A 72089-nucleotide genomic window follows, 5' to 3' on the forward strand; every position below is an offset into this window, starting at 1 on the left:
TGATCCGGTGGTGGATCATGATTATTAAATGTTCTACGAGTTCTCCTTGGAGGAACCATATCTCTGCATATATTACACTAAGGAATGAGTTAGCTACGCTCACACTCAGTGATCACACATGCATTATACAGCACTGCAAGAAAACACTCAAGAACTTCCAACTTCAAATATATTATGCTATATATCATGTAACTCCCTAGAGCAACTGCTCTGATACCATAAATGTAACATCCCCGTCTCGAGCCGGTTCAATTAACATACATATGATACAAACAGAAACAGCGGAAGACTTAACTTACGAAAATACGAACTAACTTTTTCTTTTTCTTTAATCCTTTTTCACATGACATATCACATTGCATACTTCTTCTAATTTAATTCTTATTTTACGGAGACGAAAATCGGACAGAGTAACCTCTGTAAATCGGACAACTGGGGATTTTCCAATCCCACACTCAAGAGTTCCTGATAGACAGTTTAAACAATATATATTTCCAGAAGTACCAGTCATGCAAATATACTCAGATACCCATCTATGGGCGCATGCTGAACTTGGCTCCGTGCCACAAATCTAATAGCATGCAATCCAATACATAACATAACTGAATACTACATAGTCATATCATCATGCCTGAATACATAAATGTACATGTATCGAATATGAACACTATGCAACAATACATCTTTTCCAAAAATACGTCTAAAACAAATAGTAGCATCCGACCACCCAGAACTCCACATCCTCATACTAGTACCTCTAGCCACGGTTAGTGTCCTTGTCCCATGAGGCTCTTCAATTAACTGTGTTCCTGAAATCATATCCCCAAACGGGGTTAGAGACGAATCTCTAGTAAACTCCAGGTTTATGGAAAACCCTCCATACCCTGGGCTCACTTCCTGCATGACAGTCAGATACATAATATACAAAACATCATATAAGCAATTATCATAACTGAACAAAGCATATATACATATCTTATCAAAGACAAACGCAGTCATTCCCAAGGGATGACCCCAAGCGAAAATCAACACACGTAACAAATATCTTTTACAAAAATCATCACAATACTCACATCAGAACAAAACGTGTTATATCAAAGATGTACGCAATCGTTCCCAAGGGATGACCCCAAGCGGAAATCAACGTACGTAACAAATATCATTTACAAAATCATCATACATATCCCATAAAACATGTCATATAATCAAATATCATAACTAAACAAAACATATACACATATCTTATCAGAAACGTACGCAGATATTCCCAAGGAAGGACCCCAAGCGGAAATCAACGCACGTGTTCCCAAGGGAGGACCCCAAGCGGAACCAGAACATATCAGAGGCGTACGCAGTCATTCCCAAGGGAGGACCCCAAGCGGAAATCAACGCACGTGTTCCCGAGGGAGGACCCCAAAGCGGAACCAGAACATATCAGAGGCGTACGCAGTCATTCCCAAGGGAGGACCTCAAGCAGAAATCAACTCACGTGTTCCCGAGGGAGGACCCCAAAGCGGAACCAGAACATATCAGAGGCGTACGCAGTCATTCCCAAGGGAGGACCCCAAGCGGAAATCAACGCACGTGTTCCCGAGGGAGGACCCCAAAGCGGAACCAGAACATATCAGAGGCGTACGCAGTCATTCCCAAGGGAGGACCCCAAGCGGAAATCAACGCACGTGTTCCCGAGGGAGGACCCCAAAGCGGAACCAGAACATATCAGAGGCGTACACCATCAGTCCCGAGGGAGGACCCCAAAGCGAACATCCGGGTACTATACAATCAATGGCCAGATATTGTTACAGAAATCATATTACAGAAGTCATATCATAACAAAACATATCATATTAACACATATCAAAGTAAATACATCAAAACAAAACATATCATATTATCATATAGCTCTATATGAATGCATCTATATCATATATCTCATACATATCATACAACCTGACCACAGTCCGTACACTATGGCGGAACACAAAGTAGGAGCGAACCCCATAAACATAGAGCTTACCTCTTTGAGCTTTACAATCTGCTTACTTGAAGAACAAGCTACTTATCATACTCCACGAGAATCCAAACGTTCACAGTCCCTAGGTACACCTAGAGAAGGAATTCAACATAAAACTCAATAAAATGATATAATGCCATGTAAATATACAAGACACACACTTTATTGTTTATTTTCTTTTTACTTAATCATATTAAGTCATGAGTGGGTGGTTCTTTGTTCAACAAATCCCCACAAAATTCCATATATTCACTTAGTCTTAGGATAGTCCCAAAAGGCCTTTAGAACACTCATTACTCCTCTTAGCACCTAAAAGCCTATTTTTCCCAATTTAAGGCCGAATGCCCATTACAAAGGAGCTATAAGATTTCTCTTTGTCTAGTGCCTAAACCCAAGCTTAGCCACCTATATAAATTATTTTACGCATATAAGTGTCCTCACTTTGCGAAACAATATCTCCGAACATATACCTCATTTGAAAATGGCCAAAACTCATTTTAAGGCCATACAAAGGAGCTACCTTATTTTCTTTTTTATTTCACCAAAGCGAAGGTCCATACACCTTAGAATATCATTCCACGCATAAAAGTATGCTCGCTTTGTAAAACAGTAACTCATAGCACATACTTCCTTTGAAAATGGCTAAGAGGCACATAAAGGAAATCATGCCAACTTCATGATTTCAATGCTTTACTCCATCAAATTCAAGCTTATCACACACCTCTAATCCAAGATTCGTTAATTGATATATACGACACTGTTCATCTCTACAATACTATTCATGTATGCGTCACTATTCACGTATACGACACTATTCAAAAATACGGTATTTTTAATTTTCCAAAATACATTTTCACCGTTAAAATTCTCATCTAAACACTTTTCTCAACATGAGCTAAACCTGAATTAAGCTCTAACATGCTCAATCAATCCAAATTTTTAAAATGAAAACCTATATTCAATCTTTCTCAAAACTCAAAGAAAACAAAGATTTCTTAACATGAACTTACCTAGAATGAAGGGAGAAGCTTGTTTCAAGCTCCCATGGCTTCAAGCTCCATCAAAACCCATATTTTCTATGAAATTCGAATTCTTTGGGGGAGAAGATCTCTCTTTACAGTGAACCCCACTCAGAAATACTGATACCAATAGATTCCTCTCGAAATTTCTCACAGGTTTGGCTTTGGAACGGAGTGATTTGGAGGTCTCTAGCTCAAGTTATGAATTTTGGAAGAATTTTAATCAAAATCTCCATTTTCATTTTCTTTCCTTCGTTCTCTCTGTCTCGCGTCCGTAAAGAGAAGGGAACAGTGACTCCCTTGAGTCACTTATATAAATTCATTATACTAGCGGGTATAAGCTCATCTATCTACACACCTCCATTCATTACCAAACTTTAACCAATAGACTATAATATTTTTCTAGTCACGTTTCTATTTTTACTTTCACTTTTAGATAACTTTATTTACCCGCATTTTTTACCTCTTAACTGTCATTTTAACTCATTTTTCACCAAAAGTGACTTTATTTCTTTTTCTTTGTAATTATCCTTCAATATTAAATCCATAATAAATGTGAGGATCATTATACATTCCGTATGAACAGAACAGTGACCAACTCAAAATTCCCAGAATATCCGGATATTTGTCGGGGGCATATCCAGATATCACCAACCCCATATCCAGATATCAATATCCGGATATCATATCCGGATATTTCGCAACAGAATGCAGTTTCTGTATTTCGCGAAGATATCCCTCAAAGGTTGCGTTTTAATACTACTTTACGTCCAAGAATCAATTTTTAGACATATTTAGGCCAGTACACATGCTAGTCACTTAATCATCTCAATAAACATGTCAAGACTTCAACTTTAACATTGAAAATCAATGGCAAAGGTGATGGTGCTTACCACCAAGGCTTAAAACAGAAACAAGGTTGCTCTTGGAGCTTAAACCAGCCCCAAGGTTCTGACTTCAAAGGTCCACGAAAATAAGCTTCAAGATGGGTCATTTCTTCACAAAGCTCACCATTTGGAGCTTCAACAACCAAGGAAATGGTCCACCTTTCATATAACTAAGAAGTCAGCCCTCAAACTCACCTCAAACAGTGCTAACAACTCAGAAATGTAGCCTCTTTCTCACTCACAATGCTAGCTCTCATTCACACAAAGTATTATGGTGAAGAAAGCTTGAAGAAAGGTGGTCCCTTTGGCTCACAAGAGGAAGGGAGGAAGGTGGCTAGCATGGAGGTCTCAAGGTTCAAAAGAAAACTCACGTAGGAGGTTGAGGATCAGCCTAGGGTTGTGTGCAACCCACTATTTATAGCCTCATTAAGTTTTAAGCGTCAATATTAGCACTAATATCTCTGCTAATCATTTTATTCTCAAACTTTGGATTCTGAGCCTAGCCATTTTTATAAGATTTATCATATCTTTATTATAATTTTTGCAGCACTTTGTCGGTACGCGCTTTTACGTAGCCGGTATCAGTCTTGACGTCAGTTCTCATTATTTCGACTTCAAACTTGACATACCAGTCCTAAATATTATTCTAGGAATATATACATACTCTTTATAATTTTCGGGATACTTCGTCGATACGCAATTATACCGTGAAGCAGAACTGGTATCTGCACTTCTCGTCAGAAAAGCGACTTTCAATATTATTAATCACTTACTATTATTATTTAAGCCCTCTCTTAATTATTCAAGGTCAATTATAAAATTTATCTCTTAACTCATAATTTAATTAATTAATTCCCTAATTTAATGGTGCGGGTTCTTACACTTCACATGACAATGATGATAGTTAATCACACATAGTGATAATCTCCTACCAACATCGCCCAAACAAAGCGGACAGAGCTCCGTTTATTTGTCGGACATCTAGTGATAATTATCAAATGGTATATCAACCTGATAAACAGTTCAATAAATACTAATACAATCTCAATTTTCCAAGTAGGCATACCAGCCCTTCCATCAAGGAATCAAGTCAGAATACACAATAGTATAATAAGTATATAACCAAGAAGTTAGCAAATACCCAAAGCATGGTCACTACCCTACACCCCCATATACATTATAGGTGGTATAAAATAATATAATCATACATTAATTGAGACTTGTCGAATTACTACGAACCAACAATTGTTTGTGCTCTTAATGTTTCAACATCATGATCGAATTTTTGCTTCCACTTCAAAAGTAAAGCTACGTTCCTAGTGAGTTAAAATCAAGGGTCAACTGAAGTAAATCCAATCATATACACTTGGCCAAACAAAACCCTGAAAATGAATAAGAGAAAATACTTGAGAACATAACACATATAAGGATTTGGTCATTTAAGGTTATTTTTAGCAAATTCTGAACCAAGACAATATTTTGAAATGGGAACACAAGAAAAATACACAGTTCTTCATTTTGTATCTTTTAATTAAAAAAAATGTGTGAAGGAAGAAAGACAACCTTTGAATGGGAGAATAAGAAATTGTAGAATAAGAATGAAACCGGCACCTGCTCGGAGAAATTCGCTTAGTTGTTTCTTAGTTATAATGAGGTTCGTTTGCTGGTTAGGGTTATATAGAAAAACAAATTTTGTTTATGATGATATATTGAATATTGCAATTATTTTTCATGTTAATGTTAACATTTAATATTGAATCCAGATAAATTAAAATTAAATACACGAAAAAGAAATAATCAATTAGAAAAAATTTAGATATGTATAAAGAAAATAAATAAATAAAATATAAAAAAATTGAGTAAAAAATTATTTTAAAAAAATTTCTTATTTAAAAATGAAACCCCATGTGATAAGGGAATAATATTTTATTCAAAAAACAAAACCTCCTTTTCTATTTCGCAAAAATGGAAACCACCACAGTCATTTTCATTAAATGAAACCTCCCCCATTTGTAAACGAAACCACTTGTGAGAAAAAAAAATTCATAAATTTATATCTGCAAGTGCAGACAATTGCACACATGTGAGTCCGCCCTTGAGCATAGTGATATCCATATGAAGCTGATGAGGGAGCTAAGTATATAAAGGCAAATTTACAAATTTGTAACCAACTAATAATATAGTAATATCGAGTAAAATTTTAACTGATAATTTTAATTAAATCCTATCTATTTTAGACTATTACGAAGGGAATCTCTACTTTGATCTTGAGTTTCTTTTTCGAAAATTATTATATTATTAATTCACTAAAAAAATTTAAAAACACAAAAAATAAAATTAAAAAAGTCCCCTGAATAGAGGTGCTAGAAAGGATGAGAGCCTCGTTGTGCCTAGACCATGTTTGCACCACAAGACGTTGTCCGCGAGTCAGATTGTTTGGGAACACAACCCCAATCGCGAAGTAAATTTCGTCCAAAGTTAAATATTAGCAAGAGACTGATTACCTATTTAAAAATTTAAAAATAATAAAATCATAAATATTATTACTCTACTATTATTATCTTAAAACACTATTTAATTTGTCGTTACATATTTATAATTCACTTTAAATATTTTTCATTATTATTTACTTTCATCTTAACAAAAAATTTAAAAAAAAAAACATGAATTGAAACCGTACCAATTAATTATATGCTGGTGATTATGGAATTATCTCCTTATTATGTTTAAAGACAGCAAATAACATACACAAGAAATAATTAGGTCTTTACCATAAAGTAGGAATCGCACAAAATTTCTTAAGGGATCCTTCCAACATAATGCCTTGATGTTGGTAATCCGTGAAGGCCATAACCCATCGAAGGTTTCTTATAGCATCCGAAAGGAGTAGGATTGCCCTGCATAAACAGAAAATTGCCCCCAAAGAGGTCATTCATGTGACCATTCTTCAACTTGTTCAAAGCCTTGCCCCAAGAGACTCTAAACTTAGAGAGAAATCTAGTCCTTTTTATGAGGGTCCTCCTCAAACCTTGAATCCGAAGCTTTGGCCTTCTCCTACCAGCTAGTGCCCTAAACTTCAGCCACGCCCTTGCCTTCTTCACTTCTCTTTCTAGTATTTCATCGTCCAATTCTTCTTCCTTTGGCAGTCTATGGTAATAAGAAAGCTTCCCCATAGAAGCCATATTTTGTGGTAGAGATAGGGATAAACGATTATAGGCCACGTTACTTGATTAAAGAGAACTTGTGAGTTGAGTTGTGATGGTTGGTTTTGCCTTACTTTTTTTTTTTGTTACTCACGGGATAGGTCTTATGGATACACGATATTCGTTCCTTTGATTTCCTAGGCGATTTAAATGACTGACCTGCATTAGCAAGCTCGGTGCAATTCATTGGACCAGGCGAACTTGATTGGTAGTGCTCATTTAATATGATTCGTTGAAGATGTTTAATGAATTACTTCTTTTAGATTCGAAAAAATTGTTGCAATTTTTACAAAAACTCTTACAAAAGAATTTTGAATATAAATTATTTAAGAGTCAAATGTTTCTCCCAAGTTATTTCGGTTACTTCAAAATAACAACGGTTAAGGTCCTTAAGGAAATTTCAAATATTGGTGAAGCGTAAGATTTCAAGTATGGAACAAGTATTTTTCTTAAATAATAGGACCTAGGAGGCTTAAATTTTTCCTAAATAATATTAAAAAAAGTATAATCTCACGTACTATTACTATATATACCAGTGGCGTAGCCACACACAAACCAGGTGCCTTGGCACCTGTTTGGTTTTATTTTTTTAACTTATTATATATATTATATAATTAATTATAATTAACTAAGGTAAAAATTATAATTTGGCACCACCTAAATAAAAAATCAGATACTCAATACAAAGTAACAACAAATCATCTAAATGCAAACAAATAATAAGGAACATGTATAGTATGGTTATTTTTATGTTTTACCTTTTTTATTTTTTATCTTGTATATTTGTTTTTTTATACTTTATTCTAATCAGGTATGTTATTTATTCTTATTCCTATTATTTAAAAAAAAAAATATTTCTAAACTTAATCACAAAAATGATTAGTTGACTTATTTCAAAATTTGGGTCCAACTAAATCAAATAAACCCATTTAAAAGTAGGAAAAAAAATTTCTCCTTTTAAAGAATACAACTTGTATCCTTTTAGTTTTTGACATTATATCTTACCAGTAAAACATAATTATAATATGAATTTTTTTTTCTATTTCCTCAATCACTTCAGCTGACGTGGAGAGAGAAAAAAAAAACTTTTCATGTTATAAAAACTAAAAGGACACAATTTGTGTCCTTTAAAAGGACAAACACTTAACCCTTGAAAGTAACAATCATGAAACCAAAGTTTTGGGTTATTGCACACACAAAGAATAGTCAAAAACCAAATTCCCAAATGTGAGAACTTTTCATTGTGCTTATGGTTGTTGCAAACAAGGGTGATGTTCTCTAACGTGAGATATTGAAAATTTAAGAAATAGAGATAATGAAAGGGACAATACTTATTATACATATAATTATTATATTTGTGTGTTTTCATATCCTTAGGATAATGTTTGGTTCATTACTTGTTATATTGTGCGAGGAAAGTGAAATTCTTATATTTGAAATGTTTATAAAAAAGGTTAGTGCATTTTTATATGTTTGTTTTGATAATCAACGACAATTGTTTATTTGAATTTTCAATATTATGTGACATTATTTAGAACATAATTTAGATAACTATGTTAGAATTCATATTAATTTTTTTCTTGATAAATTTGTGATTACAATAAATATTTTAATAATTTAATATGTCAAATTTTTTGGCACCACCTAAATATTTAAGCCGGCTCCGCCACTGATATATACACAATTATTGTAGGGTAAAGTGTGTGTTATTTTAAAGGATGTAAAGTTGTGTCATTTTAAGAGAGAGAAAGAGATAGATAAAGGAGGAGAGAGTTGATAAAAAAAAATAAAAGTATGGATCTCACCTCTTTGTGAGAGTGAAATGATATAAATTGTGTCATTTAAAAAAATAAATACTTTTTCTATTGGGTAGCTGAACGCTTTTTGAATTATGTGAGAAATGATAGGTGAACATTTTTCATCCATTAAATTAAACTAGTCATCATTGCTTGAACTTCAACAAACATGGAAGCAGAAAATCAACCTTTGGATACTTTCAAATACAGTTGATGATGCAAGTCCGTTATTCAGCTAATTAAGAGCCCCAAAATTGGTTCCTTCTGACATCGTTAGGATCGAATAGTAATAAATTATAGGATTTTGGTCAAAGAATATCACATTTTGATTTAGAATAAATAAGGCTCTAAACGAAAAGAAAACTTTCATTTTAAATGAGTTTCACTAAGGTAGAGATCTAGGATATAGGCTTAGCAAATAATTCAAAACAATAAAACAAAAACAAAAAAAGAAACTAAAGGTGTATATCCCATTCTGTGTATATAATTCTTCAATTTTATTTTTATTTTATTTTTTGTTGACATCAATTGTGGCCTAAGCTTTTAGGCTATGTGGGGGAAAAAACTATAGCTTTTTCTCATTACATATATTATGTAATATAAGCTTTCCTATGAGGCTTTTTTTCATGTATGAAAATTTCCTCATTAATTAATACTCTCTAATTTGATCAACATTAAAATATTGAACAAAGACAAGCCTAGGCGTGTGCAAACTGAATCCACTGAGAAATGCTAGGAATTCCACCATTCACAACCGTGAGCAAGTAATAACCAGAAGGTGCAACATGGGGTGATGGTGGGGCTTCTAAGACTGCATCCACCCACCCATCACCTCTTCTCGCCATTCTCTTGCACCTCAGCTTCAGCATCCTCTGATTCATCGCAAAGGCATGAGTAGTAAATGGCGGTGCATAAGCAATGAACCCCATCTCATTACTTGGCCTCTTCCTCAACAAAAACCGAACTTTAAACTCTTTTCCATACCCAATTGCATGGTTTTGACCACCATATTCTATGGTCAAGTTACTTGGCCTCCATTTATGGTACGTCCTGTCCATGTAGTGTGGAACAAATGCTTGAAGTCTCAGTTCCGTTGGGTATGCCACATTGTGAAAGCTATACCTCCCATGAGGGTTACCACCCCCAACCAAGACCCTCCCATCAGGAAGAAGAGTTGCTGATGAGTGATACATTCTTGCTATCTTTGTGGACTTAAGGATTGTGAACCTTTTTCCTAGTCTTTTTTTTGGGCTATAAAGATAAGGTTCAAGGGAAGCGTTTCTAGCATTGTCATACCCTGCACAACCATGTTTAGCTCCATTGATAATCAAGATGTTCCCAGTAGGGAGAATTATCATGTCATGTAAGAGACGTGGATTGGGCATGTACTCCATATCCCACTTGTTCTTATTCCCTGTTATCACCATTCTCCCACAAGATCTTAAACCCTCAAGGAATGTGCCCTTAGTAGCAGCTTTGAATGCCCCAGTAGCTGAACCTCCACATACCATAACTTCCACCTTCTTGAAGTTATCTTTGTGGTCCAAAGGGAGTAACACAGATGAGCCAGAACTTGGGTAGTTTCTTGATCCTTTTCCTTGAATCCGAGGGAAGGTCTTGATTACTCTGTTACGTCTCAAGTTGAGTAGGATTGAATCACGGTTTGCGAAAATGAACAAGTTTCCATCTGATGAGAGGTGAAGGAAGGGATAGAGGTTGTTCCCTCTTGAATTCCTGTCATTTGTTTGGTGCAAGAATGGAAGGTTAAAAGATTTTTCTCCAGGACTAATTTTTGGTACAAATTCATAAGTGAAAACCCTTCTTCCACCAACAACAACGACCCTGTCATGTTCTGATAGTATCTGACTAGAGGCATACCAACGCTCATCAGATAATGATTTCTTTGATTGAACCCAATCACATTGGTGATTCCCACAAGACTTATAGAATCTGACCCTTTTGGCACCTTTGCCATATCCACCTGTTTGTACAAGTGTGCCATTGCTTAAGAAAGAACCAGAGGAACACCAAGGATCAGTGTCAAGCCTCAAAGGTCTTACTTTGTTGGCACTAATGTCATACTCAACAGAGTGAGCATAGCATGTTGAGTCCATCAAATCATGATGGCTTCTGGTGCACCTGCTTCCATTGAAGCGTTTGCGAAGTTGGTAATTAGATGGGCCAGCTTCAGTTTGATCAAACATTATGACTGTGTTTTGGTAGGTTAAAGCCATATGCATGCTAACCACGCCAGTGTTTTTGAGGAGCAGTTGCCACTGCCCTTTCCTCCCTATTCCATTGGCACCATCACTAAATCCAACACAAACCAAGAGGAATAGGATAATGATCATGATTTTTCTGCAAGACATGGAGAACATTTTTCATAGGCTAGAGGGGGATGGTTATAAGATTGGATGTGAAGGGTCCTTTTGTAGCACCATGTTTTGCTTGGAGCCGAATTACTAGCAGTCATGCACTTGAAAAGGTGCAATCAATTTGGCTAAATTTCTGTCAGCTCATCCTGAAATGTGCAATAAAAATTTCCCTAGGAGTCTTGCCGTGAGGGATGTTCATTGATTATATAATAATATTTGAGTGTTTTGTTAGATCCAATTGTGTCGGGCTCATGCAAGAATTGATTTCAGTTTGCAAAAACAACTTTATTTTTTTTAATCACAAAATTCCGGGTTTATGCAGCTTGCAGCACACGGTCTAATTTCTTTTGCTATCTGATAGCACTTGGTAGAACATCGTAACTGGTCGAAAGCACTATACTTTTCATCTATGCAAAAGTACCTATCCTGAATTTTCCTAATACTCTTAAATTAAATCCACGTAGAGAGGTATCAGATATTTGTATAGAATACTTTGGTGGCAGAAAAGGCAAGAGAAATGGCAAAAATCTGAATTGGAGTTAAGGAATCGAGTAATACTATTTTATGGTGTGAGTAAAAAAGATTTTCTCCTTTGTAGAGGAAATAAAAATTAAGAAAATTCTGTGATACTATTGATGGCTTCACTTCGTTTAAGTTTTATTGTCTAATTGAATAAAAAAAATTCTTACAAATAGTTATCTAATTAATTATTAATTGTCACTGGATTGAAATATAAAAAAAATTAACCTTACACATAAAAGGTATGAAATGAACACCAAAGAGGGGTAAAAAAATCATTGAATAATGTTTTTGTTCTTTTAATAAATAAATAAATAAAAAACCATTCTTACGGATCAACTCATCTTGCAAAGTAGGGGTGTCTGGATTGGATCGATTTTGAATGCAAAAATCTTTTGATCCAATCTATTCAGTTTGATCATGTAATTATCCATTCGGTTTGGATTTTTTTTTCAAATCTGATCCAATCCAATCCAATTTTTTTCGATTTGGATTGAATCGGTTTTTGATTTTTTGAAAATCCTAATATTTGTTTGATGATTATTCTGCAAACAAATATCTTTTGTATGTATTGGCTTAATAAAAAAAATTGAAATATAAATGCATCATTAAATAATAATCTAATTTTTTTTTGACAATGAGATATGGAACTCTACACAGACGAAATTTTGCTAATAAGGTGGTTAGGTTTTTTCTTAGGTTTAGCTGATGGGTTAATGGGTCTTGAATTTAAAATTTTTTGGGGTATGATTGGGAAAAATGCCAAGTAGGTAGAGGAAAATTAATATATTAGATCGGTTTGGATTGGATCGATTTTCACCAACGAAATCGAAAATCGATCCAATCCAATTAAAATTTGCGATTTTTTTCGATTTTAAGTTTTTCAGTTTTTGATTAATTCGATTATCGACTTTTCGATTCAGTTACGGTTTGAATTGATTTGGAGCGGTTGATGAACACTCCTACAGTAAATGATTAAACCAATTTTGACGATGCCCTTGTACGAAACAGGTTTAAACAAGTTGGTGGGTTGAAAATCACAACCCACCATTTGTGGAGAGTTAAACATGTCAAAATAAAGGGTTGGACCCATTTAGCCATCTCATCAATTGTGTTCAAAACAAATAACTAAAAATACATTCAGAGTATATATATCTAATTATTTAGATAAACTTGACACTACTCAAAACTTTGATTTAATCAACTTCAAATTTAATTAACTTGACATTGCAATTTTTTGATTAATTAATCTGCATTTATTGTACTAATTAATATCGGCAAATATCCCCCGACAATTTAATTAGATTAAAAATATCCAAGCATTGATGATGCTTCAACTAAAAAAAATAAAATAGCTGTACAAAAAAAGAAAAGAAAAGATATCACTAAATAGAAGCAACATATAAACTTCCACAATTACCAAGTTTAAAATTGGGCAATGGCTATGACGGATAACAAACATCAAGCCAGACTTAAAGATTGAAAAATCGAAATGAAAGAAAATAAAAATATTTAGATAAAACGAAAGATACTGAATAAATATTTAAAACGAAAGATATTTAGATTTGGATGAGAAGACACAAGCAACATGTGCAAATGCCAAATATTTCAAAATACATAAAATAAGTAAAATACGACAAAAAATAATTAAAACAATAATTACAGTAAACTTATGAATATAAGAATCTCCAGCCCAGAAAAACATCATTCCGAAAATATAAGTGATTATCTTTTCTGTTTTTCTGTTCCACATCACAATCTTTTATGTGAGAATTAAAGAGAAAATTATTCTGCAACAAAAACATAAATATTTAAACTCTATAAAAAATGTATAAAATAAATAGTAGCTTCGAAGATGTATTTATCTTTTTCTTTTTTACTTTAAGAACGTACGTTACAACAATTTTTTTCAGATGCCATCACCATAATAAGAAGACTGACATTTTGTTTGTTTTTTTCACTTTCAAGATCAAGAGTATACATGGAGTATTTCAGAATTCACATACATTCCTAAAGCTGATATAGTTGAACAAAAAGAGTTGTATCACTCTAGCAGTACTGACGCATGAAGGTAAATGGATGCAACTTAAAACTTTTCCCTAAAGCAAGATTTGATTAGATATTTAATTGAGAAGGTACTAAATTGGTTGGCACCTAGTCAGCCATTAAGCAATTATTTATTAAATCAGCCCCAAAAGCAAGAGCACTCGTTAACAAAAAGAAAGTGAATGACAAAGGCAAGCCAAAAGTCCAAGATAAGCATATAGCGGGCCTTTCCGGCTAAAATCCATGCCATGCTATGCTGCAGTGTCACCTACCCAAAGAGGAATAAATTATTGGTCCATCCATGTATCCAATTCGATATATCTTTTTTTCAAAAGATAAAACTTTTTCAACGTGACAGGAAATTTTTTTTCAAAAGTGGTAAAAAAAGTTTCCACACGTAGAAAAAAGATGTACGAGTTAATGCACCAAAGATTTGTCTCCCAAAAAGACTGCTAGGTTGTCCAACTCAGCCTGTGCCTTCCTTCACGTCCCAACACTAACACAATTACACATGAATAGTTCACGTGACACGTCATTCACTAGCGGATTTTAAGGATTACTAGGAATTCACCAGATCATGCTGCGAAACACATGAACCAGCCCCTTCAAATCATTCACACTACCCAATAATTTCACTAACATCGTTGATGGGTTGAGAAATTAACTCCTACCGAATCACAGATTAAGTTATAGTTGTGCTAGTTTTGAACCCACCGAAACAAACAAGAGATGTACATAACCGGGCACATGATCATGAAACAAGCCAACATCGAGAGGCATGGAACATTATAATTTATATTGATGAATTGCCACAAAATTAATATAATATGAAAACGCACAACCCAACTCTAATATATTATGTGCTTAAAGCATAGACTTGAACCAATAAATACCAAAAATATTTACAATGCGGTGCTAATATAGTAATATGCAAACCTTTTCCACCCGTCCTCCTTCCTCTTCACCAAGAAACTTGCACAAAACTCGGTTTCATACCTCAACATGAAAAGCCATACACAAGTTTTCAGAGATATCATCTAATAAAGTTTTATTCTAGTACCAATGGTACTCCTGCAAATGGGGCATAACTCAAGATCTTGTCCGCACTCACAGCATGTCTGCATATTAATAAAGATGGCTCACATAGTTAAATGGGATTCAATCATCTATGATGTATGTGAAAAAAAAAGTGAACTGCATGGCTTCCTTACCTGATGCCCGCAACCAAAGGCCATATCCTTATGATTGGAGAGGCAAATGGGACAAACCTGCAAGGATTATATAAGAATAGTTTATAGGGTTTGAATTTGCATTAAAATGTATATTAAAGTCTACAAATGAGTGCCACTGCCATCAACAAAGTAGACTTCCTACATGAGGATCGAATGTAATGACATGGAGAAGTAGACATTCTCCTGCAGTGGCAGCAAACTTAAGAAGAAAAAAACCAACTGGAAGAGAAAGCAAAGAGTTGAAGTACATGACTATCAGAAGCAGAACTCGCTGGAGGATTCGTGCCAGCATCATGCCTGAGAGATGGTGCAGTGGGACAAAAACTGTTTTGACGTGAAGATTTTGGGGAGTTGAAAGATGCTGCACCATATTGAGGTGGTGGTAGAGGAATCCTGTCTATATCTTTCCCTCTACGAGCACTGATTGAAAAGTAATACACCATAAATGGCTTAATACAAAAATGCTATATCCAATGCAGCAAAGCCTACGAAGAAAAGAAATCAACATTGTTACCCCAAGATATTAAGTTCCAGTGTTGCCTTGTACTGGGAGGGTATTTCCATCAAGGCAGCAAGTGCAAACTCTGCTTCCTTTCTCGACCGATCCATGTTCTTTGACATTATTTCTGTGAAATTCACAAACTACAAAAGACAAAACGAAAAAGAAAAGAAAAATAAAGTTTATCATTATTAAGATCATAAACAGAACATGCTCTAAAGATTTGGCAGAACTGACAACTTTTGAACAGGAGATACATGCCTGGAAATTATCAAATGCTCGGGCAGGGATGTTATCATCAAATTCTCTCATCATGTCCCATGGCCCATCTCCAACTCCAACTACTACGATTGACAGGGGATATTCACTGGCAATAGATACATTTTTTTTTTGGTGAAGGCAATGAACACAAACCAAACAAAGAATAAAGCAATACAGACAGATAATCACCTAGCTTTCACAATAGCTTCTACAGTTTTCTTTTCTTGTGAACTCAACTGCCCATGCTCGGTGTCAACACTTCTTGTCACCTGTAACGAGTTGACAATCCTCAGCTTCATTTTGTTAATCATACATAGTATCCAATTACTAATTGATGGCCAATGGCAAGCAGGATGACATCATGCTGCTAAGCTAATATCATAAGTTCCTTGTAGTTCCATATGAAAACTACGGCTAATTCTTACTTTCAGTGTCATCTAGCAGCTTCATTAGACAACTAAACCTTAGACCTTTGGAGTGTATATAAAACTATGCTTTCCCCATAAAAATCTCAATTTTAAATCAAAATTAACTGATAAAAACATCCAATTAGCCTAACCTTGTCCTGCTATACATATTGCTTTTTGGGTTACTATCACCAGGGGCAGAGTGCTGTATGTTGAGGGGAAACAACAAACTTGCATGTAAAGAAAAAAATATTGGTTCCCCTAACAAAATATTGTTTCTCTTTAGCTCCCTTAAAGAAAATTCTCTGGCTCTGTGACTGACTACAATAAAAGTTGCATTCACTTGGCTAAAAATGGACATATGTCAAGGAATTGTAGTATTTAAGGAAGGGCTTATTTCAGCACCAACAACCCCAACCCAACCCCTCTACAAAAAATGGAAAACCATGAATAAAAATTTCCTGTGCATGTTATTTGGTGTAATTCACTTTGATTATTTGATATTAAGGAACACTCATTTAAATAATAATAAAGAAATTCCATTTCAATTCAGATAATTCTCTACCTGCCCATCTGCTATGATTAATAAGACATGGTATTGGCCTCCACTTTGCTCAACTATGGTGATTGCCATCTCAATAATTGGGGCAAATGATGTTGGTCCTGGTATGAGTTAGGGACAAAAATAGCATAGACAAAAAGCTGATTAAAATACAGAAAAAAAAAAAAAAAAGTTTGACCAATGTGACAATACCTGCAAGCTTTAACTGTGGGACCAATTCCCTATACCGTGCCAACACTTCTTCAAATCCATGACAAATTCTCTCGTCAGGAAAGAAACTAAAAACTTCCTGGTCATGTGTTGATGCTGCCAATATGTAAACACACACAGAGTATAACTCACTAGGACATTAGATTAGATTCTAAGGACTGAATGTAATTCATAACAATGCTTCTCAAATTACCATCTCCGAATCCAAAACAGGGAATTAAGTTATCCTCATCAAATGAAGACAATGTTTTTCCAATGATAGATATAGCTTGTTCATATGGATTTTGTTCATGACTGATGTGATGCAGGCATCTCCTCTGAAATGACCTTCCACCTAATACAAAGGCAAGTTATGCATGTTAACATAACTACAAATGGGAAAAAATAAAGGAGATTAGTCAAATGAAGTAAAACCTGTCCACTCGTTGCTCTTTGTAAAATCAATACCGACAATGAGATTGGAAGACTCTAGGCCAGCATGTGCCAGAGCCTCAGTTACCTTCCAATATGGAAAACTACTTCAGATGTCACAAAAAAACATATGAAATCACAATAATTACTGGTGTAGTTCCAAAAGTCAGCACATGGATCTGACATTTACATCCTCCAAATACAGTAATGACATGAAACTAATAGCTAGACATGAACTTTAGCTAAAATTGATGATCCGTGTGTCAAGAGACATGCATAAAACTTGCAGCAAAAGATAACAAAGGAAATTAATTCTTTGAGCAAATTCATTATCATCTTTATAATGACAATGTCAAGAAGACAATTAAAAGAATTAGTTACAAGAACAAAAAAAAAATGTTTCCTCAGCTTCTCAAATTCACACTGCCTTCTTTAAAAATATCTGAGCAATTAATAGCAATGGCAAGTGTGTATTATTAAACTTAAGGCACCAAAGTGTTCCAAATGATTCAAGACCTGAACTGAAATAGACTCTTTTCTCTCAAACTTCATAGCTTAAACTCAAAATGCAGGGATAGTTTCATTCAGTATAAACCCTGGAACAGATTTTACGGAGACAATGCACACCCATGACCCATGTTATTATGCATTTGAGTCATTTAATACATTGAGAATCAGGGATCATAGGAAAGTTACCTGGTCCAAGCTTTTATAATTATCATCTATCCTTGAAAACTTCCTGTCTGGCCTCTTTTTTTGCTCTGGAGCACGAACACCACCATAACTTGGAGATGGATGCCCGTAATAACCGAGAGGCCCATGAGCTTGGCTTTGTGGCAAATAAGGTGATTGATATTGAGGATCACTCCAGGAACGTGAACTGGACCTTGAGGATGAACGTTGACTAGAGCTCCCCCGTTTAGAATTTGTTCCACCCATAAATTCTTTACTCTGAAGAAATTCAGCAACCCCATAAAAGCATTCAAATCAAAACTCTCAGAATTGTTCTTGATCCAGTTCAAGTCACATTCTTGTTGAGAAACAATACCTTATTTACAACAATTTTAATTTACTTTCCTTAGAAATCATGAAGATTACCATTCAAATTATACAACCCCCCCCCCCCCCCCCCCTCCCTTTTTCTCTCTCCAATTTGCATTTTAATCCACTCACATTTGTTTCAACTCTCTTCCTTTGTTTTAATGTTCTTCAAATCAGATTAATCCTTAAAAAAAAAAACAACAACAACAACAACAACTTTTCATAGCTATCAGAAATTGAATGGAAAATGTGAAAAGAAAAATGATACCTTAAAGGGGTAGGAGGGACTGAGAGAGAGAGTAAAGTAGTGAAAGTGGAAGAGCACTACAAGGCGTCGTAAATGACAACAATGGATAAGTGGATTGGTGCTAATGAACGGCGAAAGGTTGTTTCCACGTAGTTTCTCTTTCTCTCTCTGCAGTTCTGACTTACAGTTTAATGCTTGGTTTGGTGCTTGGTTGTTTTACCTCAAACTGACAACAAAGTAGCAATAGGATTAGGGGGGTAAATAGATTAGGATAGTTGCAATAGGATTAGGGGGGTGAATAGATTAGGACAGGCTTTCATTTAAATAGGTTAAGTCTCTGTTAAAAAAAATTGTTGGATCTGGCCTGATTTGATAGTCTGAGTCTGAAATACAAGTCTGACTTGATTTATATTTAATAAATAAAAGTTTTAATCTAGGACCGTTAATCTATTTAAATCTATTAAACATTCAATAATTAAAAGAATAATTAAAATAATATTATTTTATTATTCAAAATATTTATTTTATTTAAAATAAATTATATAATATAGACCGGTCTGTAGGTTTATAGGTCTAACATGTATAAAAAATTCTATAGCCTTTTTCTGAAATAGTTTTTCTTAAAAGCCTATACCTATTCTATTTTATTATTTATAATAGGTCAAGTCCGACCTAATACAGCTAGTTTGTAAGTCCCTATAGGCCGGTTTAACCTATTTGTACTCCTAGTACTAGATGATGTTTGCATGTTAATCAACAACTGTAAATAAATTTTAGCAGTTTAATATTAATTACATCGTCATATTATAATATATATATCGCCATATTATTAAAAAGCTTAATTATAATAACAGTTACTTAAAATCCAATTTTGAAATGTATACGTCTCCAAAAAAAAATGTATATATACTGTTAAAAGAAAAATAATCACTTCATTATCCTTGTTCTCCTAAAAGAGCAGTTACTTTATATCGTGTTAGATTTAAATAATGAGATACAAGCACTCACGAACTCAGATGCTTTACGTTACCTCGATTATTAAACACAGGCACTAACAGACACATTTGCTTTTTGTTATCTCGTAAATGTTTGCTTTACTTAATAATGATAGGAGCTACTAAAAAATTGTAATAGGAATAGTAATCCTTGTTAGTATAGCACGCACCCAGAAACAACCTTTCCTAACACTATGCTAGATTTGAATATATGATTGGCTATCGTATCAGTTGAATGCATTTTTTTCAACTTTTAAAAAAAAAAAATTTAAATTTCTTTAAAAACCATACAAATTAATTTAAAATAAACAGTACTAAATGCTAAAATTATTTGAATTTATTACCATAAACAAATAGTTCAAATAGTTAATTAGACTATAAGAGTAAGGGGTAAATTCGTCAACTACTTACTATCGGTTTGGTCGGATACCGTGGGCGTGGATGTTTGTTTTCGAATTGGGTTTGTCAACATCGGGATTATGATTGAGGTTGGTGACAATGACTGAACGGTGCTCCTGTTTTCCAACAACTCATTCTTTGTGGTTTGTACTATGTATACTGTGTCGCAGTAGTGGCTAAGAACATCAACTAATGATCAATATTTCTTTCGTGAAACCAAGGAGATGTGGGGAAGACTGATCAAAGTGTCACTCATTTTTTCACAATTTATTTTTTTAAATGCCACGCTATCCAATTTTCTAATATGTTACGTGGACAAGTTTGTTATAGTGCTCAGCAAATTTGGTAGCTAATAATTTCGTTACACGTGACATATTTTTATAGGAAAAGTTGACTGTCACGTGTCCAAGTTCGTTACGACTGGTAGCGAACTTGGTAGCCATGATTTCGTGACACGTGGCACACTTTTGCAAGAAAAGCTGACTGGACGGTGTGCTAGGTGGCACAATCTCATTACCCGATCAGAATTAATGTTCCAATCACAATAAAAAAACAGAAAATGAAAGAAAATGACAATTAATTGTAATTAATGTATTAATCACAATTAATGTACCAATCACCAATCACACTTAATATATCAATCACCATTCACAATTAATTTTGATCACAATTAATGTACCAATCACCAATCACAATTAATGTATCAATCGCAATTAATTTTGATCGGTACATTAATTGTTTGTGATATTATTGTTACAAATTCGAACGATGTTTGTGAGAGATAAAATATATCAAATGAGATGTCATTGGATAGATCTCAAAAAGTTATATGTAAAATAAAAAATATCTGATTTGGATATCCGAATCAAAAGTTATGGCTCTCCGAAGTTATTGGTGATTAGTACATTAATTGTGATTGATACAATCAAAAGTTAATCTTATTTGTACACTAATTATGATTGACACAATAATTGTGATTGCTAATTGGCCCATTAATTTTGATTGGCACATTAATTAAATTGCCATTTTCCTTCATTTTCTGTGTTTTATCGTGATTGATACATTAATTCTGATTGTGCCACGTGGCACCTAGTTCGCTTGGACCTTCAACGAACTTGGTGCATGTCAGACATGTGGCACACCTAGTTCGCTGCATGTGGCAACGAATTCTCCAATGTGTCAGCATTTATTGCAACATAGTTCGCTACTGGAAGTAGCGAACTTGTTGTCCACCAGAAACATACCACGTCAGCAAACCAAGTTCGCTGGCCACTGTAGCGAACTTGCTCGCGTGACATATTAAGAAATAACATTGTTTGCGTGGCATTTAGGTAAAAAAGTCGATGAACAGTGACATTTTGGTCACTGTTCCGAGGTGTGGTGTGTGATGTCGACTAGAAAGTAGAAAGGGAGTTTGAGAAACCACCTCGCAATAGGCTAGGTTATGTTAAGTTTTAGCATAAATAGATTAGATATGTGTAAAAAATATTGGATATGCTTGGCCTTTTAGTCTGTGGAGACTCTAAATTACAAGTTTGGTCTGACTTATATTTAAAAAATAAAAGTCTTGGTCTAAGCTTGTTAACTTGTTTAAGCTTATTAAACATTCAACAATTAAAAGAATAACTAAAATAATGTTATTTCATTATTAAAAATTATTAAAATAATAATTTTAATTACTTTATTTAAAATAAATAATATGATGTAGGTCGGCCTGAAGGCTTATAAGCTCGACATGTATAAAAAAAAATCTATGGCCTGTTTTCTAAATATATTTTTTTAAAAGTCTAGGCTTGTTCTATTTTACTACTTGTAATAGGCCAAGCCTAGCTTAATATAGATTAGGCAGTAGGCCCTTGTAGACCGGCCTAACCTATTTATACCCTATGTCACTATATTTCGATTTATAATTTCCCAAATTTAAATAGTATGTTTAGACAATAGTTTATGAGAAAAATATTTGTTGTTTTAAATAATATAATTTTGTGTTATTTTACATAAAATGACGTTATTTTGGTGTATAATTTGATATTTTTTATATTATTTCTCCTTCACTCTCTCTCTTCCTAATTTTATGGAAGACAAATAATATAAAAATTATCAATTATGCACCAAAATCAAGTCATTTTATTTAGAATAACATAAAATTATATCTTTTAATAGTATAAACATTTTTCCTACAGTTTATATATTCCACATTCTAGTTTTAGGATATTATTATTATAAAATATGTCTTTAAACTTGATATGTTGTTGGAAATAGTTTTTTTAATTTTATAAAAACATTAAATGTTGAATAAAATTGAAATATATGATATTAGGATTTATTTTGTTTATTTTTCTATAATTTCTAAAATATTTTAAACTCTTAAATATTTAAAGATATAACCATAAATATATGAGAAAAACTATTCTCATACTATAGGAGATAAATTTTTTCTACTATACACTCTTCGATAACTGGGCCACTTTATTTTAGATGATGGAGTTCACCAATTTATTTTTATGATAGAAGATAACTTATCTCCATTAACATAAGATTAATAAAACCTCGTCACAAAAAAAAATTAATAAAACCTAAATACATACCCACGATTACCCTTGTCATTCCTAAAAATGTGCGTGTTGTTACTGGAGCACATGGGCAGTGTCCTCAATTTTATGGGCCACTCGTGTGCCCAATTTAAGACCATAAAAAAGTCAAGAGCAACCTTCGAGTTATCCAACGTTATCGTCAAAGCAGTTCAATTCATGAGACTGAAAAATTTAACAGTAATAATCTAATTTAATATGTATTATCTTATACTTATATTTTGCTCTCTCTTTTTTATGTTAAAGGACGTGTGGTTACTGTAATTTTAAATAGATGCTGTAGAGTTACTCAAAGATAAGAGTAAGAACTGGTTTCCTTTGGCCAAATTTGTAGGTGTTTGAGTGTTTCGTTGTTTGGAATTTGAAGAATTTCATTGTGACTGAGCTGTGCAATAATGGAAGCACTATCTCTTCCTACAAACAGTCTTACAAATTCCAATGCCAAGTACATTTCTCTGAGTGCTGTTACTAATTATGCCTCGCTCTCTTCCTTACAACTCAATCCTTCTTACACAACCAGACCCCTCACTTTGGTATTCATTCTATCCCTCGTGTGTGTGAATATATATGTGGTTATTATTATTATGATTGATGGGTTTGTGGCTTTTTTCTTCTCTATGTCCTTTAACTGATACATGATAACTGCTTTTCCTTTGCTGAAGAGTGTTGTTCGAGTGCGAGCTGAGAGTGAGGATTATGAATTGAAGCAAATGAGGGACATGGCTGCTGCCAGAAAGAGATGGGAAGCTCTGGTATTTTCTGTTTCATTCAACTTCTTTTAGTAACATTCTTGATTTTGATGCTTGTGTATGTTATATGTTTAATGCCTAGTGAGGAGTTTCGAGTTGAATTTGAATTTGAATTTTCATAATCTTTTATCCTTCTTTCTAGTGAGTTGAGCTATTTGTTAGTGGAGTGGCATACAATGTTTGGGATTTATCAACAGCTTGAGCTTGAGCTTCTATAATGAACTGTATAATCAAGTCCTTGTTATTGGAGGATGCCCTCTTTTCTTTGATTAACCCCCTTCTAGACCATGATGTTGATCCACATATGGACCTAATGATTTTCATGTGGTTTGCTTGCTTATTTTGTAGGTCAGGGATGGAAAAGTTAAAGTTCTTACTCCAAGGGAAGCTGGGTATGCAGTTCAGCTTTCGAACAAGCCCCTTCTTGATGTTCGTCCCTCAAATGAACACAACAAGGTTTCTCTTTCGATGCAGCTGTCGCTTTGTTTACTTTAGCAAATATATTGTACAGATAGTTTAGTTATTTATCTGTAGTAGGAAGGGAAAAGGAAAGCAATTTGACATTTTAAACATGTTATTCTTGTGGTCAGACATTTTTGAAGCTAATTTTCTTGATGGTAATTGATCTTGGCTTGGTAGCTGTTGAAAGCATCGAATTTGCATTTCCCAAAACATTTAATTTACTTTAGCTTGTTGTAAACAATCTGCACAGTGCAATATTCATTGTTTTTTCTTGCTCTTTTTGCATGTTATGAAGGCATGGGTGAGAGCTTCAACCTGGATTCCAATATTTGATGTTGATTATAAGCTAGATGTTGGAACCATTCCCACAAAAATCACAAATTTCGTTATGGGTAATAAAAGATCCATGCTGGCTCTTTCATTATTAATTTTCACCTTCAGTCTTTTGGTAGACTTTCTGAATTTATGCAATAAATCTCTACATTTCATTAGAAATCTTCTACATTTAATTTGACCTTGTGCTGAACAGGAGGTTGGTGGAGTGGAATGCCTACACTGTCGTATGATAGGTATCCTAAACTATCATTTGTTCTTCTGATTCATTATCTGTGTACTTGAATTTTATATTTATTTCTATACTTTCTTCAACAGCCAGTTCTTAGCCAAAGTTGTGGAGAAGTTCCCCAAAGATACAGAATTAATTGTTGCATGCCAGAAGGGACTGAGGTGAGCTTTATACATTCAATTGATTGCTCACTGAATTGAGTTGTTTCTAATTCTAATTTTCCTTTTCCTTAAAATGTATTTGGTACTTCTCCTGCTGTTTTGAATCCTATTTCAGTTTTTCAATCGTTGAATCAGTCAAATTCTGGTGGATGAAAGAAATTCTTTGATCGTTTCACTAGTGTCAAATAAACAACGTTGTTCTTGTGTGGTTCTGAACCTCATTTTCTGGCCAGATCGCTTGCTGCTTGTGAACTACTATATAATGCTGGCTACAAAAATCTGTTCTGGGTTCAAGGAGGCTTAGAGGCTGCTGAAGAAGAGGCATGTTTCCAATTTCAGCTTTCTGGAATTTCTATTATGCTTTACTTTGATCAAATGTGGTAAAAGAAAATTAGCTTATCTTACGAGCTTGGCCCTTCTTACTACTGTGGAGCAGGATCTCATCGTAGAGGGTCCAGTGCCTCTTAAGTTTGCCGGAATCGGTGGTGTTTCAGAATTCCTTGGGTGACTATCTTTTCTCACTTTTTTCTCTACTTATAGTGCATGTAATATAATATGGTTGATGAAGTTTATTTGACATTAAGTCGAAGCAAGACTGAGTATCTGAAGTGTGAGTTTTCTCTGGTACAAGATGAGGACCAAGAACCTGTGCATCTAAATGGTCAAGAGGTACCCAAAAAAAATGCTTTTAAATACTTGGGCTCCATTTTACAAAACGGTGGAGAGATTGATGAGGATGTAAATCACAGAATCAGAGCAGGTGGATGAAATGGCGTAGTGCATCTGCATTTTTGTGTGACCGCAAAATTCCCCTGAAGTTAAAAGGAAAATTCTATAAAACGGCAGTACGACCGGCAATGCTATATGGAGCGGAATGCTGGCCAGCACATAGGCAACATGAGCATAAGATAGGAGTAGCAGAGATGAGGATGTTAAGGTGGATGTGTGGTTACACAAGGATGGATAAGATAAGAAATGAAGATATTCGACGAAAGGTCGGAGTAGTACCGGTAGCCGAGAAGATGAGAGAACATAGATTGAGGTGGTTTGGGCACGTGATGAGAAGACCCATGGATGCTCCTGTAAGAACAGAAGTTTGTTACCAAAAGTTAAACACAAAAAGAGGCAGAGGTAGGCCGAAGCTTACTTGGGGGAAAGTAGTAAAACAAGATTTAATGGAGTGGGATATAGATTGGCGGACAGTATGTCTTAGAAAGGAATGGAGAAAAGCTATAAGTATGGTGGAGGGTTAGACCCGCTGTTATTCCTATGTTCCAGATGGTCCCTTTTTAGTCCTTTTCCCCTTCATTTCCCCCACTTCTTCTTGTCCCTTTCTTTTTTACTTTTATTTATTTATATATACATATATTTTTATTTTTTTATTTTATTTTATTATTTTATTTGTGTATTTTTATTTATTTATTAATTTATTTATTTATTTATTTATTTTTATTTTTTTTATTTTTTTTTTATTTTTTTATTTTTATTTTTATTTTTATTTTTTTTTTACTTTTTTTTCAACCGTTTTGTATCTTTCATGTGGGTTCATCTACCACCGACCCCAATTAATTTGGGATAAAGGTGTTGTTGATGTTGATGTTGATGAAGTTTATTTGACCTTGTCAATTTGGCGTTTTCTCTATTGGACAACATATAATTTATTTTGTAATATTTACTAATTCATGCCACATTAGAACGTTATACTTCTTACACAATTATGATTGGTTGGAAATACTAGTATAAACATCAAAATCAATCATGGTTTGCTGTATGGCTTGTACAGAATTCCATTTTACGTGATGCATATTTAAGACCCGTGGTGATTTTTGTTTTTATTCTTTTAATTTCAATGACAAAAGAGAAATTTTATGTTATTTATATGTTGATAAAAACTGTCTGGTGATTCCCTTCAGTAATAAATCCAGTTAATAACTATCTTTTTTAAGAATTGATTTATTTTGTTCTAGATGATTGACAGTCTTTTGGCATTGGTTTATCTCTCATCCTGCCAAAATATAAAATTACCTACCATTTCCCAAATCAGTTTGCAAATTGGGTGTCATTATATGCATGCAACTAATTAAACTACAATTATTGTTGCAAAGACAAAAAGGTCTGGAAGATTTCATTTAGAAATGATATAGGAACGTTGTGTTATTGTATTTCCAGATTGCCAAGAATATATAAGAAATGATCCTGTCAATGATAACACAAAATTGTATAGCTTAATTCCCTGGTTGCATCCCTTAATTAAAAAACTTAATGTTAAGAGAATACCATACAGATTTGAGTTATATCCATCATCTAGTTGATGACAATTTTCCTATATGTAGCAAAATGTCCCTTGCTTGTTGGACATAATCAATACTTCTGTACCATATTGATTACTGTCTGCGGCCTTCAAAAGAGATTTTATATATTATAAAAATTTAGGACATTGTTAAAATATGGTTGCACATTTCTGACTTCATGATTATTTTCAGTTGGACTGATCAACAAAGAGCTGCTGCAGCCAAGGAAGGTTGGGGATATAGATTAGTGTTCTCTGCACGCCTGGTAATTCATCCGTTGCATGCTTTCAGTTGCAAATCTTATTTCCCAATCTTTACATTCACACGTTTCATTGTTTCTGGCATAGCTTGGAGTCATTCTTGTTGGCGATGCGCTATTTATCGGTGCTCAGCAAATCGGTCGCTATCTTCAGGATATCAGGACCCATTGAGGTTCTATGGCTGCCTTGAAGTCATTGATTAATATTCCTGGAGACGATGTTCCTTGTTGTGGATGAGTGCATGTAGAGACAACATACTAAGGAACTAAATTTTGGAAGCTGATCCTTGGCAAAGACTTACTACTACCCATCCTTTAGTTAAATATGATTTACCAGCAGGTGCTTTCTGAAATTTTATGTGGTAATTGCCTCATTCCATTTTTAGTCACTACTGGATTGTAAATGCAAGTTTAGTTGGGCAGTCATTTTAATTTAGGTTTCTTCCATGTGGCTGTGTACTAATACGTTTTTTGGGCCAAATGCTTGTATTTTTCTTTTAGAAATTTCCAAAAGAAAAAGAAAATAAATCATTTTTGTCATGTTACTGCTCCAATGATGTTACTGTTATGGTAAATGTGTCAGTATTGTAACTTGCAGTGGTTGATATACTAGGTGAATTCTGAACCCTGATTATATTGTTGCAGAAGCCCTCTCACGGCTGTGATTGTATAATGTATTAATGTGTTTGTTTGTACGTGTTTGTATCCATTTTTAATTCCGTCATTCCTTCCTTTTGAAATTGTGTTGTCTTAGGTTGATCATTAATTCTTAAAAGGAGAAGATATTGTGTAACAGAGGTCAACATTAAGTAATAGTGAAGATTAATCATCACAAGATGTAATCTTACATTTCAGTTTAGTGATTTTAATTGCCTTCCAAAATTTGTAAAATCAAGTTGAGAAAAGAAGATTTATCGAATTATATTTGCTCGAAGCAAGATCTTTGAAAATTCGCAGTGGTTTTGGTTTATCAGTACTACAAAAGTTATAATTCGATGGTGAATTGCAGATGCTTCTCAGCTCCTAGTAAAAAAATTTGGAAACACTTTAAGACAGCGTATATTGAAGGCGTAGCATTCTTATGAAAATGATTTCTGTTAAAATATGTTTTTAAGAGCCTCCTCCAAAAATTTGGATTTCAAGTAAGAATTTGATCATGAAGCAACTCAAGGATAGCAGAGTTGATAGAATCACAATTCTCCTCCTTTTGAGTTAAGAAGAGAAAACTTCCAAATGAACCAAGTTCATCCAAATCATACAATTCATTAATGACTCATTTGGTCTTCTTACTTGTATGTAGGCAATAGCTAACTAACTGCTTAACATTAACTAATAGCTATCTACTAACTGAGTACAATTCATATGCCCTTTATACTTGATGCATCATGAGTCTTCATTGAAAGTGCGGTTTAGCAACAACATGAAGATTTTCTCTCCTGTGCATTGAGATGCCAAAAACTTCAGTGAGGTCCAAGTCTTTGGCTGTAATACCAGGAGGAAGCTCCCAATCGAAACTGTGGAGGAGTTGAGCTAGAGCAAGCTCAAGAACTGCAATGGCAAATGTAATTGCTGGACAACCTCTTCTACCTGCCCCGAATGGTATTAGCTCAAAATCCTGTCCTCTGTAGTCAATATCACTTCCCAAAAATCTCTCTGGTTTAAATGCATTAGGATGTTCCCAACTTTCTGGGTTCCTACCAACTGCCCAAGCATTAACAAAAAATCTTGTCTTAGCTGGAATTTTATACCCGTCTAAGATAACATCTTCCATGGATTCCCTTGGGACTAATACTGGAACTGGAGGATGCAATCGAAATATCTCTTTAATAACAGCTCTCATATAATGCAGTTGATGCAGATCACTTTCTGTAACAACTCTTCTTTCTCCTAGGATGCTCCGCACTTCCTTTTGTGCCTTTTCCATAACCTGGGGATTCATTAGCAGCTCTGTCATTCCCCAATCAAGGGTAATGAAGGTTGTATCAGTTCCTGCAGCAAACATGTCCTGCAGAAACACAAAGGGTTGTCATTTATCAATTAAGCATAGTGAAAGCTGTATCCTTTTACAACATAATAAGAGATAAACCAATAAACCAACAATGGTTATTAAGGCTTCACTAACCAAGATGATTGCCTTGATATTATCAGTGGTGAGAGGCATCTCATCCGAGCCATTCTTCTGCACCTCGAGTAAAACATCTACGAGGTCCTTATGCTCCTCTATTTTATTGGAAGCCATATGTTCATTCAATATCTGATCAAAGAGTTGATCAAATCTTTGAGAAGTGTCCTGGAGTCTTGATTTCATGCCAGTCAAGCTGTGTATAAACTCCAAGGAAGGAAAGAAGTCACCAACGCTGAATCCTCCAAGGAGTTCCTGGTACTCATCAAGCATCATTTGGAACCCATGTCGTTGATAGTCTCCTCCTCCTGAGAAGTCCCTTCCAAATGCTACTCGACAAAGAACATCATTTGCATACAGTGCCAGCATCTTAGACAAATTGATAGTTCCTGGATAAGACCCTACAACCTGATGAACTAAACGAGCAACTTCTTCTTCTCTAACAGAACTATATGACTCTACCCTTTTGGCACTTAGAAGCTCAAGTATGCAAATTTTTCTGATATGCCTCCAGTAAGCACCATAAGGAGAGAAGACAATGTCTGTGCAGTTGTAGAAGAGGTATTTAGCTGAAAAGAGTTGTGGACGGCTTGAAAGTGCAAGATCATGGGTTTTCAACACTTCCTTTGCTAGTCTAGCTGATGAAACAACCACCGTTGGGATTTCACCAAGTTGTAGATAAATTATGGGTCCATACTTATCTGCAAGGCCTTGCAGAGACAGGTGAGGCATGGTGACAAGCTGGTGGAGGTTGCCAATGATGGGTAACATAGGAGGACTTGGAGGGAGATTGGATCTTCTCTTTCTTGACTTGTCTATAAAGAGAAATTTCATCAATAGAACTATGAAAATGAATATAAAGAACAAGAATGGTCTAAAGCCTTCTTCCAGCCATTGGAGCAGAGCCATTTCATAAACTGAGGGGAGTGCACTCTGCAGAGTGCTATTAGATGAAGCAATCTTCTTATCTACCAGTACTTAAATTACATAAAAATAATTTTCTTTTTACTTTTCCTTTGCATTAAATAAATATATAATTGGGTTCGCTTTTATACGTAGATAATTTATCTACATCAAACCCAAAATGTCATTTTAAGGCAGAAATCAAGGTATTTTTGTAATTATAATTTATTTAAAGGTTATAATAGTCTTTTTTATTATAATTTTTCAACCCAAATGATATCATCTTAGGAGCGAATTGCAGAAACATTAAAGCCTGTATAGACTGGGTTCACTTTTTTTACATAGATAACTTATTAACATTAAATCTAAAACGTCGTTTTAAGACGAAAATCAAGGTATTTTTGTAATTATAATTTATTTAAAGGTTATAATAGTCTTTTTTATTATAATTTTTTAATTTTTCAACTCAAATAACGTCATTTTGAGAGCGAATTGCATAAACATTAAAGTCTATATAATTTATTAAAACTTACGTAATTTAGTCACTCAAAACTTTTATGTGAATATAAATTGATAGTTGAAGTTGTAAATTCTTTTACTCCATGGCCTCGAGTCAGGCAGAATTAGAAAGTCACCCGTTTAAAATTATTAACTTCTTAATGAGTTCAAAAATTTTAAACTTTAAATAAAAACCACACAAATAATATTTTTTTAAAAACCAAATTATATATTCATTACCAAGTTATAATATTTTTTTAAAAAACCAAATTATATATTTATTACCAAGTTTTAAATTAGACTCAAATTCAAAATCATTGGTTAAATTGAAACAATCATGTACTAGTCGATCATGTGGTATATATGTACTATGGGTTCGCTTTTTCTGCAGTTACTGCAGATAACTTATCTGCAGTAAGTCAATACGACGTCGTTTTGAGACAGAAATCATGGTGTTTTTGTAATTTTAATTTATTTCAGGGTTATAATAGTCTTTATATTTATAATTTTTTAATATTTCAATACCAAAACGATATCATTTTAAGAATAAATGCAGATAACTTATTTGCATTAACTGCATAAACATTTTTTCCATTTACTATCTAAACATGGGTAACGATAAACCCTTAAACATGCAAAGAAACTTAAGGTGGTGTTTGGTTGGGAGCTTTTCAGTGGATATCTATGTTTCTCAAGTATGGCTTTTAGAAAAACCATGTTTGTTTCAACGTATTTTCACCAAAAATCCATCTATCCAATTTGTTTGGATTTATGAGAAACATAGATATTCGCACTGTTTAGAAACTCAATTTGAAGGTGAGATTTTTCGGAAAATCGGTTATCTGGCTTTTAATAGACTGTTGATTTCATAAAGTTACCTAATTTTTCCAGTAAAGTTTTTCCCCACCAAACATTTTTAACATTTTTCTACCTATCTCACTTTATCTATCTTTTCAATCATTTCTCTATCTATTACATTTTCTTACTATTCCAAAAAAAATTACTCAACCAAACGCCCCTACCGCGTTTTCTTCTTTCCTAATGTTATGCTTTCAGGCCGCATAATTCCGGATGAAAACAAAAATTATGTGGTTTTCTATCTTTTCGTCAAAGACTTCCAGTAAATGGCAGTGTGGCCCTGACACTTCACCACCGTCCAGTGTCATAATCCATAACGTGTCCATTTCTTTTGGATCAAGCTCGGGATTTGATACTCAAAAATAGTTGTCGTTGCTATCTTTTTTTGACTCTTATTGAGAAAATCGCGAGTGCCTCATCCTTAGCTACCTGGGTTCCACTTGAATGGGGACACTATATTATTTTGTCTTCGATCTTGCCATCCCGGGGATATTTTTTCCGGCAAGATAAGATGTTGGCGAACGGTGCAAGCTCGCCTTCAGGTCGATTTTTATATTTTGAGGGACCATTAGTCTTGCGCTTCCTCTTTCAATGTTAAACCCAAGCTCATTGAGAGATTGTCTAAAACCCTAAAATCTTAAATCCTAGATTTTTGAACCTTTCCAATTCCTCTATATATTCATTAGTTGTGAATAGAGACTAGGTTAGATGATTTGAAAGACTTTTGAGTGACACTTGAGAGATTTGAAAGTAAAGCTTTGAGCTTTGCATTTGAGAGACGAGTTTGAGTGAAACAGCTCTAGGAAAGTTTGACTACCACCATTGTAGGTGAGGTTTGAATGTACCACCATTGTTGGTGATGCTTAATCTTTTGTAACCCATTATTTTCGAGTAAACACCCTTTTTGGTCTCTGACAATATCTACGAAATACTTTTTAGTCCCTGGCAATAAAAAGGACCAAATTGGTCCCTAACAGTATGCAAAAAGGGTCACGTTAGTTACGGAGGAGTTGACATAAGGACTAATGTGGCCCTTTTTCATAATTTTAGGGACCAATTTGGTCTTTTTTTATTGTCAGGGACTAAAAAGAATTTCGTAGATATTGCCAAGGACCAAAAATGGTGTTTACTCCATTATTTTCATAGTGGAAGTTTGATTCTGGAATAGGTTCTCTGGATTTTTACTTTTTCATATTGAGGAAGGTTTTTCCACGTTAAAATCTGCTTGTGTTCTCTCTCTCTCTTCTTTGTGTTTTTTTTTTGTTTTTCCGTTGTGCTGGGCGACCTGTTGATACAGGGCGACTTCTAATTGAAGAGTCGAGCCCCTAGCTCGACGTTTAACTTCCGCAAAGGCTTCTTAGCTGAGTTGAGGGAACCGAGTTTCCAACGGTGGTATCAGAGCCCGGGTTCGACTGGTTCTAAGGGAGACGAGAGGGAGACCAGTGAAATCTCACATGATGGAGACATGTTCAAACTGACAGCGGCAACTTCACTTACTGGAGATTGATGATGGAAGATCATCTCTACTAAAAAGATTATATGAGCTCATTATCCTTAAAGAGAAGCCTGAAGGCAAAACTGATAAAGAGTGGGAAATCCTGAGTCGGAAGGCGGTAGCCACGATTAGGAAATATATTGACAAAAAGCCTCTTTGAGCACGTGTCTGAGTTCACGAACGCGTACCAGTTATGGACGAAGCTGGAGTCCATGATTCAGAAGAAGACTCCCAGGAACAAAGCACACCTGGTTCTCCGACTTGTGAAACTCGAATACAAGGACGACATGAGCATGATTGAACAACTCAACACCTACAAATGTATTGTTAATCAGTTGTCTAAAGCATGATTCAGAAGAAGATTCGCAGGAACAAAGCACATTTGGTTCTCCGACTTGTGAAACTCAAATACAAGGACAACATAAGCATGATTGAACACCTCAACACCTACAAAGGTATTGTTAACCAGCTGTCTAAAGCCGAGATGAAAATTGATAACGAGATGCAGGCTTTGCTGTTGTTGAGCTCGCTGCCAGAAAGCTGGGATACTCTGGTGGTGACTTTGAGTAATTCGGCTCAAGAAGAAAAATTAAAGATGGATGTCGTAATAGATAGTATCTTAAACGAATAAGCCAGGAGAAGATAACGAGGTGTTTCCAGCACGTCTGAGGCCAACGTAGCTGAGAATAGAGGGAAATCCGATTTTCGGGGTAGAAGTAAGAGTCAGGGTCGAGATTGTGACAAACGAGAAAAGTCCAAAGGCTGGTCAAAGTCGAAATATAAGTTGAAGTGCTTTTTCTGTGCGAAGCCATGGCATAAGTAGTCAGACTGCAGGACTCTGCAGAATGACGAGCAGAACAACTCTGTGAAGCAGGATCAGATTATTCCCTAGAAGAAAGAAGAAAAGAGAACCACATGTGGTTGCAAATGGTGATGCCGAGATATTCTTACTCGGTGAAGAAATTTGAACGTCACTTATGACGACTGCACCTGGATTGTTGATTATGGGGCCTCTTTCCATGTCACCCCACATAAGGTATTCTTTTCAGCTTACAGAAGTAGAGATTTCGGGGTCGTGAAGATGGGAAATCAGGTGACTAGCAAGATTGTTGGTGTTGGCAATGTGAACCTGATCTCAGATGTAGGGTGCCGACTTATTTTGAAGGATGTGAGGCATGTACCTGACATGTGTTTGAACCTAATCTTGGTTGGCAAGCTAGATGATGTCGGGTTAGTGAACTATTTTGGAGAAAGTAGATGGAAGCTGACCAAGGGAAACTTAGTCATGGCTCGAGGTAAGAAGGAAGGTCCCTTATATGTGATGCAAGGAAAGATAAATGGTGGAGAAGTCAATCTGTCCAAGATGGACATAGCCTAGAGCTGTGGCATAAATGCCTCGGCCACATGAGCGTGAAAGGGCTCTAAATTTTGAACAAGAAATGATTATTGATCGGGTTAAAAGGCCAAGCTTTGGAGAGTTGCACGCACTACCTAGCTGAAAAACAGCACCAGGTTTCTTTCGTGAAACCGGATTAACTCAGAAAATGCAGGTATATTCTTGACCTCGTCTATACTGGTGTCTGCTCCATGTCGGAGAGATCCTTGGAAGAGCGCAGTACTTTGTGTCATTCATTGATGATCATTCCCGCAAAATATGGGTATATTTGTTGAAGTCTAAAGACCAAGTACTCCAATCATTCAAAGAATTCTATGCAGTTGATGAAAGAGAGACTGACAAGAAATTGAAGGTGGTCCGATCTGACAATGGTGGTGAGTATTGCGGCCCATTTGATGCTTACTGCAGAGCAGTCGGATCCGACTTGAGAATATGTCTCCCAAGACTCCTCAGCTGAATGGACTTGCTGAAAAGATGAACATAACTATTAAAGAGAAGGTACAAAGCATGTTATCCAATGCCAGATTCTGGGGAGAAGCTGTCAGAACTGCGATTGACCTGATCAACCTCTCACCATCACGACCACTAGAAGGAGAAATTCTAGAGGAAGTCTGGACAGGTCGAAAAGCAACCTATGACCACCTGTAGGTGTTACGATGTCGAGCTTTTGTGTATATCCCTAAAGATGAAAGAGCGAAACTCGATGCGAAGACAAAATAGTGCATCTACCTCGGATTTCCGAGATATGAGTTCGGATTTAGACTTTGGGATCCAATTAGTAAGAAGATAGTGAGAAGTCGAGATGTGATATTTCATGAAGATAAGACTATTTATGACGTTTAGAAGCCTAAAGTCCAGATTTTTGCCCGACGTTAGGAACTAGTTTCTTCTGTTCGAGCTGAAGCAGGAGGAGAAACCAATGAAGAAAATAATGAAGAAAATGATGATCAGCAACAAGCTGATGAAAACCAAGATACTGAGGTCCGAGTTGATGATGAGATCTGGGATGAGAATGACGAACCAGGTTCTCAAGCTGAAGAACAGCCGAGATATCGAACTCGAGAAAGAAGACCCTATACAAGGTACCCATCTGATGAATACACCGTTGTTGCTGAAGACGGTGAGCCTCAGAGTTATGATGAGGCAATAACGAGCTCAGAGAAGGAAGAATGGGAAAAGGCAATGCAAGACGAGATGAAGTCTCTACACGAGAATCAAACTTATAAGCTGACCGCGCTGCCTGAAGTAAGAAGAGCTCTGAAAAACAAGTGGGTTTACAAAATCAAGAATGAAGAGAACGACCAGAAGTCGATATACAAAGCTCGGATTGTAGTGAAAAGGTGCAATTAGAAGAAGGGAGTGGACTTTGAGGAGATTTTTTCTCCTATGGTGAAAATGAGCTCAATCTGAACCGTGTTAGCCATGGCGGCTTCGATGGACGTCGAGGTAGAACAAATGGACGTGAAGACGATATTTCTTCACGGTGATTTAGAAGACGAGATATATATGGAAAAACCTGATGAATATCGAGGTCCAAAACAAGAAGACTTGGTATACCGGTTGAAGAAAAGTTTATATGGCTTGAAGCAAGCACCTCGGTAGTGGTACAAGAAATTTGAATCTTTCATGACTGATTACAAGTTTGAGAAGACAGATGCCAACCACTTCGTATTTGTGAAGAGGTATGAGACTGGAGATTTTCTGATTTTGTTGTTATATGTTGATGATATGCTTATTGTGGGGCAGAACAAAGAAAGGATAACCGCCCTGAAGAAGGCATTGAACTCGTCCTTTGCAATGAAAGACCTCGGCCTTGCAAAACAGATTCTTGGATTCAAGATCACCCGAGATAAACAAAAGAAGTTACTGTGACTGAGTCAAAAGAAGTATATTGAGAAGATATTGAAGAGATTCAGCATGGACAAAGCCAAAACAGTGGGCCTCCCTAGCCGGACACATACAGCTGAACCAGAAGCAATGTCTGAGATCTGATGAAGACAAAGACGAGATGTTGAATATCCCGTACCAATTCGATGTCGGAAACTTGATGTATGCAATGGTTTGTACGAGATCCGACTTGGCGTATGCTGTTGGAATGGTAAGTCGGTATCTATCAAACCCCGGCAAAGAACATTGGGAAGCAGTGAAGTGGATTTTCAAGTGTCTCAAAAGAACAATAAAGTTGTGCCTCTGATTTGGAGAAGGCAAAGCTGAGTTGTAAGGATACTCGGATGCTGATTTAGGGGGAGATTCCGACTCGAGGAAGTCGACGACGAGATACATGATGACTTTTGTAGGATGAGTTATCTCTTGGCAATCAAGACTACAAAAATGTGTGACACTTTCAACAATCGAGGCTGACTACATAGCCGCGACTGAGGCAAGCCAAGAAATGTTGTGGATGAAGAAGTTTCTCTCTGAACTCGACCATGATCAAGATAAGTACTAGCTGGGATGTGATAATCAAAGCACAATTCATCTTGCGAAGAATTTGACCTATCACTCCCGTACTAAGCACATTGATGTGAGGTATCACTGGATCCGAGATGTGGTCGAAGATGGAAAGCTCGAACTTGTCAAAGTGCACACTGACCAAAATTGGTCCAACATGATGATGAAGCCAAATTCAGCAAGGAAATTTGAAGACTGTTGTAAAGGAGCCGAGTTGATGCTGAAGCCGACGCATTGAAGTCGGAAGGGGAGATTTGTTGGGCTTCCTCCTTCAATGCTAAGCCCAAGCCCATTAAGGGATTTTCTAAAACCCTAAACCCTAGATTCTTGAACCTACCCACCTCCTCTATATATTCATTAGTTGTGGGTGGAGGCTAGATTAGATAATTTGAGAGACTCTTGAGTGACACTCGAGAGATTTGTGAGTAAAGCTTTGAGCTTTGCATTTGAGAGACCTCTAAAGAGAGTTTGAGTGAAACATCTCTAGGAAAGTTTGACTACTACCATTGTAGGTGACTTTTGATTATACTACCATTGTTGGTGATGCTTGATTTTTTGTAACCCATTATTTTCATAGAGGAAGTTTGATTCCGGACTAGGTCCCATGGGTTTTTACTTCTTCATATTGAGGAAGGTTTTTCCACGTTAAAATCTGTTTGTGCTCTCTCTATCTCTCTCTCTCTCCTTTGTGTTTTTTTTATTTTTATTTTTTCGCTGTGCTGGCCAACCTGTTGTTACAGGTCGACCTTTGATTGAAGAGCCAAGCTCTTAGCTCGACGTTTGACTTTCGCAAAGGCTTCTTTGCCGAGTTGAGGGAACCAAGTTCCTAACAATTAGAACAAAAAAATGACCTGTTATCAAAGTTACAGGCAATTTATGTTAGATATGACTCATATGTAACTCATGTTTGAATGATAAATATGTAATTATGTATGATTTAATGAATGACTAAATGATAATTTTGATTGGTTTTGGAAAGGGTGTCATAACCACCTGAGAATAGTTATCTAATGGTAATGGAGAATTGTTCTTTTGTGATAATTATTGGTTTCTTGAAATAAAAGAATACACATCTTCAATCCCCATTTATGAGAGTTTTATGCTTCATCATTATTATCATCAAGAAAAAAGGCATTAAAGAAAGAAAGGGCTAGGAGATCGATAAATCATCAAGGGATTTTAAAGATTAAAGAATCTTACCCAATCAAAGTTTATACGAATCATGGAGAAAGGTTGGTATTCCTAATTCCAAACTTATGCATGTGAAAACATGAATTTTCAAGATCCATTTGTGTTCTTGTATGATGAACCCTAAAGTAGAAAACACAAAATTTATGTTTTACATGTGGTATCAAAACCTATGTTTGGGAATTCATGTTCTTCCTAGTGTGATTTCTGAATTATTGTTGCGTTTTGAAATTAATCCAAGAAAGATTGGTTCCATTATGGATAAATTATTGGTGTCTGGAATTTATCTTCTCTTCAAATTAATGTTCATGTTCATGTTCATGTTACTGCTCATAGTTAGAAATTTTCGACCATTGAAATTTTTATGTTAATAGCTTGAAATTTTTGACAATGTACTGTTTATGGTTACTGTTCATTAGTACGTATGGTTTGAAAATCCTGACAACGTTGTTGTTCATAATGCATCAATGTGGATTGGACTTGTGATTGTGTCATTTAAGAATTTTGTTATTGAACTTTTGTTGGAAATCAAAGATATTTAAAAATTGCATAAGATGGGAATGAACCCATGACCACCTATATGACTAGGTTGCATTTTGCCAACTGAACTAATGATAACTTTATGATATATATTCACATTATTTGTGTGACTTTTATGCTTCTTTGGATGTTATGAATACTGACTGTACGAATACTCATAATTGTCAAGAATGTATGGGTTTTGGAATACGTATAGTGGATTTGTTAGTCACCAAGGTGACCAAATCTTTATGAATTATTTTAATTCCAAACAAGATGTTATTTGTCAATTACTCATGACCTTGATGCCATGAAAGTTATGTTTGTGTCGTGGGTGAATTGAAGTTCGTTATTACAAGGTAGTTAAGGATAAACCCCAAGGTTGGTTATTTGTCTTTATAATAATTGAACATGAATGTTGGTATTGTTCATACACTTCTAGTTTTATTTAGACAACCAAAGATGATAAATATTTATAGTTGGAATATTCATCATTGCCAAATTATGTGATATCTCTATTAGCACCATTATGTTTAAATATTGTGTATTAATGGATTACCCAAAGCTGAACATTAATATGCATTGTATGAAGTACGTTTGAATCTGTGAAGCATGTTGGTATGTGAAATGTGTAACTCAAAACATTAATGTTTTTAAAATTATTTTTCCTTACGATACCTATTGCTACACATTCGATGTTCTCAACTGTTGCAGTTTTTAATGGACTAAACTTCTTTGAATGGAATGAGAAAATCTAATTTTACCTTATGGTAATGGATCTCAATTTGGCTCTTAGAGAAGAAAACATCCAGTGTTATTACTACTACAAGCATCGAGGAGGAAAAGGTCTATTTTAAAAATTGAAAAAGATCTAACAGGTTTATTCTGATGTTTATGCAATTGAGTATTGCTGGCAACATTAAGTTATCTCTTCCACAAACTAAAAGTGGGAAAAAAAATTATGAAATTTGTGGAAGAGCTCTCAAACTGCTGACAATTCTCTTGTTGGGTCACTTATGAGTATGTTGACCACCATGAAATTTAATGGTTCACATATTATGAATGAGCATATTGTTGAAATGACAAACATTGCAGCAAGACTTAAGACATTAGGAATGGATTTGCGTGAGAATTTTCTAGTGCAGTTTATAATGAACTCATTATCGGCTGAGTATAGTCCGTTCCAAATGAACTATAATACAATGAAAGATAAATGAAATGTGCATGAAATGCACAATATGCTAGTCCAGGAGGAAACCAGATTCAAGAACCAGAGAATTCATTCCATCAATTATGTCAAACATCAAGGAGCTGAAAAGAAAAGAGGTAAGAAGCATGAGAAGAACGAAATATGGCTCCTAAAGATTAACGAGGCCTCCTCCGCGTTAGTGGGAATGATAGGTTCATTGAGGATGGCGAAGTTAGTGCAAGTGAAACACCATGTAAAGTAAATATTCAAGAAGTTAGACTACAAGTTCCCTTAACTTATATCTCTAGTAAAGTTGTTGTTCCTCGTGTTATTGTTCCCTTAACTTGTAAGAGAGTTGATTGTAAGTGGGTTTTTAAGACCAAACGTGACTCTCATGGTAACTTAGAATGTTACAAGGCTAAACTTGTTGCAAAATGTTTTACTCAGAAATATGACATTGACTATAAAGAAATCTTTTCACTTGTTGTTAAGAAGGATTCTATAAGAATCATTATGGCATTGGTGGCTCATTATGATCTAGAGTTGTACCAAATGGATGTTAAAACTACCTTTCTAAATGGAAATTTGGATGAAGATGTGTACATAGACCAATCAATGGGGTTCATAGAAAAAGGGAAAGAGCACACGATGTGCAAACTTAAGAAGTCAATATATGGACTTAAACAAAGTTCAAGACAATGGTACCTTAAGTTCATTGATACCGTTGTTTCTTTTGGATTTATGGGAAACACTATTAATCGGTGTATATATCTGAAGGTCAATAGAAGCAGGTTTATATTACTGATTCTATATGTTGATGATATATTGCTTGCAATTAATTATCTTAGTCTTTTAAATGAGACTAAGAAGTTTCTCTAGTAACTTTGAGATGAAAGATATAGGTGGTGTAGCTTATGTGATTGAGAAAGAAATATTCTGTGATAAATCACAAGGATTGTTGGGCTTGTCTCATAAAGCATTTTTAATAAAGTTTTAGAATAGAAAATTGCTCATCATCTCCAATTCCAATTCAAAAAGGAGACAAATTTAGTCTCATGCAATGTTTTAAGAATGAATTGGAACGAAAAGAAATGGAAGCAATTTCGTATACGTCACTAGTTGGGAGCTCAATCTATGCTCAGACTTGTATGTGACCAGATATTAGTTTTGCAGTTGGAATGTTGAGGAGATTCTAGAGTAATCCTGTTATGGATCATTTGAAAGCTGCAAATAAAGTTGACATCTACAAGGCACTAAAGATCATATGTTTACTTATAGGAGATCTAACAACCTTGAAGTGATTGGATACACATATTCAGATTTTGCCGAATGTGTGGATACAAGAAAATCCACTTTTGGCTACTTATATATTTTAGTTAGGGGAGCTATATCATGAAAAAGTGTGAAGCAGTCTGTAATTGCTGCATACACTATGGAAGATGAACTTGTGGTATGCTTTGAGGCCATGGTTCATGGTAAATGGCTATGGAATTTTATTTCAGGGCTAGAATTGGTCGACAATATTAATAGGTCGCTGAAAATTTATTGTGATAATTCCGTAACATTCTTATTTTCTAAAAATGACAAGTATTCCAAAGGTGGTAAGCATATGGTGTTGAAATATTTTTCCGTTAAAGAAGAGGTTCAGAAACATAGAGCATGTTAGCACCAATCTTATGTTAGTTGATCCCTTGATGAAGGGATTTCTGTTAAAGATATTTATTGTTCATGTATATAGTATGAGCATTATGTCAGCTAGTGAATGTTGATAACTACTGCTATGCATTGACTATTGACACTTTGAGCTCATTAATGTATATGTTCTGATATTTTCGTGTTTTTGGTTTATAAATGCATGCATGAATGTATGATGACATTGATAAACAGGACTTGTCCCTAATAATGACATTATTGTTGGACATAATAGTATATTTCCCATTAAAGTATCATATTAGGGAGAAAAATCAATATAGTGGTACATGGAATGAACTATATTGATTTGATAATATAGAACAATCATGACTCTTATTGGTTTTATTCCTAATTAAGACTTATGATGAAACCAATGTATGAAACTTTTAGCCGAATTGTGCACATTAAAGTTGAATTTTTTTTGGTAACAAAAAACAAAGAGGGGAAAAGCCCCTGAATCAACAGAAAAAACAAACAGAAAAATAAAACTAACAAAGTAACCAGAAAACTAGAAATAAAGAGCAAGTTCCCCTAAGAGTATCTACTGCAATCCCGGGTCTAAAAGGTCAGCAGCAAGCAGGTTGAGGAGATCACTGTGGGGCATTGAGATTATTTTTAGGCCATAGGGATCGTCCATAGCCTTCTTCGCGATCCAATCCGCACAAGAGTTGCAATTCCTCGGAGTTTGAGTCAACAAAACAATCCACTCTTTCTGAAGGAAGTCTCGAGTCCTAGCTACCAGAGGGAGCTTTCGAGTATCATTACCACTATTGGTAAGAAGGCTTAGAGCTTGAGAAGAATCGGTTTCCAGTATTATTTGCTTCCAGTCATGATTCCAAGTAAATTCTAGACCATAAAACATAGCCCAAAGTTCAGCAATTAAGGGGGTACATGTACCAATGAAGACCGAAAAACCACTGATCCAGGAGCCATTTGAATCCCTCAAAAGACCTCCACATGCAGCCCTATTTCCAATCACTGTACCATCCACATTCAGTTTCAGAAAACCCACTTCTGGCCTTGTCCACTTTGAGGGAAGAGTAGGAGGTGAAATTCCAAAAGGTTTTTTAGACTTTAGAAAACAGAACCTAATTTCCTCAATTTGAGCTGCTAGCTGTGTAGAAGGGTCGTCTGACCTTACAAACTCCTCTTCATGTAACTCTCTATTCCTCCATACCCACAGAGCGTTGCAAGTAATAAAGAAGTAGTCCCTCAAGTCCTTGTTGCTTATTGCGTTTTTATTCAGATTCAAAGTCAGCCATTCCTTGAACGAGCTAACAGTAAGGAAATCCACTGGAAGGGGATTCAGCATAGGAAGTTGCCATACTTTTCTTGCCTTGTGATAATCTCTAAAGACATGAAGACAGTCTTCTACTTGCTCAGGACATGAGGGGCACCTGTTAGAAGCTCCACTCCACTTAGTTGTTGTCTCTCTTGTAAGGATTCTTCCATGAAGCATTTTCCAGATAAACAGCTTTATTCTCTCCTTACCTTTCCACTTCCAGATGCGTTCCCAGATATCACTAGCAGCAGGGATAGTTGCATCAATTAGATTGTGGTAAGCCAGTTTAACAATGGATTGACCAGGGTTCCAGTCCTTCCACATTATAATATCCTCTCCTGATGTTTCTTCTAGTTGAGGAATAGCAAGAATTTTGTTCACAATATTGGGTTCAAAGTGGTTCAACAAATATTGCATATTTCAGCCATCTCCTGATATAAAGATCTTGTTATTGATCTTGGAATCAGCAGCTTCATGGGAAAGAATTGAGTGTGTATAGGCCAGGAGATTGGGGCTGAGGCCAACCCAATTATCCTTCCAAAAATCAATCTTTTTACCATTTCTTATTTGCCAAATAGTATTGCCCAACAATTTTGGCCAGATCTTACAGAGGCTTTTCCATAGGTGGGAATCATATGGTTTGCTAACAACCTCTTTTAAGAAGTCTTTTTTTCTTCCATATTTGGAATTCAGCACCTGAACCCATAGTTGATTTGGGGATTGGATTATATTCCAAGCACACTTTTGGAGAAAAGCTACATTCTGGCTTCGAAGATCAAGGATACCTAAACCACCCTTATTTTTTGGCAATTTTAATTGCTCCCATCCGATTGCATGATGTTTCCTATGTGTAACAGAATCTCCCCAAATAAAGTTCCTTTGCATCTTCTCAATTTCTTCACAAATGCCCATCGGTAACAAGCTGTTTTGCATGTGGAACATATGAATAGTGGAAAGGATAGATTTTGCCAAAGTCACTCCCCCTGCCATGGATAGACACTGCTTTTTCCAGCCATTTAGTCTGTTATTGACTCTGTCCATAATCTCTCCATAGTGCAATTTATTGATTCTTCCATGTTTCATCCTGTATCCCAGATATCTACCCAGATTTTTTGTTTGTGTGAAGCCACAGATCTTCACAATGGAGTTAGCAACATCTATTGGGACATTTTTGGAAAAAAAGATATTTGATTTCATGTAACTAACCTTCTGGCCAGACATGTTGCCAAACTTTATTAAACAGCTCATGATTGTCTTTATTTGATTGATGCTTGCTTCCCCAAACAGTAGCAGGTCATCAGCAAAGAAGAGGTGCGAAATGGAAGGCCCACCTTTGCCAGTTGTCATTGGTTTCCAATCTTTTGTTTCTATGGAGTCAGCAATTAGATGAGTTAGCTTCTCTATACATAAGACAAAGATATAAGGTGATATGGGGTCTCCTTGTCTCAATCCTCTGTTTGGGGAAATGCTTCCAGCCTTAGAGCCATTCCAGAGAATTTCTAGTTCTGTGGATGTGATGCACTGCATAATCAGATTTACTAGGGACTCCAGAATATTTATTTCAGTTAGCACTTTAAATATGAAATTTCAGGACATACGATCATAAGCTTTTTCTAAATCTATTTTGATCGTGAAGAAGCCCCTTTTCCTCTTCATCCTGTTCATGGAGTGTACCATCTCTTGAGCTATAACAATGTTGTCCTGGATCTGTCTGTAAGGCACAAAACTGACTTGTTGAGGAGAAATAAGCTTGTTGAGAAGAGGCTTCAGTTTTCCAACTATAATCTTGTTGATTCCTTTGTAAAGCACTGAGCAAAGGGCAATAAGACGAAACTGGTTTATCTTCTCTGGTTTGGCCAGCTTAGGAATAAGAACTATAAAGGTTTTGTTTAGTTCTTTGACTTCAGCAGGTTTATTCCAGATCTGATTTACACAGTCCTTCACTTGATTCTTCAGGATTTCCCAATTTTTCTGGAAGAAAAAAGCTGGGAATCCATCGGGTCCAGGAGCTTTAAGAGCATTCATAGATAAAAAAGCTTTTTTGATATTTACATCCGAGATGGGATGCTGCAGGGTAGCGAGATCAGCCTCATCAATGGTAGGCCAATTTGTGCTAGTTACCTCCCAGGATCTGTAGTGGTCTTCCTCAGTATATAAATTGCTGAAAAAATTATGAATAAGAGAGTTCAGTCTTCCTTCATCTCTCACTACCTGCCCCTCATCATTTTTTAGCTCTAAGATTTTATTCCTCGCTCTTCTAATAATGGTGGTTGTGTGGTAGAATCTAGTATTCCGATCTCCGTCCTCTATCCATTTGCATCTTTCCTTTTGGAACCATAAAGCTTCTTCTTGCTCAAGAACTCTGTTCAATTCATCCCGTAAGGCTTTATCTAAGTCAGAATAAGCTTGATCCAGGTGATTGATGTGGTGATTCTTGGTTTCTTGGATCTTTTTGAGCAGATGTTCTTTTCTAACTTGTATGCAGCCAAACACTCTTTTATTCCAAGACTTGAGAGGGGGAATCAGATTGCTAAGGCCTATGTTGATCTTGATCTGATTGTTCCAAATAAACTTGAGAAAATGAGTGAAAGTGATGTGGCTTTGCTAAGCCACCAAGAACCTAAAGGGTCTTTCTTTCCACTGATGCTCTTTAGTGGTAAGAGTAAGAAGAAAGGGATTGTGGTCAGAGTTAAGTCTAGGCAGGGCTCTAACAACAGCTTCTCCAAAAGTGGTTCTCCAATCTGCATTGGAACAAATTCGGTCCAGTCTCTTAAAGACTCTTTCAAGATGGAGCCACTTTGGTCCCCTCCACGTAAAGGTAGCACCTTTATTGTCCAGATCCAGTAAATTGCAATCATTCAGGAATGAAGAAAACTTCTGGCATCTGGCAAGGTTGACATGGGCTCCCCCTTTTTTCTCTTTTGGAGAAACTATCTCGTTGAAATCACCCATTATAGCCCATGTACCCACCATGCTACCACTTATTTTTTTGTAATAACTTGGAGATATCCCTACATAATCTCCTCCAGCCACCTTGTTCTGGAAGTACAACCTTTAAGGCTATCTCCTTATTAAAACAGAGGGTGTATTAAACCACTTTCATCAGAAAAAGGATGAAACTAATCCCTCTTAGAGGGGGAGGCAATTTTTATAACATCCAAAGAATTTCAAGAATTTACTTTGGCCAATGTTTGAACCTCTGACCAAAGAAAATCCTTGGGCACTTAGTTATCAACTGAGTTATCCTTTGGGGTTTATGTTATTCGCTTTTCAAGGCCAATATATGATTCATTGTCCGTCCTTCAAACTAGTGTGACAGAGTATATTAGAGAAATATATAAAACTATTAATTTTGTCTCACAATTTTAGGTTGAAATGATTTTTCATATATTACTAGAGCTTATCTGATTAAGTAGTCACGAATTTGATATTCACCACCCTTTATTCTATTAATAAATAACTAAATAATGCAAAGTTTATAAGTACAGGTAGCAAAGACATGTGCATTATCAAGGCTAATAAATTCTTGTACGAGGTAACATCACTATTATATTTATTTAATAATTTAATCATTAGAGGTGAGATCATTGTTGTCAAAAACTAGTGTAAAAATGTAAAAACTTACGTTTTTACGTTTTTACTAGAGTGGTGCGTGTTAAAACGCAAGTAATAACTGTCCCTGGTAAAAACTAATAAAAACGTCGTGTAAAAACGTAAAAATAGTAAAAATTTACGTTTTTACCGTTTTTACTTAAAAATAAATTTTTTTTTAAAAAAGATTTACAAAAAAAGAAAATAGAAAAAACCCATTTTTCATTTTTCCCAAATTATATGCACAATATCTTGATATCTTTTTGTTTGGATATATGTCTTTTATAATTATGTCTTATAAAACTGCAATTCTATTATAAGTTATGCTATGAAAATCGTTTTGTATTTTTGAATCATTGTGTGCATTGAAAGAAGTTGAATTATATCCTAATGAATGATGATCCAAAATTTACAGAGTGTATAAAACAGTTAGAGCAAATTGATTATCCATTACTTGTTACTTGTTAGTTATCACTGTTTATAATTTTGATACTTGATTATAAACAAAAATTTCTTTTTAGATATATATGTAACTCAACACACATGTTCATTATGTGATATTTTTTATACATACATACATACACATATATATATATATATATATATATATATAATTTTGTATCTTGATCTTAAGTAGTAGAAAGTAAAAACTTTACGTTTCGTATTGTTTTTACGTTTTATGTTTCTATCATTTCTTTCTGTTTCTACGTAGAAACTCGAGTTTAACAACATTGGGTGAGATGGGTTTCACAAATCGAATTAGTGAAAAAATATTTTCCAATCTCATAAGAGAAGCGCCTTTGATTCCTCCTGTATTGCAAGACTGGTTTCCTTTCTTTTCTAAAGAGAAGGTGTGCATTGTTATATTTTCATGTCGGGATTAGAATGGACGGACAATAAATAGATTGTGGTGTAGGAGGAACAGTGTCATGATTTAGAAGCATAGCATAAGATTAACTTGTTATGATGTTCCTCTACGGATGTCTTGTTACAACTTTGAAGCATTTATCACTAGCTATATTTGATTTTAGGGTTTTATAAGAGTTATGTTGTAGGAAAAATAATTGTGTAATGTTATAGAGATTCGTTTTGCGTGCTTTAATTTTTTATTTATTTTTTTGTTTTAAAAAGTGTGGGCCCACAAAATATTGTGAGTGTAGGAAAGTTTGTTGTGTTATGTTAAAGGATAAAACGAAAACCTTGATTTTATTAGACTTCTATACAAAACAGTTTTTCAATTGAAAATAATTTCTTGAATTTTTTTTTCTTATGTCAAAAGGATTCTCTAATTTGGAATAAAGGTGTTGTTGATGATGATGTCAAAAGGATTCTCTACACTCTTAAGATATGGATAATTATTTCTCCTACCGATGACTCATGACATAAATAGATTCCAAGTCCCAACAATTTTTCTCCACTATTTTGTAAACCCCACTTATCTCATAAGTCATTAGTAGAAATTTTTTTTCTCCTTTAAAAGAAGAAAATATTTTCCCTTAAAATATAAAACCAAATATCAGCTTGCATATAAAATATAATTTTAATTGTATTATCAACGCAAGCTTTTTTACCATACCATCCATTTATTCATATATTAGTGTACCAAAATTAAACCCGTAAGTTAATCTAAAAATATACTAATTTAGAATAATCAGACCAAGGACTGGAAAATCAAACTAATACAAACAAGCATCAAGTATAGCACACAAATTATGACTAAGGGGTAACCAATTTCACGATTTCACCATATGTGGTCAATTTTCTAGAATTATTTTTAGTCCAATACTTAATATTATTTTAACAATCAAACAAATGATGTTTTTTTGTGTGTGTGTAAACTATCTTTTATGTTTCACAAATTAAATAAGTGTTTTTTTTTTCTTTTCTGTATTAAGAGCCCATTTGTTTGGCCTTTTAAAAAGAACAGCTTTTATGCCTTGCTTATTTTAGAAGTACTTTTTGCCAAAGTTAAAATTGTTTATACTTTTTTAAAAAAATTTTAATTTTTGAAAAAAATATTTAGCTTTTGACTTATGTTTTGTTTAGAATCTAAAGTTTTAGCTTCCAAAAAAAGAGAGCAGATTTTTTTAGCTTTTTTATGACTTCTATTTTTTTTAAAGCAGACATTTAAATAAATTAAATTGATAAGTGCTTTTTAAAAAAAAAACAGTTTTTTAAGAAAAAAAAACTTATCCGAACAGACCCTAAAGAGAAGAATACCAAGCACACCACACCTGCTATTATTGGTGCGCTCCAGCCCAAATTTAATAGATTCTTTTTACTAAAAAATAAAAGGTAGATTATTAAAGGGTTATATTTCTTTTATGTTACATAAGAGAAATAAATTTTCAGCACATACAAAAGAGGAATGGTCCCACTTCTATTTTTTATTTCCCCTCTTATCTGCGACTCTCATTTTTAATTTTGTTTCTATTACATGAAATAATTTTTTTCTACAACATAAAAAAATTATTTTCCATTATTAAAAGTATTTAACGAGCCATGATTGATATTTGTAAGGGGAAAAAAAATATAAAAAGGTGAAGAAATAAAAAAACAAGAGGACATATATAAAGTGAACCCGTTGTATTTTAAAATTTTAAAAATTAATCTGAGTCCATATATTATTAGTTGTAATTAATTATTTTATAAGTCAAATAAAATATCAATTTTTAAATTAAATAATATTTAAAATAAATTGATATTTTATTTATTTTCTATCAAAATCAATTAGAATTAATATTTAACAATAAATTAAATTGAAATGATTTTTTAATGGTCAAATGCCAAAAAAAATGAAAAAATAGTTTATTACATATGTTTATATTTGAAAAGATAATTAGATTGATGACAACTAACACGTAGAAATCTTATTGAAGGTAGATAAGTTATCTATATTTATTCCTAAAATGATGTCGTTTTGGGTTAAAAAATTAAATGAAAAAGACTGCCATAACCCTAAAATAAATTATAATTACAAAAATATCTTAATTTCCATATCAAAACGACGTTGTTTTGAGCTCAATGTAGATAAGTTATATGTATTCACTGTAAAATATATATTAATAGAGATTTGTTTTTCTCGTATTGTAAGAAAATAGTACCCTTTTCATACACACACAAACATAGAGAGGAAAGAGAAAAGAGTGGTGAGATAAAATAAAAAAAGTGAGACCCATGTGCTTTTGTATGTCTGTAGGAAAAGTGATACTATTTTCCTACAACATGATACTTGTTTTTCCCATATTAATAATATGAAAATATGTCTTTTATATTATATAAGATATTTTTTCTCATGTATACGTAAAAAAATGAGTGAAATCTGTTTTTTCTTTCTTTCTCTTTCTTATTTTTGGTAAGTATCATTCATTTTGTTATATCTTACATAAGATAAAATTGTATTATGCAATAAGATAGACATACTTCTTTAAAAATAATAACAACATTAGCTAATAAATACACCTAATTTTTTTTAATTTTTTTGGTATAAATATTAAATACTAACTTTTCTGATGAAATAATAATAAATTTTTATAAACGCGTGAAAGTTTAGGTACGGCATATACTGCAGCATATGGAATTATTCCAGTCCACCAATTACTAAATATATGCCAACCATGGTTAAAAGTTGGGCCAGACTCAACCACAGCCCACAGTTAACACAACCATCAAATCAACCAAGATGCGACGCTCCGAGACACGTGTACGGTTAGATTTCGCCTCAACCGCCTCAAGGGTGGTTAGAATTAGGGTTCGCTGTGTGCGAACGAAATCTTATCTTCTTCCCTGAAACTTTCCCTCTCAAATCCTATTCTTCTCAGGTTTCCTTTGATTTTTTTTCTGCAATCATGGAGATGGAGCGCGTCGTTGAATTTCCCCACACTTACATGGATCGGCCCCCAAGAAAGAGGGCGCGATTGGGCTGGGATGTCCCTGAGGTCCCCAAGGTAACCTTTTTTTCATCCTATAGTCTTGGATCTCATGATTTTTTGAGGTTGTTTTATGTCTCTTGATGTAGATCTGGTCGATTTTGTGTTAATTAATGTTTTGTTCAGGTAAAGTTGCTTCTTTTGTCTCTTATATGGCGTTTTTAGGATTTATCTACTGATTTCCTGTTTAGTTTGATTGATCTATTATGTTTTATTTTTTTTCGTAGTTATCAGAAGAAAAAACATTTTTTAATGATTTTCCCTCAAGTTTTATTTTTGGTGTTGGAAATTCACATTTTTTTTAATGATATCATTTTTTAACAAAGAATAGTAATAATCCCTGTCTATTCTGATGAAGATGTTGTGATTCTTTGTTTGTACTTTGTATGTTTTATTTTATGCGTTATTGTGCTGTTGATGTTTAATTCAGTATGTTAGGATGCTTGTTTATCTTTCCCTTGTTATTTTCTTTGACAATTTGAGATGGGGCAAATGTATAGGTGAGAATTCATGATGGTGGAATGTAATATTGTTTCTTTTAACGCTTTAAGTGGTGCATGTATGGATGACTGTGTGTAGGCTCAGGTAGGATTGTTTTGTGGACAAGAGGTTGAGAATATTTCAAGCTATGCTCCTTCAGAACATACCACTAGTTCTCTGTTTAAGGGAGTTGCTCGAAATGGTTCTCCCCCATGGCGAGATGACGACAAAGATGGCCATTACATGTTTGCGCTTGGAGAAAATTTAACTTCTCGCTGTAAATACACTTTACCATCATTAAGAAGTTTACATTCATATGTCATGGCCTCAGTCGTAGTTTGATTTCTTTTTGATAAAACTGCCATTTAATTTAAAAATTCAGTATGTAGATTCATATGCAATAAGTCTTAACTCCCTGAACCTTCAAATGTGAACTTAATTTTAAGTATTTGCAACACCTTTATCAATCCTGTTTTAGCTTTAGGAAACATTATTGTTCATGTTCCCGGACTCGGAACCGTTTTGGGCATTGGATGTTCAAAAACTGGATCTTGGAGTTTGTTTCATTGACTAGACTTGCATTGTTTACACTCCTTTTACATGATTACAGATAAAATCCATGGCAAAATGGGCGAAGGAACTTTTGGGCAGGTCTTGGAGTGTTGGGACAGAGAAAGGAAGGAAATGGTTGCCATAAAAATTGTCCGTGCGATAAAGAAGTATAGAGATGCAGCCATGATAGAAATCGAGGTACTGCAACAGCTTGGGAAACATGATAAAGGTGGCAATCGGTAAGTATTTTAGGCTGAAATTTTGTTATATATGCTAGTAAAATGTAACGTCTTTGATTCCATTGCATTGGTTAAATGGGTTTGTTCCTTGCAGTTGTGTGCAAATACGGAACTGGTTTGACTATCGTAATCATATCTGTATTGTAAGTATTTGATTGATTTGTGATGGATTGATTTCCCCAATATACATAATTTGGGGGTTAAGACGTGGGTGAATTCGAATGGTTGCAACAGGTGTTTGAGAAACTTGGACCAAGCTTATACGATTTTCTTCGGAAAAACAATTATCGTTCATTTCCCATTGATCTTGTCCGTGAGATTGGCAGACAACTGTTGGAATGTGTAGCATGTGTGTAGTTTTCTTTTGATCAATTTCATCTATTTTCCACTTCTGTTTTGTGCAAATTATGTCCTATACTTTGTTCATTGATTAATATTTCATTTTACTAATTATCTTATTTTTATAGGTGTGCATGCTGATTATTATCATTCTGTTGTTTTAGGGTTGACTTTCTAATGGTGTTTGTTTTTATTTTTATAAAATTGCAGTCATGCATGACTTACACATGATCCATACTGACTTGAAGCCTGAAAACATACTTCTAGTTTCATCAGAGTATCTTAAAATTCCTGATTACAAGGTACTTTTGTTGCTTGCGGTACCTGTATATATATTTTTATGTTATGGCTTTGTTTATTTCAGTGTTAAATCATACTAGATTAGGAACCTGCAATGCTGGTGTGAGAGAAAGTTCAATTTAATTTGATGCATGTGCATTTTCCTTTTAAATATAGATTTTAAAATTATTTTAAAACTGCTATTAGTTATGCCAACTTTGGCTTCTCTTTTAGCTGTAAGTAAAACTAAAGAATGGGCTTTTAGAAAAAAGTGAAATTCAAGTGGCTAAAAATCCACTTCACGATTATGTTAGATTTAAGATATATCATCTCTGATGTCCATTGTTTATGTTTTAACAGAGTTCATCTAGATCACCAAGTTCCTTTTTCAAGAGAGTGCCCAAGTCAAGTGCTATAAAGGTTATTGATTTTGGCAGCACTACATATGAACGAGATAATCAGAACTACATTGTATCAACACGTCATTATAGGGCACCTGAAGTTATTCTTGGTATTTATACAGCAAATGAATGCTGCTTTTGTTCATATGCTCCTATTATGCTTATAAATCTTGTTGCTGATGATGCCAGCTGAATAGTTCATCTTGGCAATGGTTTTGTAGGACTTGGGTGGAGCTACCCATGTGATATATGGAGTGTGGGTTGTATATTGGTTGAGTTATGCACTGTAAGTTTGCCCTGTGAATATTCTGAGTCTTGTTATCCGGTTTTTTGTTTTTTTTGTGTGTTTTTTTTGGTTTAAATCAACGTTTGAGCTTCTTTTTCAGGGTGAAGCTTTGTTTCAGACTCACGAAAATTTAGAGCATCTTGCCATGATGGAGAGGGTGCTTGGTCCAATACCACAGCAGCTGTTGAAGAAAGTTGAGTAAGTGATTTTCCACGGGAACTTTCTATTATTATCAACTGATAGATCTTGAACATCCGTGTGACTTTATTTTACTTTGCGCATATTTAGCCGACATGCTGATAAGTATGTCCGAAGGGGTAGATTGGACTGGCCAGAGTGTGCAACCTCGAGGGAGAGTATTAAAGCTGTGACGAAGCTTCCTCGACTACAGGTATCATGGAGAAGTTTTATTTAGTTCTTGAATGCTTTCTGATTTTACTATATAAAGCAATCGTCAATAAGTCATGTTGGCTTCTTACTCTTTGATTTTTCTCAAATATTGCAGAACCTTATAATGCAGCATGTTGATCATTCAGCTGGAGATCTTATACAGCTTTTGCAGGGGTTACTTAGATATGACCCCTTTGAAAGACTTACAGCTAGGGATGCTCTGAAGCATTCCTTTTTTGTGAGAGATCACCTTGGGAGATGATTAGGCATCTGAATGAACAATGGGTAGGGGTTTAAGTGATAGATCAGTCAAATACAAATATGGCTTCAAGAAGGGAGAAGCCTATCTGCCTGCTCAGTGAATATTTACATCTTAGGCTAGTGTGATGAGTGAGGATGGTTATTCAGCAGCACTTCCACTGCTCGAAGCCTATTTGTCCCTAGGGGTCTTTGTTCTTTAAAAAATTGATCGAGTGTATTCTTACTAACCCGTCGTCTGAATTCAGTGTACAGAGCTCATGTAGATTCTTAAGTGAAAAGTGAGACATTATCCATGGCATTACCTAGATATGATATTTTTTTTTAAAAAATTTCTCTAATTTCAGGAAATGTTTTTGAGGTTGCACAACTTTAACAACACTAGAACGTTGAAGGGAGGGGAGTAAATAGGCGGGGTTGGCTAAATAGGATAATCCTATGGAAAATATTTTAAGCCAGGTTTGTTCTGTTAGTTTTGTATATATTCAAATTATAAATTTGGTTTTTTATATTTAAAAAATAAAATTTTAGCTTAGTTGTGTTAGTCTGTTTAAGTCTATTATGAGTTTAGTAATTAAAAAAATAATTAAAATAATTATTCAATTATTCAAAGGCTTGAGTGTTTGTTTTTTTAAAAGATAGTTATATTATTTTAAATGAGAGAATAAGCAATGGAAATTATAGGATAGGAATTGAGTGTTTTTTTTTTAAATTTAAATAAAAAATATTAGGTTGTATTTTTTTTATTTAAAATAACATAGTTCTATGTTTTTTAAATGTATATACACATTTTTATTTAAATTATTAAAATAATAATTTTATTTAAAATAATATGATATAAGTTTATTTTTAGATTTATAAATTCGATATGTGAAAGAAAACATGTGGTTTATTTTTTGGGAAAATTATTTTTTCTTTTTAATGACAATTTTGTGTGATTTTAGATCTTAAATGTTGACTTTTGTTAATTAATGTTATAATTTATTATGAATTATTAATTAATTAATAAATTTAATTTAATAAATTATAATCATTGTAATAGAAATTAACATTTAAGATTTTTCGATGGAAATTAAGATTTAAAATAATAAAAAGTTATATATTTTAAAACAAATAATATTTTTTTTAAATAGATTGTTTTAATAATTTGAATTTATTTTATTTGATTATATATAATATGCTTAGTTAGGTTGGGTCGTCCAGTTAGTCCATATGAGTTATTTATACTTCTAGTCGAAGGTCTTGTAAAAAATCTAAGGTGTGTTTGGTTGGGGGAAAATGTTGAGATAGATGGGTAAGTGAGAAGTGGGATAATTGGTTGCTTTTGTTTGGTTTAAAGATTCTGAATATATTGTTACCTAAATCAGATTGCCACCCAAACAATTTGGCCATCTATCTGAATGAGAAAGCCTGCTAAATAATCCTTCTTCATGTATGGTATTATACGTTAGGTAGATGAGCGTACCCTCCACTATGTAAAGGATTGATTTTGGGATTCACAGTTCCAATTTTCAACAAGTCAAAGGTTATTACTTCCTCTGAGGCCACAAAACGAGACCATCAATCTCTTCTACTAACCTCAAGACAAATGTACAAAATCTCCACCAATAAAAAACAAGTCTTTTTTCCCCCAGAAATTCATCACCCCATAACAAATTAAACAGTGGTATATATCTAAAACACCAAAACGGAAGAAAATAAATAAAGTATAAAAAGAAATAAAAGAGCACAAGGCAAGGATCTGTGCTGAATTGCTTGCTATGACCTCCACCATTGAGAGCAGATGTTTTAGGTGCCGTCCTAGAACAGAAGATGAAGCAATTAAGGTCTCAAGATAATGAGTTGGCTGCTGGTGGTTCCTAACCAGAATCAACTGCCATGATTCTTCAAGAAGTTATATCTGCTTTTAATTCGAATCATCAAACATGTTCTGATGATCAAATGTTCAGACATCAGCTTGTTTTCCATGTCCACCTTCTCTTTCTATTTTGTCTAATTGGAGTTTAGTTTCTTCTTTGATCATTTTGCTTTTGCTTTCTGTTTTCTAGTATTTGACAACCCTGTTTGTAGTATGCCATTGTAATTTTTTTTTTAAAATCAGGGTTATTTTCATAATACCAACTTGTTTTCCCATCTATATTTTACCTCCGACCAAACATAGATTTCATAAAAGTTACCTAATTTCTCCAGTAAAGTTTTTTCTCACCAAACAATTTTTTTTTTACATTTTCCTACCTATCTCATTTTATCTCACCTTCCAACCATTTTCCTATCAATTACATTTTCCTAGTATTCAAAAAATTTCTCCTCAACCAAACGCCCCCTAGATACAATGAAGAAAGCCCGCGAGGTGAGTTGTTGGGAGTAGATTCTAAATTAAAATGTGTTGTCAAGGAAAGTGACGTTATATTGTGCCGCTTTTCTATTGGCAACGAATGGGCTACTCAAGCTTGGTGATTGACCTTATTTTTAAAAAAGCTATTAGTGTATTATCTGTTCGATGCGCGAAAAAAAAGATCAAAATTTTTATTGACTGCCGTAGTTGGTTAATCACAATGCAAACATTATACTTATAAAAAATTGTGTTGCTATTTTTTTCAAATTTTCAGGTGGGAAAAATTACACATTGACATAGAATTTTGCAAATATTAACCACAAACAAAAATCTGCTATTTAGAGTGATCAATTATTATGCAAATCAAATATAGTTATCTACTCGATGAGTTATATAAAAAATAAATACGTCATAGTAGACTATGTTAACATGAGGAAGGGCTAAAAAAAAAAAAATGCATATGACTCATTGGTAACTATAACAGCCACCAATAAAACCAATAAAATCAAGGTAATAATAAGACCAAACAAATATGGAGTTAAAAGATCAGCTTCTGCCAATAATAAGAAAACACTATTAATTCAGTGTTATTCCGTTGCAATCATTGGAGGGATGTGTTCAAGACATACCAAACATGTGATTTCCTATGATTATGCATTATCAGGGAATCCTCTTCTACCATCACATTTAAGCCTCTGATATAGAACACAAATACTCATTAAATAGATTACGCTAATATGTTAACATCCAAAAGTAATAGTCCCAGAAAAAAAAAAAGAAAAATTTGGATTTTTTTTAGAACCAAAAAAATGTTGTCTGAAAGGGATTTGAAAGCAACTCAACCAAATATGCAAGTATGAGTTCTATTTTTTTCTTACATTGGAATGTCTCTAAACAACATCAAATCAACTACACTAATACTTGAAATACTTCCTTGTAGACGATGTTAAAGGTACTATTTGTAGCAACCCTTATTATCAAGTATCAATATCTTCAATTCTTATTTGATCTTTACTCTTGAAAGTGCCACATATAATTGCCTATGAGTAAAGACATGCCTAGAGAGATAAATTCCCATATGAGAAAACGATTGTCCTTGGCTCTTGTTGATAGTCATGGCAAATGAAACAACCAGCGAGAATTGTCTTCTTTGAAAATGGTTCCTTCAACAACACGGTTGCCCAATCTTGAAATAAGCGATCTTGTGCTGTTGCATAAACCTCTTGACTGATCAATATTTCTCAACAGCATAACCGACACATTAACCTTCAAAATTAATTTATGATTAGGAATTCCTGAACATGAGAAGGTATTTAAAATTTCAGGTGAGAACTCATCATCCAAGTTGAGAATTACCATTTTGTTTCCAAACATTATCTGAACTCAAATATGTCTTTTCTTCACCTAGAATCAAAGAAATTAGGAGCTCGTTTATTATAGCAACATCTGCCAATTTATGAGTTAAAATTGCATGTTCTTTGAAGAACGTAAGATCTAAGATATGATCCAAGAGATTCGGGTACACAAAATCAACCAAATTCGACAGTGGATGTTCTGATTCCTTAATCAATAATCAATCTGGAATTGTTATCATAGGTTCTCCATCAATATTATCTCCAAGATCACCACCATCTCCTACTTTAAGAAGTCAATCAGAAAAATCCTTTATTTCTATCAAATTGTTAGTCCCATTTCCAGAAGTAAGTCGCATGTTCTTGGTCAAAGTCAATAAATGACAATGGGACCAAAGATGAGAAGAATTGATGATTGCATTGACAATTTGTTTTCGGCTGCCATGAGGAATAACAAGTAATATTTGTCGAAAGTCACCTCTTAGAACAATTACTTTTCCACCAATTGGCTTATCAAGATAACTACTATGAGAAAATTTAAGAATATCTCTAAGTGTTTGTCCAGAGCCTCAAAGCAAAATCTGAGTACCATTGGGGCTTTGTCCCAAATAATTAACTTTGTTTTAGCTAGCAACTCAGCAAGAGCAGAATTTTGCGTTATATTATAGGTTGAATCTTTTGTGATTTGAATGAGAATAAGAAATCTAGAATGTGTCGTTCATCCTCCCGGAAGCAGAAGTGAAGCAATTCCGCTTGAAGCAACATTAAGTACAATTTTACCATTTGATCTAACAAAAGCTGACAGGGTATTCCAAATAAATATTTTTCTTGTACCACCAAAGTTGTAAAGAAAAAACAAACCCTCTTGCACCTGCTGAAACGATATAAACAACTCTCTACTCATCAGTTAGGGAATTCTTTAGTCTTTTATGCTCTTTTGTCAAAGAAAATCTGTCATAAAGTAACTCATCAAGCACTAATATATTTTGCATATGAAGCAAAGATTCACTGGTTATGCGAGGCATTGATGGGTAATCAGAAAGGCATCTACCGTTGCTTTGCAGTACCTTATCAATTTCAGCAAGTGTTGTGATTTTTTTAGATTCTTCCATAAGAACCGCATCTGAACACACATCACAGACAAAGCAGAAGAAATTAACAAAGAAAAAGCAAACATGGAAAAGAAAAATAAAATACAACAACAAAATACTATCTTGTAATGTAATTACTATAAAATATAACATTAAATAAAAAAATTGTTTAATTTATTATTTGTCTTTATACATATAGTAGTGTTCATCTATATAGTGTGTTTTTATAACTTCAACATGTTTCATTATAATAATTACAGACTGTAAAAACTAAATGTGGGGAAAAAAGAATCAAAGCTACCTGTCTTTTTTTTTCTTCGTATGTTTTGATTTAGAATTTGATAGTCACTTGAAGGACGACATAAAAAAAATTATAATGAACTATGGATACAAAAGAATGCATGAAATATATACATAACACGTACCTTGACGTCTGATGGTTTTCCTATGCTGATAAAGAACATCGTCGGATAGAAATTTCCAACACTTTTCCCGAACCATTTCAGGTTTGGTCATTGAGTTGGTAAATAACAATAGAGCAAACAGATTTCGAAGATACGAAGCTGACCCCAACAAACTTGCCTCCTTAATTGCATTAATGTACTCATTGTCATTGTCCAAAAGTTCCAGAGAATAGCAGGCATCCTTAAATGAAGATAATAGCTGGCCATTTATTGTTCTCAAGTCCTCGTAAGTTGTACAACCCTTTTGAAATGTAAGTAGGATCCACAAATAAGAATCTTCTCCATTATTAGCAGAAAAATGATTTCTTCTTCCAATTGAAAATCTTTTTTTTTCTTTGATGCCATTCCTGCGTATCTTCTTTGTAAACAAAATAAGTGGGATACTCAACATAAGTAAGATCCCTCCCCTCCGAAATTTTTTTGTTTGCTTCCATCCAAGACTAAAAAATTGATCTTCTACTTTTTGCCTTTTTCTTTCCATCAGATATTGAAGCACTGTCACTGAAAACAACGCTCTTTAGTTTAGGTAGGTGAAATGACAATCTCTGAACAAGGGGGTATTTGTAATGAACATCGAATCCAAAAATTCTGTAAGCTGCTTCACATGTAGAGACATACATGTCATAATTAAGCATTGAATTTAAAATAGGCGAAAAAACAATTATGCATAAATATTACAAAAAAACATTTTATTATAAATTGAACTACCTGCAATCGTAAAACATTTTAATCTCATCATTTGTGCAAGTGGTCCCGCTACTTGAATTTGAATGATGTATAGTAGCTGTCACTCGATCATTTCCCTTATGAATATATTTAAAAAGATATTTAATGGCCTTGCTCTAACAGGTATATTCAACGTTAATATGAGCTTGATACTTTAAAAGAAGTTTTGCATTATACGGCACAACATAACGATTATCAAGTTCAACACCATTTTTGTTCAGAATCGTATCATCATTTTTTCTCTTATAATAAAGGAATCCATCTTCATCAATAAAAGTACGGGAGCAGAAGTTCTTGGGAAATTTCTTTGAACAATTTGCCTCCTTCATGCAAGGAGAATTGTAATTGTCAGGACCATAGGAGCCATGCATCATATAAGTGTTGATAGTCGAAAACAATGATGGATGAGTATCTTTATTAGAAATCTCTGCTGAAAACAATTTATCAATATCAATTCCACTATTCGGCTTGTCAGAAGGGCGCAAGAACAGTAGGATGTGAGCATGAGGCAGTCCACGCTTTTGAAACTCAATTGTACAAACATCTCTAACATTTAAACAAACAAACAGATGTAATTAGATGAAAATAATATAATTAAAAGAAGTTATTTTGTTGGATACAAAAAAGTGTCTTTAACGCGAGTTGATGTATTATACTTTTCAACATAAGTTTCGAAAAAGAACATCAACTTTACCATATACACACATGCATTAACTCTTCCAAGAAAATGTTCATTTCTTAAGTCATGTAGCAATTGATACAATTTGAATTAATACTCTGCAAAGAATATCTGGACAATCTTCAGGTTTTAGATTTCTAGCATTTAGAAACCGTCAAATTTCTGGCCCCTTAGGATTGCAGGTAATTGTAATAAAAAGATGAGGATACCTAGCCCAACGGCAAATTGCAAAATCATCTTTACAATTTTCAGCCATATATCTAGGTCTGCCTGTGAAAGAAGAAGGTATTATGATACGCTTACCAGTTTTTGCTTCTGCATCTTCATCTCTATTAAATGCTTGTATTATATTTTGGTACAACTCTGCTCTGATATGATCTTGGTTATGAAGAATGAAGCTAAGACATCCATGCTCAATCATAGTGTAAGCATCAACCATGAATTGTTGAAAAAGTCTTCTCGAGTGATGGAGAACTTGAGACTCTCCCGATCTTGTCTGAAGTCTAAATGAAAAGAATTCTCATATGCTGATAACGACTCTTGGTTTTCTCCTTCCATTGGAAATAGAAGTGCGGAGATCATCGTGTTAACTATAACACCCTGTGTGCACCCGATGTATTAAACATATAAATGGTAATAAGCGCAGCTCAATAAATACAGAAGCTAAAATTTCATATTATGAATCTTATCATATTAACCATTTAAAATTACTTACTCTTTTCCAAAAACCGCCTGTATATAAATTGCATTAAATAACTACACTGAATAGCTTCATAACATAAATAAGGTATCAAGTCATGGAACTACAACACGTAGACCAGACAAATCCTGATATAATAATGCAACTCTAGTCCGAATGACACAACTTATTCAAATGTGGTACGAATAACCCCCATGCTCACCAAATCAAACATCATAGTCATATCATGTCTCAGGTACAATAGTCATATATAAATAACAAGGCAGAATCATATCCAAATACGGTAACAAAGAAGCATACATAATATCAGCTCAACTCTGGTCTCCTGCCACCAGAGGTCTTAGCCTCATGAACACTTGTACTTGAAAATATGCCCCACATGGGGTGAGATTTCTAATAGAAATCTCAGTAAGACAAGGGATCCTCAAGGATCTCTCCACCCTAGCTCACTTACATTTGCAATATAAGTTCCAAAATGATAACAAAAGTAATATAGCAAATATATGTGCAATGCATCATATGTCCATGTTATGTGTGTATGCATCCTACTAGCTAGAGAATAAAATGTAGGCATTACGTACGTCTACAATCCACAGTACAAGGAGTCCACTATGTACCTCACACACGGAGTTACCATCTTGCATGTGGCTTGACATGCTTAGGGATTACCGTCTTGTGTGGAATACCCCACATACATTTGCATATGGCAAATGTACTATATCGTAATCCAGCTCGACAACATATCCAATACTCATAACATAAACACATATTTTCAAAAAAAACACATCATGCATATAAACCATCCATCCATGAGGTATGGTGGAACCATCAATGGGTAAAATCGAGGATACGAAAGCTTACCTATATTGCCAAAGTCCATATCCAAAAGCTCGGTATAATCAGTCACACCAACAATTACACAATCTGACAGTTGCAATCTGTTTTATATACAACACATCATCAATATTCATAGTCTAGAATTTTATTGCATTAGAACAATGTTTCCTTTTTTGTTTAATGACTGCAGGCTTCTCTCAAAACCATAAGCATTCAATATCTTGAGTTCTGACTTATTTAACTTATTACAGAGGTTCACACTAACCAAGCAAGGGTCTAGAAACTTAACCCACGCTTTTATTTAGACAAAACAACATCAAACTCAAAATTTCCAAAATATCTGGATATTCCTCGGGGACATATCAGGATATCAATATCCAAATATCCCTAGGCCAATATCCGGATATCACTTATCCGGATATCCCAGACCCCATATCCAGATATCAATATCCGGATATTTGGCGACAGAAATGTCATTCTGGATTTTCGCGAAGATATCATTTCAAGGTTTCATTTTTAATGTTCACAGAGGTCCAAACTCGTGTTTATACGTGCATACAAGCTATTAGTTACTTAGGTCATCACTTTTACTCATTTTACCTACTCAAGACTTAATTTTTTCAAAGAAACTAAAGAACAAAGGTAGTGGTGCATACCCAATGGCTTAAAATAGAAAAAAAGGAAGTGTGTTGATGCTTTCTACACCACCTAACAGCTCTGTCTCAACAGTCACGAATTTGGTTCACAATCTAGGTTATTTCCTCTACAAAATGGCTTCTAATGGCTCCCATACAACTCAACCAAGATGACATCCCCCAAACACCCTAACACAGCAGCTCTCACCCCTTCAAGAAGGTATTTTTCTTCCTCACAAAGCACGCTCACAAGTGTTTATATGACTAGAAAGGAAGGATCAAGTGAAAAATGACATCTTGGGTGGTTTTCATGCAAGGAATGCTATGGAGTTGTGTGGAAGAATGTGGCAGCCATGAAACCAAATAATGCACTTACATAGAACTTGTAAAAATGGCTTAGGGGTTTGTGCCATTTAACTATATATAGTGGCACACATTTAAACTGACAATATTAGTTTAATTAGTTTCGATATTCTTTTATCTCTGAAACTTCATATTCTTAACCTAGACATTTTTATAGGAACTATCATATTTTTACATTAATTTTTCGGGACACTTTCCGGTATGCGCTTTTTACTGCGAAATAGCCGCTATTAGTTCTGACATCACTGCTTATTATTTTCATCATAAATTTGATATCCTTGACCTAGATATTTTTCCAGGAATATTAATATTTTTATCACTATTTTTCGAGTTACTTCGCCAGTATCCATTTATACCATGAAATACCCGGTATTTGCGCTTTTTATCAGAAAAGCGACTTAAGCATTATTCGACTTTCTAGATAATTATCTTACCATAATTATGCATAATCTTTATTAAATCCATGATCCAACACCGATAATGTTATATAATTAATTATTTAGCGGTGCAGGTTCTTACAATAACCATCTTCACTGTAAGGAAATAACAAAGGATATTGCATGCCAAGGTATAAGGGATGCACATCTATGTGCTATAAAACTCTATTTTGTGTTTCAACAATGATGTCCCTATCACCCATTGAGCTGTCTATATCTCTAACAATCAAAGCAGGAACTTCGGACGCGGACGAAAGATTATAAACTCTTCCATAACTGCTACGCCTTTGAATAAGCCTCGACTTCACACCATTCAGGTTTTCTTCATTATAACATCTTTGGCGTACCGGAAAGATTGGGCAATACTATTGTGTTTATCTAACATATCCTTCAAAGATCGAACAATATCGTGAACAAGCATATCTTCATTGTTGGTGGAACTGCAAATGTGATAATAAAATAAATGAGTGTGCTAATATAAAATCAAGACAAAAAATATAATACATAAACGAACAATAAAAATAAAAATAAAAATAAAATGCACTATGCCTTATGGAACCCAATCTATAGTCAACTTTATTCTCAGTATCATATATACAAAGTTGAGCAAATTTTGGAGTCTCACAGTCAGCTGGAAGAAGGTTGCCTAATAAATGATGAACCTGTCTTCCAACTCTAAAATAGTAAGGGCTAAAACCTTCATTTACTGATCTATCCATTTTTCCTCCAAATGAGGTGAAGGAAATAATCATGTTATATGCTCGAATATTTGGTAAAAAATTGTGGCTCAACATATTTGAATTATCATGCAGTTGAAACAACGTATCTGGAGCAGCTTTTAGCAAAGGAAGTTTAATTTTTCCATTGGCACAATATTGACCAAACTTTGGTGCCTTGGCTTTTCGATCTTTTTTAATTCTCTCTTCATATCACATAAATTCTCCACAATGCGCACAAACAAAAGTAGGATCGCCTACATCCAAATAATATAAATCTATTCAACTGAAATTATCATGTTAGATAGTCAATAACCTTAAATTTATACAATAATGTTCACTGATAGAATAAATAAACCTTGAAATTTTATAGAAACAAAATACCATCTAAATCACATATTTTATTAATATTGAGAGTATTTACAAATTGATTAGAATTCTTCTTCTGACCGATTATGTTTTTGTGCCTTATTCATGCATTTATGCTATCTACAAAAGAGATAACAAAACATAAAATAGTAAACACCCTAAATTAAAAATAATAGAATCATATACGATATAACAGTAAGCATATATTCAAAGGAATTAAGGACTGAGACGAAAATAGGACCTTGACATGGATATGAATGATTAACGTCTTCCGCAATTGAGGAAGAAGCATTTGAATTTTTCTGTGTATTGTTTATTTCACATAGTCTGCTTGGATAAAAAATAAAAATCATATCCACTTATAAAAAGTTTCAAGTAACGATTCCTTTTTTGTTGTAAAGAATAAATGATGAAGAAAATTTACATGCCAACGAGGGAGGCAGATAATGGAGAAAGATTTTGTACAGAAGAATTTGTCGCACCATTTGATGGAAATGATTCAAATATTCAGCTTGGATAAAAAAAATAAAAAATCAAATCGACTTATAAGAAGTCCAAACATACGATTTCTTTGTTGTTGTAAATGAATAAAAGACAAAAAAAAAATTTACGTGATAACGGGAGAGGCTGACCATGGAGAAAGATTTTCTACTGAAGATTTTTTCGTACCATTTGATGGATAGGAATCATATAGTCTGCTCGAATAAAAAACAAATAAAAATCAGTCTGCCTTATAAAAAGTCCTAAGGAATGATTACTTTATTGTTGTAAAAGAAATAAATGAGAAGAAAACTTACCTGCCAACGGGGGAGGCAAAAAATGGAGAAAGATTTTCCGCAGAAGGATTTGTTGCACTATTTGAGGGAAATGATTCAAATATTTTGCTTGGATACAAAAAAACATATCGACTTATAAAAAGTACCAAGTAACGATTCTTTTTTTGTTCTAAAGAATAAATGACGAAGAAAACTTACCTGCTAACGAGGGAGGCAGACAATTGAGAGAGATTTTGTACAGAAGAATTTGTCGCACCATTTGATGGAAAGGATTCAAATATTTTGGTTGGAAAATAAATAAATAAATCATATTGACTTATAAGAATTCCCAATGTACGATTTCTTTGTTGTTGTAAATGAACAAAAAAAAACTTATGTGACCACGGGAGAGGCTGACCATGGAGAAAGATTTTCTACAGAAAATTTTGACTTACCATTTGATGGAAAGGATGCATTACAATTTGTATTGGGCGAATTACGTAGGATATTATTTAAATGATCTTTGTTTATTCTATTTTGTGCAGAAGTTTCTGTATATCAAATAAACAATGATGTTAAAAAAAGAATTGAAATGGGCTTTGAATTTTACATATGGAGAAAAACTTCTTGAACATAGTTACGTACCATTAGAAATATCACGAAGTACCTGTCTGTTGAAAAAAGAAAACAAATATGGACTTAATACTGAACGCGTTGTCGAACTCGCGCAAATTAATTAAACCATGTTTATTAAAATTTTATAGTAAAGCGTCAACCTGAGTCGTCTCTCAAGGAGTTTGCAAGGAACTTAATCGCTCAATTATAAAATAAAATAAAATAAAACGGAAACCAAATGAAAATGAAAACTAAATGAAACAAGAACTAAATGAAAACGGGAATCAAATAAAAACGAAAATCAAATAAAAATGGGAACTAAATAAAAAGAGAAACAAAGGAGAAAAGGAAAAAAAATGGAAACTAAAATGGGGGGTTTTAATATGATTTTCAATTTAAACGGAAATGAAAAATAAAATAAAAAAAGAGAATAATCAAATTAAAAGCAACCAACCTAAGAATTGGGATTCCAAGGATATCCATCATTGGACAAATAATTATCAAGTCGTGGTTGACATAGAGGTGGCAATATGGGTTGAATCCAACACGTCATCCTGCCAAAACGGGGCGGTGCGAGTTGTATATTTCAACACACCAACCCACCTCAACCTGCCCCGCTTAGTTGTGGGTCAAAACGGGTTGGTGGTGGGTCTGGGCGGGTTGGCCCGCGGGTCATTTTAATTTTTTTTACTATTTAGTAATATTTTATTTGTTACTAAGCTTTTGTAATATGAAATTTTTTTTATCTTAGTACTCCCCTAGAAAAAAATAAGGAAGAAAAATTTTATTTATGACAAAGATTATCCATATATGGAGGCAAAAATAAGTTCCTAAAATATGTATGACTGAATATTAGTATACATTTAGGCTTGAGATTGGAAAAAAATTAAGGGAATTGTGAAATAAAAATAAGTAATATTATAAAATTAATAAAATATAATTTATTTTTAATTTTTAATTTTTTAGGTGGGTTGACCCGCCAACCCACCACAAAATGGGGTGGGTTGAGGTTTTCAACCCATATCCGAATGCAGGGTAGGGCAGGCCAACCCATTTTTGGCGGGTTGGCGGCGGGGCGGGCTGACCCATTTTGCCACCTCTAGTTGACCCTAATCGAATTGGAATCCTTGCATTCGATTAGAAACCTCTCTCTAGATGATCGCCTAGGGCTTGGTCGAATACGGCACGTCTACTCGCACAATCGCAGAGTATCAACTCGTTCGACTTGAGTTCATTAGGTTACTCAACCTAACCATTAAATCTAATGGTTAATTTCTTTTCTAAGAACGCAATCGCGTATCTCATATTGAACACCCACAATCGTGCGATGCCAAACTGAGTTGGAAAGAGAAACAGATTTGGTTCAAAATGAGGCACAGGTCCTTAGGATTTAACCATGAAATCTTCAACCCTTGGGTTGATTAAAGAAAAGAGGAGAGAAGAAAGACGAAAATTATATTAATTTTAAAACTGTAAAATTCAAATTTAAATAAAAGATTATCCACAAGGTCTCTACTCTCCCCCTTTCAACCCCTAATCAAGCTGGACTTCGAGCTCTACCAATCCAACCCAAAATATAAGGAAAGAAAACATAAATACTGGCTCTGGGCCTCATGTACATTGGGTTCAAAATTACAACTTAAGTCCACTTTTAAATAAATTTTCAGCAAAACACGTCCATCTTGGGCTTCAGTGGCTGAAATAGCAATTGTGGCCTTTTCTGTTAGCTGCAAAATGCAACAAGAACGGAGTCAATCGAACATCTTTAGAGTGAGATATGACCAAAATACGAAAGTAGTGTAAATTTGGAAAATTTTGACGAAAATCAATTAAACCATTAAAATCTAGAATTCTAATTTGACCCAAAAACCTTTATTTAACTCAAATAAATTCTAAAAGGAATAATACTGTTGAGATATATAGTCCCACATTGGTTGTATGAGCAACTAATGTGGAGTTTATAAGGCCTTGGGCACTCCCACCCTTAGAGCTTAAGCTTTTGTGTTGAATTGTGTATCCCAAGATTCTTTACACGTAAAGAACCAATTCAACCCAAAAGCTTAAGCTCTAAGGGTGGGAGTGCCCAAGGCCTTATAAACTCCACATTAGTTTGCTCATACAACCAATGTGGGACTATATATCTCAACAAATACACAAATAATGGAGTAAGATTTTCTACAGTCAATGGAGTAAGATTTTCTACCGTCAATGGAGAGGACTCATTACCATATGCAAGGCATGAATTACATAAGTTCTCATTATAATGACCTATGCTTCTTCTCTTTCGCGAAGGAGTTTCTGTTTGTGATAGATTTTTTCTCATGATTCTGCACAAAATCTACCACAAAGATATGAGATGCTTCACACTATAAGCATGTGTTGTCGAAGTTCATTTCTTGCACATTCTGAAAGAATTCTACACAAAAAATGAAAAAAAAAATGATGAGTTAACACGAACCGCTCTTATAAACGCAGATTTAGTGCCTGTTTGTTTCACCTTTTAAAAAAAGTGACTTTTATCTCTTCCTTATTTTAAAAGTGTTTTTTACAAAAGTTAAACCTATTTATATTTTTATAAAAATATTTAGTTTTTGAAAAAAATATTTGGCTTTTGACTTCTGCTTTTTGTAGAAGTTAAATTTTTTAGTTTTTGGCTTTTTTTGTGACTTCTGCTTTTTTTAAAAGTAGACATCCAAATGAACTAAAAATGAGAAGTGCTTTTTTTCAAGAAAAAAAGCAACTTTTGAAGAAAAAAAAGCTCATCCAAACGGGCCCTTAATAGTTGAACTGGACGTGAAAAGATTAAAAGACCATTAATTAGTTGTCTCCATTATCATTATCTTCGAAAATTTATAATCGAAATAATTAATAAACAACAAACTACAATTTTACCCCAATAATAATTACGCAAAGTGCCTGAAAAGCCAACTACTATGAATACAAATAATAATAATAATAATTTTTTTAAACATACTGCAATACAGTGAATGGTAACTCCTTTTATTTGAAAAGTTAATAATTAATAATAATAACTTTCCATTTTTTATGTAATAAATTGCGGGCTTTTTGAAGCATTGATAATACCGAACTGTCCATTCAAAATTCAGAAGTATTGAAAGGCGCTTATTCTTCTTCAAAATAGCGCTGTTATTCATGATACTTAATAGACGCATTTTTATAGGTTGTTTAATTTCAATGCATCATTTAATTGTTTGGTTTTTAATAGGATGCTTAATTCCAATGCATAATTTACTATTGTAATGTGTGTTTGCTGACTTTTCGTTATTGCTGGTAGAGTTTAAGAAAGGATTGAAAATCCCTGATAGTTTGATTATCTGCTGGTCAAATTAAAAATCTAGGTAAATTTATAGATTGAGGGTTAGATAGTTAAAACTTTAAACTACAAAACATAATTACAGAGAAAAATATACTACAAAACCATAAAACGTTCACTAAGACACTAACAATAGTTCAACAATACCCACGAATACAAAGACACCAATAGAAACATAGATTATAATCATAAATAGAAAAAAAAAACAACATATGCGAGGGATGTTTTACAAGATTATCTTATCAGTCTCAAAAATGAATTTAGAAAGCAGACATTCTAAAAAAAAAAAGGAAATTATAATCGGCTTTGCAATACTGACATGCCATCCCAGAAATTCGTCCCTTTCCCATGAGGACCGTGTTTTGAAAACCTTCTGCATTTTACATTTGTTCGAAGAATAGAAAGAGAAGCAATGTCTTGGAACCATTGTATTACAACGCCACATGCTTCGCAAAAAATATTTCACACGTTGTTTGCTCTATTGTAATTTTTTGAAGTATCCAAACAATGAAAAATATCAAATCCGAGGTTTCTTTGGTCTTCATCTTCATCACACATCAAAAGCATGCAATAAATGTAGTTGGCATCATCGTGATCATTCTCTGCCTCTGTTTGCAAAGTTTTAACAGCAAACGATTGTGAATCAAAACTGGATGGTACTCTAAAATATTGCAGCATTGTTTCACGGAACACAATTTCACGATTGCTGCTCTCCTTGCAACGTTCCAAGTAAAACAATTGGCGTTCTATGTTAAACTCTTCTTCTTCGGACAAATCAAACTCGATTGCTTCTTCATCATCACTTTTAACCTTCACTTTCTGATGAAATGGTTTTGGTTTGTTAACCCATTACAGTGGACCCCTAGGAAACTTGTCTATTGAAGAATGTTTATAAACATAATCATCCTCTGCATGACAACAAAAATAGTTAGTTTGATATTGGAGATGTCTTCAATGGAATGTTGGGAGACCTGGCTCACAACCTACTCAAACCAACCACAACCTACTCAACAACCTGGCTCAAACCAACCACAACCTACTCAACAACCTATTGTTGGGAGACCTGTTAGACAACGACATCTTCCATCATATCTCAATGATTTCTACTGTAATCTTTCTTCTTCTGCAGCAATCACACCATCGGATTCCACAGGTAATCATTCTCACATTAAAACTCCTTACCCCATATCATCTGTTGTCCATTTCAATAGATATTCCCCTGCCTATACCAAATACTGCCTTACCATTAGCACTACTGTTGAACCAAAATCATACACTGAGGCTGTCAAGTATGAATGTTGGCGCCAAGCTATGAATACAGAAATTCTGGCCCTTGAGCAGAATAACACATGGACTCTCATTGATCTTCTCCTAGACAAAAAGCCCATTGGTTGCAAATGGGTATATAAAATCAAGCACAAATCGGATGGGAGCATAGAACGCTATAAAGCCAGACTTGTGGCTAAAGGATACACCCAGCTTGAAGGTGTTGACTTCTTTGATACTTATTCCCCAGTTGCTAAACTCTCTACTGTCCGAATTCTGTTGGCAATTGCAGCAGCCAAAGGTTGGCATTTAGAGCAGCTGGATGTAAATAATGCATTCTTGCATGGTGATTTAAATGAAGAGGTCTTCATGGTCTTACCCCCTGGTATATCTTCTCCCAAGCCAAATCAAGTTTGTAAACTTGAAAAATCCATTTATGGATTGAAACAGGCTAGCAGAGAGTGGTTCTCAAAACTCTCTACTTCCCTCATTACTCTTGGTTACTCTTCATCATCTGCTGATCATACATTGTTTATCAAAAGTTCCACTAACTCTTTTACTGCCCTTCTAGTATATGTGGACGACATCATACTTGCAGGAAATGATCCTCTTGAAATTTCCCGAGTTAAGCAGCATTTGGATAATCAATTTCGCATTAAGGATTTAGGTCCTCTACGATTCTTCCTTGGAATTGAAATTTCTCGTTCTTCCAGTGGCATCATTATGAATCAACGAAAGTATGCTCTGGAATTACTTGATGATGCTGGTCTCCTTGGCTGTAAACCTTGCTCCACCCCAATGGACCCTTCGAAGAAACTTCAACGTGTTCAAGGGTCTCCTTATACAGATCAACCAGCCTACAGAAGATTAGTAGGACGTCTGCTGTACCTTACTACTACTCGCCCAGATTTATCATTTGCTGTTCAGCAAATCAGCCAATATGTCTCCAATCCCATGGATACTCATATGCAGGCTGCCACCAGAATTCTTCGTTATATCAAATCTTCTCCAAACAAAGGTTTATTTTTTCCCAGTAACAATGATCTTTCCCTTTCTGGCTTCGCTGATGCTGATTGGGGCTGTTGTATAGACACTCGAAGATCTGTCTCTAGTGTCTGTGTCTTCCTTGGACCAGCTCTTATCACTTGGAGATCAAAGAAGCAGACCACGGTTTCCAGGTCTTCCACAGAAGCTGAGTACCGTGCCCTTGCTGGTATTGCTTGTGAACTCCAATGGGTGCATTATCTGTTAAATGACCTTTGTGTCTCCACCAGCACACCTGCTTCTGTTTATTGTGACAGCCAATCTGCCATTTATTTGGCACACAATCCTAGTTTTCACGAGAGGAGTAAGCATATCGAATTGGACTGTCACCTCATCCGTGAAAAGATCAACAGTGGTTTGATTCACTTGCTACCTATCTCTACCAAGGCTCAGCTTGCTGACATTTTAACAAAACCATTGCTTCGCACTCCTTTCAGCTCCATTGTTTCCAAGTTGGGGCTCATGGACATTTGCCTTCCAACTTGAGGGGGGATATTAACATATACCGAACTATCATTTATTAGTTATTATTTAGATTAGTCATTCAATTATTCCTTTTCTGTTGTAACTAATAGATAGTTAGTTTTCTGTTATTCTGTTACCTTTCTAATCTGATATATAAATCAGATTTTCAATGTAATCATTACTACTTGAACAATGAAAATCAGTTTCTCTTTTTCCGCTCATAATATGACTCGCAACCTTTCCAAAATTCCCAGTAATAAATCCTTTGGTAGAGATATGAGATACTGATGTTGGCGTTTCCCGACCATCGTCTTCTTTGCAGAAGAAGAATGAACCATTGATGAAAGATACAAAAAAAGAAAAAGAAA

General features: G+C 34.4%; 5 protein-coding genes and 1 long non-coding RNA gene across 8 annotated transcripts; 2 read left to right on the forward strand and 4 right to left on the reverse strand.

Annotated features, from left to right (window-relative positions):
* Positions 1-500: 500 nt before the first annotated feature.
* On the reverse strand, positions 501-3045 carry LOC133305928 (uncharacterized). Its single transcript, XR_009750822.1, has 3 exons — positions 3025-3045; positions 2018-2106; positions 501-809 (listed from the first exon to the last, which is right to left on the reverse strand). It is a non-coding gene; the product is annotated as an uncharacterized LOC133305928 (long non-coding RNA).
* A 6556-nt stretch (positions 3046-9601) lies between these two features.
* LOC133305908 (aldehyde oxidase GLOX-like) lies at positions 9602-11270 on the reverse strand. The gene has a single exon (XM_061506159.1). It carries the CDS (start codon positions 11268-11270, stop codon positions 9618-9620), a length of 1653 nt encoding a protein of 550 aa, XP_061362143.1. The 3' UTR covers positions 9602-9617.
* A 3519-nt stretch (positions 11271-14789) lies between these two features.
* LOC133305914 (E3 ubiquitin-protein ligase RGLG2-like) lies at positions 14790-18773 on the reverse strand. Its single transcript, XM_061506165.1, has 12 exons — positions 18751-18773; positions 18138-18392; positions 17445-17529; positions 17224-17364; positions 17013-17126; positions 16824-16921; positions 16041-16120; positions 15852-15957; positions 15606-15733; positions 15340-15511; positions 15071-15127; positions 14790-14977 (listed from the first exon to the last, which is right to left on the reverse strand). The coding sequence occupies exons 2-12, from the start codon at positions 18378-18380 to the stop codon at positions 14897-14899; spliced, it is 1305 nt and encodes a 434-aa protein (XP_061362149.1). The 5' UTR covers positions 18381-18392; positions 18751-18773; the 3' UTR covers positions 14790-14896.
* Positions 18774-22998: 4225 nt separating this feature from the next.
* On the forward strand, positions 22999-27854 carry LOC133305922 (rhodanese-like domain-containing protein 11, chloroplastic). The gene is made up of 10 exons (XM_061506180.1): positions 22999-23247; positions 23377-23466; positions 23812-23919; positions 24221-24317; positions 24455-24494; positions 24577-24651; positions 24885-24972; positions 25088-25155; positions 27135-27207; positions 27290-27854. Exons 1-10 carry the CDS (start codon positions 23110-23112, stop codon positions 27371-27373), a joined length of 861 nt encoding a protein of 286 aa, XP_061362164.1. The 5' UTR covers positions 22999-23109; the 3' UTR covers positions 27374-27854.
* A 469-nt stretch (positions 27855-28323) lies between these two features.
* LOC133305920 (cytochrome P450 71AP13-like) lies at positions 28324-30255 on the reverse strand. The gene is made up of 2 exons (XM_061506178.1): positions 29324-30255; positions 28324-29206 (listed from the first exon to the last, which is right to left on the reverse strand). Exons 1-2 carry the CDS (start codon positions 30230-30232, stop codon positions 28595-28597), a joined length of 1521 nt encoding a protein of 506 aa, XP_061362162.1. The 5' UTR covers positions 30233-30255; the 3' UTR covers positions 28324-28594.
* Positions 30256-50134: 19879 nt separating this feature from the next.
* On the forward strand, positions 50135-54231 carry LOC133305926 (serine/threonine-protein kinase AFC2-like). 3 transcript variants are annotated; one of them, XM_061506188.1, is made up of 11 exons: positions 50135-50332; positions 50894-51071; positions 51405-51585; positions 51680-51728; positions 51820-51934; positions 52135-52226; positions 52564-52714; positions 52826-52890; positions 52991-53088; positions 53179-53281; positions 53396-54231. In XM_061506188.1, the coding sequence occupies exons 1-11, from the start codon at positions 50234-50236 to the stop codon at positions 53540-53542; spliced, it is 1278 nt and encodes a 425-aa protein (XP_061362172.1). In that variant the 5' UTR covers positions 50135-50233; the 3' UTR covers positions 53543-54231. The 3 variants fall into 3 exon arrangements, with proteins under 3 accessions (XP_061362172.1, XP_061362173.1, XP_061362174.1); XM_061506189.1 differs by lacking the exon at positions 50894-51071 and having other exon boundaries at positions 50201-50332; XM_061506190.1 differs by lacking the exons at positions 50135-50332; positions 50894-51071; positions 51680-51728; positions 51820-51934 and having other exon boundaries at positions 51435-51585.
* Positions 54232-72089: the final 17858 nt, after the last annotated feature.

The sequence above is a fragment of the Gastrolobium bilobum genome, unplaced genomic scaffold, assembly GCF_033153095.1.
Source record: "Gastrolobium bilobum isolate Gb01-03AN ecotype WA unplaced genomic scaffold, APGP_CSIRO_Gbil_v1 utg22961, whole genome shotgun sequence".
NCBI lineage: Eukaryota > Viridiplantae > Streptophyta > Magnoliopsida > Fabales > Fabaceae > Gastrolobium > Gastrolobium bilobum.

Bases quoted from the DNA above. Each gene is read 5' to 3' on its own strand.
- LOC133305908 (XM_061506159.1), bottom strand. From the start codon at position 11,270: ATGATCATTATCCTATTCCTCTTGGTTTGTGTTGGATTTAGTGATGGT.
- LOC133305914 (XM_061506165.1), bottom strand. From the start codon at position 18,380: ATGGGTGGAACAAATTCTAAACGGGGGAGCTCTAGTCAACGTTCATCC. The intron at 16,922-17,012 runs GTATTGTCACAT...AACTCATACCAG, and splicing joins CCCACAGTTAAAGCTTGCAG to GACCAACATCATTTGCCCCA. The intron at 15,734-15,851 runs GCATGTATCTCC...TGTCTTTTGTAG, and splicing joins GAGCATTTGATAATTTCCAG to TTTGTGAATTTCACAGAAAT.
- LOC133305922 (XM_061506180.1), top strand. From the start codon at position 23,110: ATGGAAGCACTATCTCTTCCTACAAACAGTCTTACAAATTCCAATGCC. The intron at 23,248-23,376 runs GTATTCATTCTA...CCTTTGCTGAAG, and splicing joins CAACCAGACCCCTCACTTTG to AGTGTTGTTCGAGTGCGAGC. The intron at 23,467-23,811 runs GTATTTTCTGTT...CTTATTTTGTAG, and splicing joins GAAAGAGATGGGAAGCTCTG to GTCAGGGATGGAAAAGTTAA.
- LOC133305920 (XM_061506178.1), bottom strand. From the start codon at position 30,232: ATGGCTCTGCTCCAATGGCTGGAAGAAGGCTTTAGACCATTCTTGTTC. The intron at 29,207-29,323 runs GTTAGTGAAGCC...GTGTTTCTGCAG, and splicing joins ATATCAAGGCAATCATCTTG to GACATGTTTGCTGCAGGAAC.
- LOC133305926 (XM_061506188.1), top strand. From the start codon at position 50,234: ATGGAGATGGAGCGCGTCGTTGAATTTCCCCACACTTACATGGATCGG. The intron at 51,935-52,134 runs GTGTGTAGTTTT...ATAAAATTGCAG, and splicing joins ACTGTTGGAATGTGTAGCAT to TCATGCATGACTTACACATG. The intron at 52,227-52,563 runs GTACTTTTGTTG...ATGTTTTAACAG, and splicing joins TTAAAATTCCTGATTACAAG to AGTTCATCTAGATCACCAAG.